A 69162-nucleotide genomic window follows, 5' to 3' on the forward strand; every position below is an offset into this window, starting at 1 on the left:
TTCAGTAAATATGTTACTGTCCTAGGAAACACAAGGGGTGACAACTTTACACCGTCACAACGACAGGTTAGGCTAATATGCCACTGTCCTAGGAAACACAAGGAGTGACAACTGTACACCGTCACAACGACAGGCTAGGTAAATATGTCTCCGTCCTAGGAAACACAAGGGGTGACAACTGTACACCGTCACAACGACAGACTATGTAAATATGTCACTGTTAGTAAACACAAGAAGGTGACAACTGTACACCGTCACAACGACAGACTATGTAAATATGTCACTGTCTTAGGAAACACAAGAAGGTGACAACTGTACACCGTTACAATGACAGACTATGTAAATATGTCACTGTCTTAGGAAACACAAGAAGGTGACAACTGTACACCGTTACAATGACAGACTATGTAAATATGTCACTGTTAGTAAACACAAGAAGGTGACAACTGTACACCGTCACAACGACAGACAATGTAAAACATGTCACTGTCTAAGTAAACAAAATGGGTGACAAGTGCACACCGTCACAACGATAGGTTAGGCTAATATGTCACTGTCCTAGGAAACACAAGGTGACAACTGTACACCGTCACAACGACAGATAAGGTAAATATGTCACTCTCCTATGACAAACAAGAAGTTCAGAACTATACACCGTCACAACGTCATGCTAGGTAAATATGTCAATGTCCTAGGAAACACAAGAAGGTGACAACTGTACACCGTTACAATGACAGACTAGGTAAATATGTCACTGTATTAGGAAACACAAGAAGGTGACAACTGTACACCGTTACAAAAACAGACAAGGTAAATATGTCACTGTTAGTAAACACAAGTGGTGACAAGTGTGCACCGTCACAACGACAGACTAGGTAAATATGTCACTGTCCTAGGAAATAAAGAAGGTGACAACTGTACACCGTCACAACGACAGATTAGGTAAATATGTCACTGTCTTATTGGAAACACAAGAAGGTGACAGCTGTACAAATCACAACGACAGATTAGGTGAATATGTCACTGTCCTAGGAAATACAAGAAGGTGACAACTGTACAACGTCACAACGACACACTAGGTAAATATGTCACTGTCTTATTGGAAACACAAGAAGGTGACAACTGTACACCGTCACAACGACTGACTAGGTAAATATCTCACTGTCCTAGTAAACACAAGGGGTGACAAATGTACACCGTCACAACGACAGACAATGTTAACATGTCACTACCTTTGTAAACACAGTGGGTGACATGTGTACACAGTCACAACGATAGGTTAGGCTAATATGTCACTGTCTTAATAAACACAAGGGGTGACATGTGTACAATGTCACAACGACAAACTAAGTAAATATGTCACTGTCTTAGGAAACACAAGGTGTGACCACTGTACACCGTCACAACGACAGGCTAGGTAAATATGTCACTGTCTTCTGGAAACACAAGAAGGTAACAACTGTACACGGTCACAACGACTGACGAGGTTAATATGTTACTGTCCTAGGCAACACAAGGGGTGACAAGTGTACACCGTCACAACGACAGACAATGTTAACATGTCACTGCCTTAGTAAACACAGTAGGTGATATGTGTACACAGTCACAACGATAGGTTAGGCTAATATGTCACTGTCTTAGTAAACACAAGGGGTGACACGTGTACAATGTCACAACGACAGACTAAGTAAATATGTCACTGTCAGTAAACACAAGAAGGTGACAACTGTACACCGTCACAATGACATATTAGGTAAATATGTCACTATTAGTAAACACAAGGTGTGACAACTATACACCGTCACAACGACAGACTAGGTACATATGTCACTGTCTTAGTAAACAGAAGGTGTGACAAGTGTACACCGTCACAACGCCAGATTAGGTTAGTATGTCACTCTCAGTAAACACTAGAAGGTGACAACTGTACACCATCACAACGACAGACTAGGTTAATATGTCACTGTCCTAGGAAAGAAGTGGTGACAACTGTACACCGTCACAACGACAGGCTAGGTTAATATGTCACTGTTTGTAAACACAAGGGGTGACAACTACACACCGTCACAACGACAAACTTGATAAATATGTCACTGTCCTAGGAAACACAAGAAGGTGACAACTGTACACCGTCACAACGACAGGCTAGGTAAATATGTCACTGTCTTCTGGAAACACAAGAAGGTGACAACTGTACACGGTCACAACGACTGACTAGGTTAATATATCACTGTCCTAGGAAACACAACGTATGGCAACTGTGCACCGTCACAACGACTGACTAGGTAAATATGTCACTATTAGTAAACACAATGGGTGACAAGTGTAAACCATCACAACGACAGACTAGGTAAATATGTCACTATTAGTAAACACAAGGGGTGACAACTGTACACCATCACAACGACAGACTAGGTTAATATGTCACTGTCCTAGGAAAGTAGTGGTGACAACTGAACACCGTCACAACGACAGGCTAGGTAAATATGCCACTGTTAGGAAACACAAGTGATGACAACTGTAAACCGTCACATCGACTGACTAGGTAAATATGTCACTATTAGTAAACACAAGGGGTGACAACTGTACACCGTCACAACGACATACTAGGTTAATATGTCACTGTCCTAGGAAAGTAGTGGTGACAACTGCACACCGTCACAACGACAGGCTAGGTAAATATGTCACTATTAGTAAACACAAGGGGTGACAACTGTACACCGTCACAACGACAGATTAGATAAATATGTCACTGTCCTAGGAAACACAAGAAGGTGACAACTGTTCACCGTCACAACGACACACTAGGTAAATATGTCACTGTCTTCTGGAAACACAAGAAGGTGACAACTGTACACGGTCACAACGACTGACGAGGTTAATATGACACTGTCATAGTAAACACAAGAGGTGACAGCTGTACACCGTCACAACGACAGATAAGGTAAATATATCACTGTACTATGAAACACAAGAAGGTGACAACTGTACACGGTCACAATAACAGATTATATAAATATGTCACTGTTAGTAAACACAAGGTGTGACAACTGTACACCGTCATAACGACAAACTTGATAAATATGTCACTGTTTATAAACACAAGAAGGTGACAACTGTACACCGTCACAACGACTGACTAGGTAAATATGTAACTGTTAGTAAACACAATGGGTGACAACTGTACACCGTCACAACGACAGGCTAGGTAAATATGTCACTGTCCTAGGAAACACAATGGGTGACAACTGCACACCGTCACAACGACAGGCTAGGTAAATATGTCACTGTCCTAGAAAACACAATGGGTGACAACTGTACACCGTCACAACGACAGGCTAGGTAAATATGTCACTGTCTTCTGGAAACACAAGAAGGTGACAACTGTACACGGTCACAACGACTGACGAGGTTAATATGACACTGTCATAGTAAACACAAGAGGTGACAACTGTACACCGTCACAACGACAGACTAGGTTAATATATCACTGTCCTAGGAAACACAACGTGTGACAACTGTACACCGTCACAACGACAGACTAGGTAAATATGTCACTATTAGTAAACACAATGGGTGACAAGTGTAAACCGTCACAACGACAGACTAGGTAAATATGTCACTATTAGTAAACACAAGGGGTGACAACTGTACACCATCACAACGACAGACTAGGTTAATATGTCACTGTCCTAGGAAAGTAGTGGTGACAACTGCACACCGTCGCAACGACAGGCTAGGTAAATATGTCACTATTAGTAAACACAAGGGGTGACAACTGTACACCATCACAACGACAGACAATGTTAACATGTCACTGTCTTAGTAAACACAATGGGTGACAAGTGTACACCGTCATAACGACAGACTAGATAAATATGCCATTGTCTTATGTAAACACAAGGGGTAACAACTGTACACCGTCACAACGACAGACTAGGTAAATATGTCACTATTAGTAAACACAAGGGGTGACAACTGTACACCATCACAACGACAGACTAGGTTAATATGTCACTGTCCTAGGAAAGTAGTGGTGACAACTGCACAAACACAGGCTAGGTAAATATGTCACTGTCCTAGTAAACACAAGGGGTGACAAGTGTACACCGTCACAACGACAGACTAGGTAAATATGTCACTGTCCTAGGAACACAAGTGGTGACAACTGTACACCGTCATAATGACAGACTAGGTAAATATGTCACTGTCTTCTGGTAACACAAGAAGGTGACAACTGTACACCGTCACAACGACAGACTAGGTAAATATGTCACTGTTTGTAAACACAAGGGGTGACAACTATACACCGTCACAACGACAGACTGGATAAATATGTCACTGTTTATAAACACAAGAAGGTGACAACTGTACACCGTCACAACGACAGATTAGGTAAATGTTTCACTGTTAGTAAACACAAGAAGGTGACATCTGTACAAGTCACAACGACAGATTAGGTAAATATGTCAATGTCTTATGGAAACACAAGGGGTGACAACTGTACACCGTCACAACGACAGACTATTTAAATATGTCACTGTCTTATTGGAAACACAAGAAGGTGACAGCTGTACAAGTGGTCACAATGACAGGCTAGGTTAATATGTCGCTGTCCTAGGAAACGCAAGAAGGTGACAACTGTTCACCGTCACAACGACACACTAGGTAAATATGTCACTGTTAGTAAACACAAGGGGTGACAACTGTACACCGTCACAACGACAGACTAGGTAAATATGTCACTGTCTTAGTAAACAGAAGAGGTGACAACTGTACACCGTCACAACACCATCACAAGGACAGACTAGGTAAATATGTCACTGTTCTGTAAACACAAGAAGGTGACAACTGTACACCGTCACAACGACAGACTAGGTAAATATGTAACTGTTAGTAAACACAATGGGTGACAACTGTACACCGTCACAACGACAGACTATGTAAATATGTCACTGTTAGTAAACACAAGAAGGTGACAATTGTACACTGTTACATCGACATACTAGGTTAGTATGTCACTGTCAGTAAACACAAGAAGTTGACAACTGTACACCGTCACAACGACAGACTAGGTTAATATGTCACTGTCTTAGGAAACACAAGGGGTGACAACTGTACACCGTCACAACGACAGACTAGGTAAATATGTCACTGTTAGTAAACACAAGGGGTGACAACTGTACACCGTCACAACGACAGACTAAGTAAATATGTCACTGTCCTAGGAAACACAAGAAGGTGACAACTGTTCACCGTCACAACGTGACTAGGTAAATATGTCACTAGGAAACACAAGGTGACAACTGTACACCGTCACAATGACAGATTATATAAATATGTCACTGTTAGTAAACACAAGGGGTGACAACTGTACACCATCACAACGACAGACTAGGTTAATATGTCACTGTTTATAAAACAAGAAGGTGACAACTGCACACCGTCACAACGACAGGCTAGGTAAATATGTCACTGTCCTAGTAAACACAAGGGGTGACAACTGTACACCGTCACAATGACAGAGGCTAGGTAAATATGTCACTGTCTTCTGGTAAACACAAGAAGGTGACAACTGTACACCGTCACAATGACAGGTAGGTAAATATGTCACTGTCTAGTAAACACAAGGGGTGACAACTTTACACCATTATAACACAAGTAGGTAAATATGTCACTGTCTTCTGGTAACACAAGAAGGTGACGTCACAACGACAGACTAGGTAAATATGTCACTGTTTGTAAACACAAGGGGTGACAACTATACACCGTCACAACGACAGACTGGATAAATATGTCACTGTTTATAAACACAAGAAGGTGACAACTATACACCGTCACAACGACAGACTAGGTTAATATGTCACTGTCCTAGGAAAGAAGTGGTGACAACTGTACACCGTCACAACGACAGGCTAGGTAAATATGTCACTGTCCTAGGAAAGAAGTGGTGACAACTGTACACCGTCACAACGACAGACTAGGTAAATATGTCACTGTCCTAGGAAAGAAGTGGTGACAACTGTACACCGTCACAACGACAGGCTAGGTAAATATGCCACTGTCCTAGGAAACACAACGAGTGACCACTGTACACCGTCACATCGACAGGCTAGGTAAATATGTCACTGTCTTCTGGAAACACAAGAAGGTGACAACTGTACACCGTCACAACGACAGGCTAGGTTGATATGTCACTGTCCTAGGAAAGAAGTGGTGACAACTGTACACCATCACAAGGACTTACTAGGTAAATATGTCATTGTCTTCTGGAAACACAAGAAGGTGACAACTGTACACCATCATAATGACAGATTAGGTAAATATATCACTGTTAATAAACACAAGGGGTGACAACTGTTCACCATCAGAACGACAGACAATGTTAACATGTCACTGTCTTAGTAAACACAATGGGTGACAAGTGTACACCGTCACAACGACAGAATAGATAAATATGCAATTGTCTTATGTAAACACAAGGGGTAACAACTGTACACCGTCACAATGACAGGCTAGGTTAATATGTCGCTGTCCTAGGAAACGCAAGAAGGTGACAACTGTACAAGTCACAAAGACAGATTAGGTAAATATGTCACTGTCCTAGGAAACACAAGAAGGTGACAATTGTTCACCGTCACAACGACACACTAGGTAAATATATCACTGTTCTATGAAACAGAAGAAGGTGACAACTGTACACCGTCACAATAACAGACTAGGTAAATATGTCACTGTTTGTAAACACAAGGGGTGACAACTACAATCCGTCATAACGACAAACTTGATAAATATGTCACTGTTTATAAACACAAGAAGGTGACAACTGTACACCGTCACAACGACTGACTAGGTAAATATGTCACTGTCTTCTGGAAACACAAGAAGGTGACAACTGTACACGGTCACAACGACTGACGAGGTTAATATGACACTGTCATAGTAAACACAAGAGGTGACAACTGTACACCGTCACAACGACAGATAAGGTAAATATATCACTGTACTATGAAACAGAAGAAGGTGACAACTGTACACCGTCACAACGACAGGCTAGGTAAATATGACACTGTCATAGTAAACACAAGAGGTGACAACTGTACACCGTCACAACGACAGACTAGGTTAATATATCACTGTCCTAGGAAACACAACGTGTAACAACTGTACACCGTCACAACGACAGACTAGGTAAATATATCAGTTAATAAACACAAGGGGTGACAACTGTACACCATCACAACGACAGACTAGATAAATATATCACTGTTAATAAACACAAGGGGTGACAACTGTACACCATCACAACGACAGACTAGGTAAATATATCACTGTTAATAAACACAAGGGGTGACAACTGTACACCATCACAACGACAGACAATGTTAACATGTCACTGTCTTAGTAAACACAATGGGTGACAAGTGTACACCGTCATAACGACAGACTAGATAAATATGCCATTGTCTTATGTAAACACAAGGGGTAACAACTGTACACCGTCATAACGACAGACTAGGTAAATATGTCACTGTCTTAGTTAACACAAGGGATGACAACTGTAAACCGTCACAACGACAGACTAGGTAAATATGTCGCTATTAGTAAACACAAGGGGTGACAACTGTACACCATCACAACGACAGACTAGGTTAATATGTCACTGTCCTAGGTAACACAACGAGTGACCACTGTACACCGTCACAACGACAGGCTAGGTAAATATGTCACTGTCTTCTGGAAACACAAGAAGGTGACAATTGTACACCGTCACAACGACAGATAAGGTAAATATATCACTGTACTATGAAACAGAAGAAGGTGACAACTGTACACCGTCACAACGACAGGCTAGGTTAGTATGTCACTGTCCTAGGAAAGAAGTGGTGACAACTGTACACGGTCACAACGACAGGCTAGGTAAATATGTCACTGTTAGGAAACACAAGTGGTGATAACTGTACACCATCACAAGGACTGACTATGTCATTGTCTTCTGGAAACACAAGAAGGTGACAACTGTACACCGTCACAACGACAGACTAAGTAAATATGTCACTGTCCTAGGAAACACAAGAAGGTGACAACTGTTCACCGTCACAACGACTGACGAGGTTAATATGACACTGTCATAGTAAACACAAGAGGTGACAACTGTACCCATCACAACGACAGATAAGGTAAATATATCACTGTACTATGAAACAGAAGAAGGTGACAACAGTACACCGTCACAATAACAGACTAGGTAAATATGTCACTGTTTGTAAACACAAGGGGTGACAACTACAATCCGTCATAACGACAAACTTGATAAATATGTCACTGTTTATAAACACAAGAAGGTGACAACTGTACACCGTCACAACGACTGACTAGGTAAATATGTAACTGTTAGTAAACACAATGGGTGACAACTGTACACCGTCACAACGACAGGCTAGGTAAATATGTCATTGTCTTCTGGAAACACAAGAAGGTGACAACTGTACACGGTCACAACGACTGATGAGGTTAATATGACACTGTCATAGTAAACACAAGAGGTGACAGCTGTACACCGTTACAACGACAGACTAGGTAAATATGTCACTATTAGTAAACACAATGGGTGACAAGTGTAAACCGTCACAACGACAGACTAGGTTAATATGTCACTGTCCTAGGAAAGTAGTGGTGACAACTGCACACCGTCGCAACGACAGACTAGGTAAATATGTCACTATTAGTAAACACAAGGGGTGACAACTGTACACCATCACAACGACAGACTAGGTTAATATGTCACTGTCCTAGGAAAGTAGTGGTGACAACTGCACACCGTCACAACGACAGGCTAGGTAAATATGTCACTGTCCTAGTAAACACAAGGGGTGACAACTTTACACCATTATAATGACAGAGTAGGTAAATATGTCACTGTCTTCTGGTAACACAAGAAGGTGACAACTGTACACCGTCACAATGACAGGCTAGGTAAATATGTCACTGTCCTAGTAAACACAAGGGGTGACAACTTTACACCATTATAATGACAGAGTAGGTAAATATGTCACTGTCTTCTGGTAACACAAGAAGGTGACAACTGTACACCGTCACAATGACAGACTAGGTAAATATGTCACTGTTTGTAAACACAAGGGGTGACAACTATACACCGTCACAACGACAGACTGGATAAATATGTCACTGTTTATAAACACAAGAAGGTGACAACTATACACCGTCACAACGACAGACTAGGTTAATATGTCACTGTCCTAGGAAAGAAGTGGTGACAACTGTACACCGTCACAACGACAGGCTAGGTAAATATGTCACTGTCCTAGGAAAGAAGTGGTGACAACTGTACACCGTCACAACGACAGACTAGGTAAATATGTCACTGTCCTAGGAAAGAAGTGGTGACAACTGTACACCGTCACAACGACAGGCTAGGTAAATATGCCACTGTCCTAGGAAACACAACGAGTGACCACTGTACACCGTCACATCGACAGGCTAGGTAAATATGTCACTGTCTTCTGGAAACACAAGAAGGTGACAACTGTACACCGTCACAACGACAGGCTAGGTTGATATGTCACTGTCCTAGGAAAGAAGTGGTGACAACTGTACACCATCACAAGGACTTACTAGGTAAATATGTCATTGTCTTCTGGAAACACAAGAAGGTGACAACTGTACACCATCATAATGACAGATTAGGTAAATATATCACTGTTAATAAACACAAGGGGTGACAACTGTTCACCATCAGAACGACAGACAATGTTAACATGTCACTGTCTTAGTAAACACAATGGGTGACAAGTGTACACCGTCACAACGACAGAATAGATAAATATGCAATTGTCTTATGTAAACACAAGGGGTAACAACTGTACACCGTCACAATGACAGGCTAGGTTAATATGTCGCTGTCCTAGGAAACGCAAGAAGGTGACAACTGTACAAGTCACAAAGACAGATTAGGTAAATATGTCACTGTCCTAGGAAACACAAGAGGGTGACAATTGTTCACCGTCACAACGACACACTAGGTAAATATATCACTGTTCTATGAAACAGAAGAAGGTGACAACTGTACACCGTCACAATAACAGACTAGGTAAATATGTCACTGTTTGTAAACACAAGGGGTGACAACTACAATCCGTCATAACGACAAACTTGATAAATATGTCACTGATAAACACAAGAAGGTGACAACTGTACACCGTCACAACGACTGACTAGGTAAATATGTCACTGTCTTCTGGAAACACAAGAAGGTGACAACTGTACACGGTCACAACGACTGACGAGGTTAATATGACACTGTCATAGTAAACACAAGAGGTGACAACTGTACACCGTCACAACGACAGATAAGGTAAATATATCACTGTACTATGAAACAGAAGAAGGTGACAACTGTACACCGTCACAACGACAGGCTAGGTAAATATGACACTGTCATAGTAAACACAAGAGGTGACAACTGTACACCGTCACAACGACAGACTAGGTTAATATATCACTGTCCTAGGAAACACAACGTGTAACAACTGTACACCGTCACAACGACAGACTAGGTAAATATATCACTGTTAATAAATACAAGGGGTGACAACTGTACACCATCACAACGACAGACTAGGTAAATATATCACTGTTAATAAACACAAGGGGTGACAACTGTACACCATCACAACGACAGACTAGGTAAATATATCACTGTTAATAAACACAAGGGGTGACAACTGTACACCATCACAACGACAGACAATGTTAACATGTCACTGTCTTATTAAACACAATGGGTGACAAGTGTACACCGTCATAACGACAGACTAGATAAATATGCCATTGTCTTATGTAAACACAAGGGGTAACAACTGTACACCGTCATAACGACAGACTAGGTAAATATGTCACTGTCTTAGTTAACACAAGGGATGACAACTGTAAACCGTCACAACGACAGACTAGGTAAATATGTCGCTATTAGTAAACACAAGGGGTGACAACTGTACACCATCACAACGACAGACTAGGTTAATATGTCACTGTCCTAGGAAAGTAGTGGTGACAACTGCACACCGTCACAACGACAGGCTAGGTAAATATGTCACTGTCCTAGTAAACACAAGGGGTGACAACTGCACACCGTCACAACGACAGGCTAGGTAAATATGTCACTGTCCTAGTAAACACAAGGGGTGACAACTACACACCGTCACAACGACAGGCTAGGTAAATATGTCACTGTCCTAGTAAACACAAGGGGTGACAAATGTACACCGTCACAACGACAGACTAGATAAATATGTCACTGTCCTAGGAAAGAGGTGGTGACAACTTTACACCATTATAATGACAGAGTAGGTAAATATGTCACTGTCTTCTGGAAACACAAGAAGGTGACAACTACACACCGTCACAACGACAGACTAGGTAAATATGTCACTGTTAATAAACACAAGGGGTGACAACTGTACACCATCACAACGACAGACTAGGTAAATATATCACTGTTAATAAACACAAGGGGTGACAACTGTACACCATCACAACGACAGACTAGGTAAATATATCACTGTTAATAAACACAAGGGGTGACAACTGTACACCATCACAACGACAGACAATGTTAACATGTCACTGTCTTATTAAACACAATGGGTGACAAGTGTACACCGTCATAACGACAGACTAGATAAATATGCCATTGTCTTATGTAAACACAAGGGGTAACAACTGTACACCGTCATAACGACAGACTAGGTAAATATGTCACTGTCTTAGTTAACACAAGGGATGACAACTGTAAACCGTCACAACGACAGACTAGGTAAATATGTCGCTATTAGTAAACACAAGGGGTGACAACTGTACACCATCACAACGACAGACTAGGTTAATATGTCACTGTCCTAGGAAAGTAGTGGTGACAACTGCACACCGTCACAACGACAGGCTAGGTAAATATGTCACTGTCCTAGTAAACACAAGGGGTGACAACTGCACACCGTCACAACGACAGGCTAGGTAAATATGTCACTGTCCTAGTAAACACAAGGGGTGACAACTGCACACCGTCACAACGACAGGCTAGGTAAATATGTCACTGTCCTAGTAAACACAAGGGGTGACAACTGTACACCGTCACAACGACAGACTAGATAAATATGTCACTGTCCTAGGAAAGAAGTGGTGACAACTTTACACCATTATAATGACAGAGTAGGTAAATATGTCACTGTCTTCTGGAAACACAAGAAGGTGACAACTGTACACCGTCACAACGACAGACTAGGTAAATATGTCATTGCCTAGGAAACGCAAGAAAGTGACAACTGTACACCGTCACAACGACAGACTAGGTAAATATGTCACTGTCTTAGTAAACAGAAGAGGTGACAACTGTACACCGTCACAACGACAGGTTAGGCTAATATATCAGTTAGTAAACACAAGATGTGACAACTGTACCCATCACAACGACAGATAAGGTAAATATATCATTGTACTATGAAACAGAAGAAGGTGACAACTGTACACCGTCACAACGACAGACTAGGTAAATATGTCACTGTTTGTAAACACAGTACTAGGAAACACAAGGGGTGACATCTGTACACCGTCACAACGACAGATTAGGTAAATATGTAACTGTTCTAAGAAACACAAGAAGTTGACAACTGTACACCGTTACAAAGAGAGACATTTCTAGTTTAAATTATAAAATCTCTGAAACATTTTTACTATGTGTCGCAGAAATTTATTCATTAAAATACACTGATTAAATTTGTTCATTAGAGAAAAAGGAAATGTTAATGATAATTCTGTTCAGTTGTGCGGGAGGGAGAGAATGAAAATACACCAGGAGATACTGAAGTAGGCTAGTCGAGAGGATCGGCCAGGCTGTATTAATAATAGCCGTGGCCCACTGCTCCAGATACCGAGGCCTCCCGAACAACAGAGTACACGTCCATAACTTCTGAAAGGCACGTGTAATTGCGCTGTTTGTGTAATGTTGATGTTCACATTGCTATTGGTCTGTTACACTTACTCGATTGTCAGACATTACACCGCCTGTGTTACTGCATAGGACTGGGGCATACCAACCATTGTACCTCACGTTATACAGCCCCTGTGCCTCTCGGAACATTACTGTTCGGGTCATCACGGAACATAAGTTATATTCCGGGACAAATATCCCTGGCACATCCGCGGTACGACACACATTACTGGTACATCGCAGTACACCAGGAGAGGATGCTCGGGTAGCGCACCCGGATTTTACCTTGGCGTCCGATATTCGAATCCTGTAACGGACGGGAAAATGTATGGGGTCACTTGCCCTACCATGTCGTGTTTCCCGGATACTCCAGTTTCCTCCCACAGTAAGACCCCCACCCCCACCCCCGCACTTCCATGCTGATACGAGTGATTGAAATTAAGCTTAAAACTTGTTTCGCAATTGTTGTGAAATAAAGAAAAAGTTATATATAAATGTGTATGTAGTTGTGTTTGCGATAATTTATATATATACATCACGAGACACACAACAACGGTTTATCACAGGCCACACACACCCAGCACAACGCGGAACACGCATCCGGGTACATTAAGGACATGCGTTCTCGGTATATCACGTGATACACATCTCTGGCATATTTCAGACACACGTCCCCGTCATATCACGCAAAACACACCCCTGTACATTTTGGAACACATATCCAAATTACTTCACGTGAAACATCAGTAACTGTCGGGACACACCTCCTCGGTTAATCATACCAGGATACACATTTCCAGCACAAAACTGGACATATATCCCTGGTGATCATTTGCAAGACGTAAAGTTCCTGCATTTATATCACTTACACAGTGTGTCATAAACATTGTGTCTCACGTGACTCACAGACACCGAAAGTAATGTTACATGCAGTCACTGTATCTCACGTGACTCACAGACAATGTAAATAATGTTATTTACAATCACCTCTACATGGTGACATAAATACCCTCTCGCTCTGGTATTACAGTGTGACACAGTACCTCTACATGGTGACATAAATACCCTCTCGCTCTGGTATTACAGTGTGACACAGTACCTCTACATGGTGACATAAATACCCTCTCGCTCTGGTATTACAGTGTGACACAGTACCTCTACATGGTGACATAAATACTCTCTCGCTCTGGTATTACAGTGTGACACAGTACCTCTACATGGTGACATAAATACTTTCTCGCTCTGGTATTACAGTGTGACACAGTACCTCTACATGGTGACATAAATACTCTCTCGCTCTGGTATTACAGTGTGAAACAGTACCTCTACATGGTGACATAAATACTCTCTCGCTCTGGTATTACAGTGTGACACAGTACCTCTACATGGTGACATAAATACTCTCTCGCTCTGGTATTACAGTGTGACACAGTACCTCTACATGGTGACATAAATACTCTCTCTCTCTGGTATTACAGTGTGACACAGTACCTCTACATGGTGACATAAATACTCTCTTTCTCTGGTATTACAGTGTGACACAGTACCTCTACATGGTGACATAAATACTCTCTCGCTCTGGTATTACAGTGTGACACAGTACCTCTACATGGTGACATAAATACTCTCTCGCTCTGGTATTACAGTGTGACACAGTACCTCTACATGGTGACATAAATACTCTCTCGCTCTGGTATTACAGTGTGACACAGTACCTCTACATGGTGACATAAATACTCTCTCTCTCTGGTATTACAGTGTGACACAGTACCTCTACATGGTGACATAAATACTCTCTTTCTCTGGTATTACAGTGTGACACAGTACCTCTACATGGTGACATAAATACTCTCTCGCTCTGGTATTACAGTGTGACACAGTACCTCTACATGGTGACATAAATACTCTCTCGCTCTGGTATTACAGTGTGACACAGTACCTCTACATGGTGACATAAATACTCTCTGTCTCTGGTATTACAGTGTGACACAGTACCTCTACATGGTGACATAAATACTCTCTGTCTCTGGTATTACAGTGTGACACAGTACCTCTACATGGTGACATAAATACTCTCTTTCTCTGGTATTACAGTGTGACACAGTACCTCTACATGGTGACATAAATACTCTCTGTCTCTGGTATTACAGTGTGACACAGTACCTCTACATGGTGACATAAATACTCTCTGTCTCTGGTATTACAGTGTGACACAGTACCTCTACATGGTGACATAAATACTCTCTTTCTCTGGTATTACAGTGTGACACAGTACCTCTACATGGTGACATAAATACTCTCTGTCTCTGGTATTACAGTGTGACACAGTACCTCTACATGGTGACATAAATACTCTCTTTCTCTGGTATTACAGTGTGACACAGTACCTCTACATGGTGACATAAATACTCTCTCTCTCTGGTATTACAGTGTGACACAGTACCTCTACATGGTGACATAAATACTCTCTTTCTCTGGTATTGCAGTGTGACACAGTACCTCTACATGGTGACATAAATACTCTCTCGCTCTGGTATTACAGTGTGACACAGTACCTCTACATGGTGACATAAATACTCTCTTTCTCTGGTATTACAGTGTGACACAGTACCTCTACATGGTGACATAAATAATCTCTCGCTCTGGTACCTCTGATTGGTGACAAAAAGACATTCTACTTCTGGTGACATACATACACTTGACTGACATTCCAACTCAAGAGACGAACATACACATTTCCTAATCTGACACACAACCTCCTCACTTCACATACATTTTATTTACCTCACGTGCCATACATACACTCCCTCCGTAACACACAGGTATGGTTCACGTGCCATATAGGTACTATTTCTCATTTTTACAACACCCATAGCTCACACGACCAGTCGCAATACTTGTACCTTGTTTGTACAGATATACCTCAAGGTGACCGCTCCAGGTAAAGTATCGTTAAAACGCGTTAGGAATTTCATCTATTTCTTGCCAGCTCTGGTGGGCGATGTAACGATATTAACTTGATGAGGTCAGGTTTGGCCTTTTTATATTGATCATTCAGATCAACTTTCCTGATCGTGAAAACGGTATTAAACAATATATATACACTGTAGAGCGTACTGAAGAGATATGTCGTATTCTGCGTCAGAAGTAACATTTTGTCGGCGAAACTGTCACTAGTAATAAACCATCAGAACACATTAAAGATTGTTTCAATGTGTCCGTGGCGATATAACCATTATTGTTGGCGGGACTTATTAAATGTCCTCCGTGGCGATGTAACCATTATTGTTGGCGGGACTTATTAAATGTGTAAGTACTGATTAAGAAAGCATTGAGTAGTCAGCAATAAATGATTGCAGTAGTGACGTCGTCATTCTTAGAATGATTGTTGCAGTGACGTTACTCTCCAATATATTGCTGTCGTGACGTCACTCTTGAGTGTAGAGTTGACTTCAGATCATTTTCTAAAATATTGTGTTGACGTCATTGTCAGAAGTATTGTTGTTGTGACATCATTATCAGAAATATTGTTGTAGTGACGTCATTGTCAGAAATATTGTTGTAGTGACGTCATTGTCAGAAATATTGTTGTGTTGACGTCATTGTCAGAAGTATTGTTGTAGTGACGTCATTGTCAGAAATATTGTTGTAGCGACGTCATTGTCCGAAGTATTGTTGTAGTGACATCATTGTCAGACGTATTGTTGTAGTGACGTCATTGTCAGAAGTATTGTTGTAGTGACGTCATTGTCAGAAATATTGTTGTGTTGACGTCATTGTCAGAAGTATTGTTGTTGTGACGTCATTGTCAGAAGTATTGTTGTAGTGACATCATTGTCAGAAGTATTGTTGTAGTGACGTCATTGTCAGAAATATTGTTGTAGTGACGTCATTGTCAGAAGTATTGTTGTTGTGACGTCATTGTCAGAAGTATTGTTGTAGTGACATCATTGTCAGAAGTATTGTTGTAGTGACGTCATTGTCAGAAGTATTGTTGTAGTGACGTCATTGTCAGAAAGATTGTTGTAGTGACGTTATTGTCAGAAGTATTGTTGTAGTGACGTCATTGTCAAAAGTATTGTTGTAATGACGTCATTGTCAGAAGTATTGTTGTAGTGACGTCATTGTCAGAAAGATTGTTGTAGTGACGTTATTGTCAGAAGTATTGTTGTAGTGACGTCATTGTCAGAAGTATTGTTGTAGCGACGTCATTGTCAGAAGTATTGAAGGAAGTGTGGTCGTTGTGATGTCTTTGTACAATTTGTAGGCACATCATTCATACATCTTCAGCATATCGTGCATTCATTGTATGCAAACCATTCACACACAATTTAGTATTAAGCACACAATCGTGCAATAGGATCGCATATTTTGTGCAGGTTGTTAAATGTGGTGAAAATCAAACAGAAAGCCGCTGCAGTTATCAAAGACAGATCAGAGGCATATTGGATGTTGACTGGTGATTGTAAAGGTCATTCTTAATTTGACATTTATTGAAATCCAACTGGACCTTGTGTTAATTAATCTCTCCAGTATACAGTTTCACACCTCAGAGAGTGCCTTGTGGTGCGTAATGGACAATAAAAATAACCTGCATACAGGTATATATGTAACAGATCTGTATTGGATAGGTCTCTCACGTAACAAACACTTCAATTTTATGTCTAGATATCTTTTTTCTTACAAAATGATAGAAACATTAGAGTAATACAGAAGTAATATGAATGAAATTTCCTTAATGATTTAATGGTATAAGACTTTTGATGATTCATTGCCTAGACAAAGTTAGAGACGTCCATTTAATGTGTACATGATATTCTGTATATATATGATGCGTGTCTGCACACTACGACAGGTCACGTGTGGCACATTCTAAACAAAACACTCTTAATTAGGAGTGTATATAATTATTTCCTCTGTACCTGATAGATCTACATGTGTCCAACCTATAGATTTATGGCTTAATTAGGAAATATACATAGCTGTGCTCTTACTTATTTATAAAATAAATAAATCTTATCCCATAATTATTCAGAAGTCATATCTAAATTTATATGAACCACAATAGAATCGAACACTTATGTGATAGAACCGCACATTGTGCCCAAATATGTGCAATAGCAAATTTCATTCTGTTATCCTTACATGCAGACATCGAATGCACATTGTGTTATGTTGTAGTGACATCACTGTAGGAAGTATTTCTGTAGTGAAGAAATCAAATTTTTTCCAGTTTGAAATCTGACTTCCAATGTTTTTTTTATTTTTAATCCTACTTTCGTTGTTCTCTGATCGTAAATGCTGACTACCAATCCCCCTTTCAGAGAATGTCTACTCATTTTACATGGCAACAAACAAATGCAACTCTTTCCACTTAACCATGTTTTAATATCATTAACAAATTAATAAACAGATCTAAATATCAGAATGATGATACCGTGGAATTAAAGGCACTTTGTCTCCATCAATGTTTTGTTAGAATTCTTTGGCCAGAGTCACAGGAATCTTACTCTCTCACTTCTGGAACAAAAAAGAATTAAAAAATTCTCATGAAATAAGTAAATCGCATATTGTTGATAATCTTATATAGTGTAACACAAAATGTGTAAAAGTCATCAATAAACCTCAACCAGAGTGGTTTGAGGACAACAAAGCCCACAAACATCATCCAGTGTGGTTTGAGGACAACAAAGCCCACAAACATCATCCAGTGTGGTTTGAGGACAACAAAGCCCACAAACATCATCCAGTGTGGTTTGAGGACAACAAAGCCCACAAACATCATCCAGTGTGGTTTGAGGACAACAAAGCCCACAAACATCATCCAGTGTGGTTTGAGGACAACAAAGCCCACAAACATCACCCAGTGTGGTTTGAGGACAACAAAGCCCACAAACCTCAACCAGAGTGGTTTGAGGACAACAAAGCCCACAAACATCATCCAGTGTGGTTTGAGGACAACAAAGCCCACAAACATCATCCAGTGTGGTTTGAGGACAACAAAGCCCACAAACATCATCCAGTGTGGTTTGAGGACAACAAAGCCCACAAACATCATCCAGTGTGGTTTGAGGACAACAAAGCCCACAAACATCACCCAGTGTGGTTTGAGGACAACAAAGCCCACAAACCTCAACCAGAGTGGTTTGAGGACAACAAAGCCCACAAACATCATCCAGTGTGGTTTGAGGACAACAAAGCCCACAAACATCATCCAGTGTGGTTTGAGGACAACAAAGCCCACAAACATCATCCAGTGTGGTTTGAGGACAACAAAGCCCACAAACATCACCCAGTGTGGTTTGAGGACAACAAAGCCCACAAACATCACCCAGTGTGGTTTGAGGACAACAAAGCCCACAAACCTCAACCAGAGTGGTTTGAGGACAACAAAGCCCACAAACATCATCCAGTGTGGTTTGAGGACAACAAAGCCCACAAACCTCAACCAGAGTGGTTTGAGGACAACAAAGCCCACAAACATCACCCAGTGTGGTTTGAGGACAACAAAGCCCACAAACATCACCCAGTGTGGTTTGAGGACAACAAAGCCCACAAACATCACCCAGTGTGGTTTGAGGACAACAATGTCAAGGAACATCACCCAGTGTGGTTTGAGGACAACAATGTCAAGGAACATCACCCAGTGTGGTTTGAGGACAACAAAGCCCACAAACCTCAACCAGAGTGGTTTGAGGACAACAATGTCAAGGAACATCACCCAGTGTGGTTTGAGGACAACAAAGCCCACAAACCTCAACCAGAGTGGTTTGAGGACAACAAAATCAACAAACATCACCCAGAGTGGTTTGAGGACAACCAAGCCCACAAACATCATCCAGTGTGGTTTGAGGACAACAAAGCCCACAAACATCACCCAGAGTGGTTTGAGGACAACAATGTCAAGGAACATCACCCAGTGTGGTTTGAGGACAACAAAGCCCACAAACCTCAACCAGAGTGGTTTGAGGACAACAATGTCAAGGAACATCACCCAGTGTGGTTTGAGGACAACAAAGCCCACAAACCTCAACCAGAGTGGTTTGAGGACAACAATGTCAAGGAACATCACCCAGAGTGGTTTGAAGACAACAAAGTCAACAAACCTCAACCAGAGTGGTTTGTGGACAACAAAATCAACAAACATCACCCAGAGTGGTTCGAGGACAACAATGTCAAGGAACATCACCCAGAGTGGTTTGAAGACAACAAAGTCAACAAACCTCAACCAGAGTGGTTTGTGGTTGGTGGAGTGGGAGAGTGGGGAGGGGGCAAAGGAGATGGGTAGAGAGAAGTGGAAGAGAAAGAGATAGAAAGAGAGAGAGTCGTGAAGTGATGAAGGATCATGGAAAAGCTGATTTGATGATATCTATTGGATTGGGAACTGTTCCCATAATGTGCCACTTTAGAAAAAGCATATGAGTAGTTGGCTGTAGATACCATGGCAACCTGAATCATTTTCACATTTATCAACTTGAGCATCTACTACCTGTTCTGTTCCTACACAACTTCTACAATATCAAGACTGAATGTTTATCATACAAATACACTAAACAGTGTTCTTATATCCACTATATACATGTACATAGAAAAAAAAGATAGCACAAAAACATGTTAAACAGTGATATTTTATACTCAGCACAAAAACATGTTAAACAGTGATATTTTATACTCAGCACAAAAACATGTTAAACAGTGATATTTTATACTCAGCACAAAAACATGTTAAACAGTGATATTTTATACTCAGCACAAAAACATGTTAAACAGTGATATTTTATATTCAGCACAAAAACATGTTAAACAGTGATATTTTATACTCAGCACAAAAACATGTTAAACAGTGATATTTTATACTCAGCACAAAAACATGTTAAACAGTGATATTTTATACTCAGCACAAAAACATGTTAAACAGTGATATTTTATACTCAGCACAAAAACATGTTAAACAGTGATATTTTATATTCAGCACAAAAACATGTTAAACAGTGATATTTTATACTCAGCACAAAAACATGTTAAACAGTGATATTTCATACTCAGCACAAAAACATGTTAAACAGTGATATTTTATACTCAGCACAAAAACATGTTAAACAGTCATATATTATACTAAGTTGTTTTACAAATCCACGTAAGCAACACACACACAAGTAAAATCTTACACGGTAAAAAAAACTGGAGTTGATTTGTGCACTACAAAACTTAAACATAAAATCATTCACATAGAAAATCTTCTTATAACTGTGAGAAATAGCAGGACAAGCAAGATAAACAGAGATGATATAATGAGGGTGACAGAGATGATATAATGAGGGTAACAGAGATGATATAATGACGGTGACAGAGATGATATAATGAGGGTGACAGAGATGATATAATGAGGGTGACAGAGATGATATAATGAGGGTGACAGGGATGATATAATGAGGGTGACAGAGATGATATAATGAGGGTGACAGAGATGATATAATGAGGGTAACAGAGATGATAGAATGATGGTGACAGAGATGATATAATGAGGGTGACAGAGATGATATAATGAGGGTGACAGGGATGATATAATGAGGGTGACAGAGATGATATAATGAGGGTGACAGAGATGATATAATGAGGGTGACAGAGATGATATAATGAGGGTGACAGAGATGATATAATGAGGGTGACAGAGATGATATAATGAGGGTGACAGAGATGATATAATGAGGGTGACAGGGATGATATAATGAGGGTGACAGAGATGATATAATGAGGGTGACAGAGATGATATAATGAGGGTGACTGGGATGATATAATGAGGGTAACAGAGATGATATAATGAGGGTGACAGAGATGATATAATGAGGGTGACAGAGATGATATAATGAGGGTAACAGAGATGATATAATGAGGGTGACAGAGATGATATAATGAGGGTGACAGAGATGATATAATGAGAGTGACAGAGATGATATAATGAGGGTGACAGAGATGATATAATGAGGGTGACAGAGATGATATAATGAGAGTGACAGAGATGATATAATGAGGGTGACAGGGATGATATAATGAGGGTGACAGAGATGATATAATGAGGGTGACAGAAATGATATAATGAGGGTGACAGAGATGATATAATGAGGGTGACAGAGATGATATAATGAGGGTGACAGAAATGATATAATGAGGGTGATAGAGATGATATAATGAGGGTGACAGAGATGATATAATGAGGGTGACAGAGATGATATAATGAGGGTAACAGGGATGATGTACTGAGGGTTACAGGGATGATGTACTGAGGGTGACAGGGATGATGTACTGAGGGTGACAGGGATGATGTACTGAGGGTTACAGGGATGATGTACTGAGGGTGACAGGGATGATGTACTGAGGGTGACAGGGATGATGTACTGAGGGAGACAGGGATGATGTACTGAGGGTGACAGGGATGATGTACTGAGGGAGACAGAGATGATGTACTGAGTGTGACAGGGATGATTAACTGAGGGTAACATGGATAATGAATTGAGGGTAACAAGATGATTTTGGGGTGATTGGGATTATCTACAGAGTGTGAAATCGTAATCTACTGTGGGTGACAGGGATGAAATATTGAGGGTGAGGGTGTTATGTAGATGATACAATGAAGGTGACAAGATGACACACTGTTGATGTAATTGTGACAGTGATGACACACAGAGAATGAGAGTGTGACTGAAATGATACACTAAGGGTGACAGGGATGACACACTGAGGATGAGAGTGTGACTGACACAATACACTAACGGTGACAGGGATGATACACTGAGGGTGAGAGTGTGACTGACACAATACACTAACGGTGACAGGGATGATACACTAAGGGTGACAAGGATGACACACTGTTGATGTAATTGTGACAGGAATGATGCCCCGACGATGAGAGAACAAGGATAATACCTAGGAGGTGACAGAACAGGGATGAAACGTGTTATGATTTCCATTGATACAAATTTCACATGAATTGCCATTTGAAGATTAAGTTCCTAAAATGGCAATATACTGATAACTAAGATATCAATCTGCCTCCATACTAGAACTTCTGTCATTAGTATAAAGGCCAACAATTCACATAATACATAATAACATGGAACATATGTTTATAACAATGTTTTTATAGAAACACAATAGGGCCAATTGTGTAACTGATCAACTATAATGGTGAGGTGCCCCTCCTATATTACCCAGTGACCCTTCAACACTGACATGCACTGTTACACAATCAAGCTGGTTACGTTTTATACTCCAACAATTAGAGGTGTTACACACAGTCCCAATGTCCAAAGTCTCAGCAGCTTCATCAATGTCTCAACAAACCTTTTAAATGTCTGAATATTGATTATTGTCTTCTGCTTCAGGTAAAATTTCTATTTCCCTTAAAATTAAATATTAGTTCTTACGTTTAACATTTTGGTTGATATATCTAACTGAAACTTAAAAAGAATTTATTGACAAGCTACACAAGTGTTATAGAACAGACTGATAGGAACTTGTCTGTATCAGGTACAGAGTAACAAGAATGTTAAAACACATGTTCATCATCAGCAATTGTTTTGATAGGAGTGATTTATCACGTAGATAGAGATGGGGTACAGATACTTATACGGGGATTCAGCCAGACATTCATTGGGGGATTTAGTCAAAAGGTCAAAAGGTCATAGGGGGATACAGACACAGCATTTGGGGAATACAGTCAGATGGTCATAGGAAGAAACAGCCAGACAGTCATAGGGGGATACAGCCAGACAGTCATAGGGGGATACAGCTAGGCAGTCATAGGGGGATACAGCTAGGCAGTCAAAGGGGGATACAGCCAGACAGTCATAGGGGGATACAGCCAGGCAGTCATAGGGGGATACAGCTAGGCAGTCATAGGGGGATACAGTCTGACAGTCATAGGGGGATACAGCTAGACAGTCATAAGGGGATACAGTCTGACAGTCATAGGGGGATACAACCAAAGACAGCTACAGGAGATACAGCCAGATGGTACAGACAGATGGTCAAAGAAGGATACAGCCAGAAAGTCAGAGAGGGGATACAGCAAGGCAGTCATTGGAGGAATACAGCCAGTCAACCAAAGGGGGGATACTGCCAACAGTTAGGATACAAAAATGACTGAGTGCAAATCTCGAGATATGTTTCTGTACCTGTCAGGGAGATACAAACATGTTTCAGCACCAGTCAGGGGGATACAGACATGTCTAAACACCAGTCAGGGAGATACAGACATGTCTCAGTTCCAGTCAGGAGGATACAGACATGTCTCAGTTCCAGTCAGGGGGATACAAACATGTCTCAGTTCCAGTCAGGGGGATACAGACATGACTCAATTCCAGTCAGGGGGATACAGACATGTCTCAGAACCAGTCAGGGGGATACAGACATGTCTCAGTTCCAGTCAGGAGAGTACAGACATGTCTCAGTTCCAGTCAGGGGGATACAAACATGTCTCAGTTCCAGTCAGGGGGATACAGACATGACTCAATTCCAGTCAGGGGGATACAGACATGTCTCAGAACCAGTCAGGGGGATACAGACATGTCTCAGCACCAGTCAAGGGGAGAGTCTAAACACCAGTCATGGGGATCAGACAGTTCCAGTCAGGGGGATACAGATATGTCTCAGTTCCAGTCAGGGGGATACAGACATGTCTCAGCATCAGTCAGGGAGATACAGACATGTCTCAGCACCAGTCAGGGGGATACAGACTTGTCTCAGCACCAGTCAGGGGGATACAGACATGTCTAAACACCAGTCATGGGGATACAGACATGTCTAAACACCAGTCAGGGGGATACAGACATGTCTCAGCACCAGTCAAGGGGATACAGACATGTCTAAACACCAGTCATGGGGATACAGACATGTCTAAACACCAGTCAGGGGGATACAGACATGTCTCAGCACCAGTCAGGGGGATACAGACTTGTCTCAGCACCAGTCAGGGGGATACAGACATGTCTAAACACCAGTCATGGGGATACAGACATGTCTAAACACCAGTCAGGGGGATACAGACATGTCTCAGCACCAGTCAAGGGGATACAGACATGTCTCAGCACCAGTCAGGGGGATACAGACTTGTTTCAGAACCAGTCAGGGAGGTTGCAGACTGAGCTCTAGTCAGAGTTTGACTAGAAGCCAACCAGACATTGGGCTGATAAAGGTGCAGACATTAGTTCACACCTCTGTTAATTTTACAAGGCTTGTGTTGATGTGTAAACATATATAGGTAGGGATCATGTCTAACCAAATGTCTACTACATGTTGTATATAACCAGTAACTTATAGTGCAGGTGAATCCATGAATTCTTCTAAATTTCCAACACCTGTCTAGAACTTTTAACATATAAAACAAAAAACAAATGCAAAAAACATTGAGGAAGATGATATCCCAATAGCAAGTTAGGGAAACACATATAGGGGAGACCATTACTGTGTATTGTCAGGTATATATCTGACTTATCACCTCACCTGTCACAGGTAAGTCAATTTCATTGCCTCAGGTAATCTAAAAGTAAGGAACAGGTGCGAGGAAGACGCATCAACAGTCTAAAGGCAAATTAAACAGTGGACAGAATTAGAAACAGTGGCGACAGGTATAGATCGCTATGGTCTTAAATAGCATATACACATCTAATACCGGACACTATCAATGAAACATTTCCATTTCATCAAACAAACTGCCAACCAACACTGCATGGATATGAATATGAAATGATAGAATAATGTCATTTCCTGGCAGGAGTTCAACACTTTCACTACTGACACACTTGTTAACAAACCCTGTAACCTTTTCTGCTTTAATTTCTTTGCTAAGAAGATCTATAATCATATTCCTAATAATACTTCTACTGACAAACCTTGTCACCCCACACCAATACTTCTACTGACAAACCTTGTCACCCCACACCAATACTTCTACTGACAAACCTTGCCACCCCACACCAATACTTCTACTGACAAACCTTGTCACCCCATACCAATACTTCTACTGACACAAACCCTGTCACCCCACACCAATACTTCTACTGACACAAACCTTGTCACCCCACACCAATACTTCTACTGACATAAACCTTGTCACCACATACCAATACTTCTACTGACACAAACCTTGTCACCCCACACCAATACTTCTACTGACAAACCTTGTCACCCCATACCAATACTTCTACTGACAAACCTTGTCACCCCATACCAATACTTCTACTGACACAAACCTTGTCACCCCATACCAATACTTCTACTGACAAACCTTGTCACCCCATACCAATACTTCTACTGACAAACCTTGTCACCCCATACCAATACTTCTACTGACAAACCTTGTCACCCCATACCAATACTTCTACTGACAAACCTTGTCACCCCATACCAATACTTCTACTGACACAAACCTTGTCACCCCATACCAATACTTCTACTGACAAACCTTGTCACCCCATACCAATACTTCTACTGACACAAACCTTGTCACCCCATACCAATACTTCTACTGACAAACCTTGTCACCCCATACCAATACTTCTAATGTACTTCTACTGACAAACCTTGTCACCCATACCAATACTTCTACTGACAAACCTTGTCACCCCACACCAATACTTCTACTGACAAACCTTGTCACCCCATACCAATACTTCTACTGACAAACCTTGTCACCCCATACCAATACTTCTACTGACACAAACCTTGTCACCCCATACCAATACTTCTACTGACAAACCTTGTCACCCCACACCAATACTTCTACTGACAAACCTTGTCACCCCACACCAATACTTCTACTGACAAACCTTGTCACCCCATACCAATACTTCTACTGACAAACCTTGTCACCCCATACCAATACTTCTACTGACACAAACCTTGTCACCCCATACCAATACTTCTACTGACAAACCTTGTCACCCCATACCAATACTTCTACTGACAAACCTTGTCACCCCATACCAATACTTCTACTGACAAACCTTGTCACCCCATACCAATACTTCTACTGACAAACCTTGTCACCCCATACCAATACTTCTACTGACAAACCTTGTCACCCCATACCAATACTTCTACTGACAAACCCTGTCACCCCATACCAGTACTTCTACTGACACAAACCTTGTCACCCCATACCAATACTTCTACTGACAAACCTTGTCACCCCATACCAATACTTCTACTGACAAACCTTGTCACCCCATACCAATACTTCTACTGACAAACAAACCTTGTCACCCCACACCCAAATACTTCTACTGACACAAACCTTGTCACCCCATACCAATACTTCTACTGACAAACCTTGTCACCCCATACCAATACTTCTACTGACAAACTTGTCACCCCATACCACACTTCTAACAAACTTGTCACCCCATACCAATACTACAATACTTCTACTGACAAACCTTGTCACCCATACCAATACTTCTACTGACAAACCTTGTCACCCCATACCAATACTTCTACTGACAAACCTTGTCACCCCATACCAGTACTTCTACTGACACAAACCTTGTCACCCCATACCAATACTTCTACTGACAAACCTTGTCACCCCATACCAGTACTTCTACTGACAAACCTTGTCACCCCATACCAATACTTCTACTGACAAACCTTGTCACCCCATACCAATACTTCTACTGACAAACCTTGTCACCCCATACCAATACTTCTACTGACAAACCCTGTCACCCCATACCAGTACTTCTACTGACACAAACCTTGTCACCCCATACCAATACTTCTACTGACAAACCTTGTCACCCCATACCAATACTTCTACTGACAAACCCTGTCACCCCATACCAATACTTCTACTGACACAAACCTTGTCACCCCATACCAATACTTCTACTGACACAAACCTTGTCACCCCATACCAATACTTCTACTGACAAACCTTGTCACCCCATACCAGTACTTCTACTGACAAACCTTGTCACCCCATACCAATACTTCTACTGACACAAACCTTGTCACCCCATACCAATACTTCTACTGACAAACCTTGTCACCCCATACCAATACTTCTACTGACAAACCCTGTCACCCCATACCAGTACTTCTACTGACAAACCTTGTCACCCCATACCAATACTTCTACTGACAAACCTTGTCACCCCACACCAATACTTCTACTGACACAAACCTTGTCACCCCATACCAATACTTCTACTGACACAAACCTTGTCACCCCATACCAATACTTCTACTGACAAACCTTGTCACCCCATACCAATACTTCTACTGACACAAACCTTGTCACCCCATACCAGTACTTCTACTGACACAAACCTTGTCACCACATACCAATACTTCGACTGACAAACCCTGTCACCCTATACCAGTACTTCTACTGACAAACCTTGTCACCCCATACCAATACTTCTACTGACAATCCCTGTCACCCCATACCAATACTTCTACTGTCACCCCATACCAATACTTCTACTGACAAACCTTGTCACCCCATACCAGTACTTCTACTGACAAACCTTGTCACCCCATACCAATACTTCTACTGACACAAACCTTGTCACCCCATACCAATACTTCTACTGACAAACCTTGTCACCCCATACCACTTCTACTGACAAACCTTGTCACCCCAGACCAAAACTACTACTGACACAAACCTTGTCACCCCATACCAATACTTCTACTGACAAACCCTGTCACCCCATACCAGTACTTCTACTGACAAACCTTGTCACCCCATACCAATACTTCTACTGACAAACCTTGTCACCCCACACCAATACTTCTACTGACAAACCTTGTCACCCCATACCATACCAATACTTCTACTGACACAAACCTTGTCACCCCATACCAATACTTCTACTGACAAATTTGTTTGGACTTCATACGTCTTCTACTACGCACACAAACCTTGTCACCCCATACCACTACTTCTAATGACAAACCTTGTCACCCCATACCAATACTTCTACTGACAAACCTTGTCACCCCATACCAATACTTCTACTGACACAAACCTTGTCACCCCATACCAATACTTCTACTGACACAAACCTTGTCACCCCATACCAATACTTCTACTGACACAAACCTTGTCACCCCACACCAATACTTCTACTGACACAAACCTTGTCACCCCACACCAATACTTCTACTGACACAAACCTTGTCACCCCACACCAATACTTCTACTGACACAAACCTTGTCACCCCATACCAATACTTCTACTGACACAAACCTTGTCACCCCATACCAATACTTCTACTGATTACCATGTTACAGTCAACACTTCATTCAACAAAATCAAATCAACATTCAAATTAACCAATATAACAATTAATTAAATGAAGACAAATCAACGCCCAATTTAACAAGTCTACACTTAATTCAACAAAAAAGTCACCACTTTATTCAACCATATCAATTTAACACTTAACTAAACCTTAACAAGTCGACAATTAATTGAATGAAAACAAGTTATTCTTAAAATGACCAAAACAGTCAATTACAATTGAGCTATGCCTGTGATCCTTAACTACTTCTTTGGTAAAATATATTGATAATGTCAAAATCTATTGTAATCATGGGACCTCCATATGTGTCCTGATGACAGCCTGCTTTAGGCTTAAACAATAGGATATACCCTTTGGAAACTAGACTTCAGGAGTTACTCCTCATCTCCTTCTTTATTTAATCAAAACAAGTCAACACTGAGTTTAACCTTGTCCAAAACCAACACTCATTCAAACTAGTGAGAATATTTTTTTAAACAAACACTTACAGTTAATTTGAGTCCTTATCCAAAAACACTTCCTTCCATTTGCTCCTATCCCAAACCTACATCCAATGACATCATCACAACAAATCCTACGACAGCTCCCCAGGTTGATAGACGGCCATTTCCACTGTAAAAATAGACAGAATTAATCAGTATAATAGTCATTTACAAAGTGTTATCAAATAAAATCCATGTTCAACACGAAACATAAACCTTGGATCTGTCACTGCTGACAGTTAAACAAAAGAAGGAATATTTTTGGATTGTAACTCAAACGCTGTGCTTCCAAATTAAACCTAAGCAAACTCTATAGTTCAATAGTTTCCCTGGTTAACGGAGATGAGACCCATCAAGTAACTACATACATGTACATGTATGTGTACACAAAGAACTAAAACTCAAATTCAGGGCCTAAAAACTCTAAACAAAGCCTTTAATTCACTGTTCTACCTGATTCAAACCACAGGAGTCGTCAAGACATGATTCTGCACATTGTAATGAAACAACATAAAGTGACACATGTCACTAACTCATGGTCCTGACAATGGACAGGAAGTGTTGTAGAGTGACGCATGTCCCTATCCCGCAGTCCTGACAATGGACAGGAAGTGTTGTAGAGTGACACATGTCACTAACTCGTAGTCCTGACAATGGAAAAGAAGTGTTGTAGAGTGACACATGTCCCTATCCCGGGGTCCTGACTATGGACAGGAAGTGATGTAGAGTGACACATGTCATCCCGAGGTCCTAACTATGCACAGGAAGTGTTGTAGAGTGACACATGTCCTTATCCCGGGGTCCTGACTAAGGACAGGAAGTGATGTAGAGCGACATATGTCCCTATCCCAGGGTCCTGACAATGGAAAGGATGTGTTGTAGAGTGACACATGTCCCTATCCTGGGGTCCTGACTATATACAGGAAGTGTTGTAGAATGACACATGTCCCTATCCCGTGGTCCTGACTATATACAGGAAGTGTTGTAGAGTGACACATGTCTCTATCCCGGGGTCGTGACTATGTACAGGAAGTGTTGTAGAATGACACATGTCCCTATCCCGTGGTCCTGACTATGTACAGGAAGTGTTGTAGAGTGACACATGTCCCTATCCTGGGGTCCTGACTAAGGACAGGAAGTGTTGTAGAATGACACATGTCCCTATCCCGTGGTCCTGACTATGTACAGGAAGTGTTGTAGAGTGACACATGTCCCTATCCCATGGTCCTGACTATGTACAGGAAGTGTTGTAGAGTGACACATGTCCCTATCCCATGGTCCTGACAAGGCACTAGAAGTGCTGTAGAGTGACACTTGCCCTACACATTGGTCTTAACCAAGGCAGGAAGTGTTGTAGAGTGATGCTTCTCCCCAAACTTTGGCCATGACTATGGACAGGAAGTGTTGTAAAGTGACACATGTCTCCACCTCCTGTTTCTAGTTAGGGGCAGGAAGTGTTGTAAGCTGTCAGCCACACACCAGAAGAATGCAGGGAATGTTCTCAGGGCTTACGCAACAACACTTACACAGGAAGCTTGGAAACACTGAATATCCTCTAACTACTTCCACGCATAATTATAATGAAGCAATTTTACTATCATTTCTGAAGTGAAATGGTTTTTTTTAAAGAAAAACAATATTTGTGTGATTTCAAAATTCCACATGTATTTGTGAGAATTCGATATCAACTACAGCTAGATGGTATTGCTTAAATTTAACAAGAGCATAATGTATTTAAACTCTCTACTATCAGAACAAAATTGCAAACATTTTCTGAAAGTTGCACATGATACCCACAGCACTCTATAATACATTCCAACAATGCAGGAATCATAAATCTTAAATTTTGACTTTTCTCTGTGGCTTCCTAGGTCCCTAAATTTACGGCCAAGGACAAAACAGCCATAACCATGCAGTTAAATTCGTTATTTGGCCCTGCTATATCTGGTGGACTTGTAACCTGCATGCCACATTTTCATTTATCCAAATGATGGCATGGTTCAGAATATATAGAGGTACTTCTTTTGAAATTATCAGAGAAAGGAAATTTACGAACTTCATTGAATTATTGGGCTAGTGCACTTCCCAATCAACTTTGTGCCATTTCTTTCAATCAATTTTTGCACTTTTAAGTCACCTCCTCGGATTCAAAATTAAGGCCCGTAGAATTAATTACTAGTCCAAGAAGGCAGTTTAATTCCTTACTTGGCTGACTGTTGTAAATAGTTCTTAAATCATTTTGAAACATTTTCTTTAGGTTGGTAATCTCAATAGAATAGAAGTTCTGTTGTCGAATACTTCATTTTATAGGACTCTGTTTACCACAAGTTTACAATATCTATGATGGCTGCTTGGAAAACTGACCTCAGAAGTTTAATACTTCCTTGTACAGGGCTCTGTATACCACAGGTTTACAATATCTATGATGGCTGCTTGGAAACCTGACCTCTGTGGTCAAATACTTCATTTTACTGGACTCTGTATACCACAGGTTTACAATATCTATGATGGCTGCTTGGAAACCTGACCTCTGTGGTCAAATACTTCATTTTACTGGACTCTGTATACCACAAGTTTACAATATCTATGATGGCTGCTTGGAAACCTGACCTCTGTGGTCAAATACTTCATTTTACTGGACTCTGTATACCACAAGTTTACAATATCTATGATGGCTGCTTGGAAACCTGACCTCTGTGGTCAAATACTTCATTTTACTGGACTCTGTATACCACAAGTTTACAATATCTACGATGGCTGCTTGGAAACCTGACCTCTGTGGTCAAATACTTCATTTTACTGGACTCTGTATACCACAAGTTTACAATATCTATGATGGCTGCTTGGAAACCTGACCTCTGTGGTAAAATACTTCATTTTACTGGACTCTGTATACCACAAGTTTACAATATCTATGATGGCTGCTTGGAAACCTGACCTCTGTGGTCAAATACTTCATTTTACTGGACTCTGTATACCACAAGTTGACAATATCTATGATGGCTGCTTGGAAAACTGACCTCAGAATCTTAATACTTCCTTGTACAGGGCTCTGTATACCACAGGTTTACAATATCTAGGATGGCTGCTTGCAAACCTGACCTCAGAAGTTTTATACTTCCTGGTACAGGGCTCTGTTTACCACCTAGCTTCCTTCTGGAGATATATTACAGGATGTTTGAAAGCTTATTAGACATCAGTTCTCTAATTATTTTCCTCTATTTCATCTGTTTTTGTTCATATCCACCCGATGGCAGTGGAATAGCCACTTTAGCAGGAATTATGCCATGCATTTTCATGTTTATCAGTTCTGTTAATGGACTTCAAATAATTCCAACAAGATTTTGTCTCCTGTTATTCATATCTGATGTCAGAAGAATGAACCAGAAGAGCTCATACAGTTAAAACAAATCTGATTTATATACATTGTAGCTGTACTTCAAAGATTTTGAGTTAATATTGAATTAAACTTATACCTTATTTCACCTTATGGTATCAGATAACTTTCATTGTCACAGACAATTTGTATTTGGTTTGAGTTGGTGAGATTTCAGTATAAGAATAATGTAATGAAAACGAGGAATATTTTTGTACAACTGAGAATACTTATATATATATACTGGTAAATATGTATATATGTATATATACATAATAACCATAGTTAAACATTTTCTGTCGAACAAGTTGATCAGTATTGGTTAGTATTAAAGCCTCCCCAACTAAACAACCTAGGTCATTAATTTGTAGTCTCCAAGAAGCATGGTAGGGGAGACAACTTCACTATTTTCAGCAGCGAAATATATGACCTTTTATTACGCTTTCAAAGTGAAATATGAAATCTCATGGTTCAAACATAAGTAATATTTTCACTCCAGTGAAAAATAAGTTTTGAGATATTCACTTGCTCTTCACCAATTAGATCACTGCATTTACATTGACAGGAGATCCCAGAGGGATCCTGGGGCTCGTCATTATTTCATTTTTATTTGTGCTTCTTTTCTCGACCTTCTTTTTTTTCTAATTATATGGAATTTGAAAAATCCTTTCAAAATAGAGATAATAACCTTTAACTACCAAATCCACAATGGTCATCTGCCAGTCATTTGGTTTTCCATATCAAGCCCAAAATCCAAAGGGCACAACTAGAGTCAAAGGGGCACCTACATGTGAAATTCGAGAAACATCCATCCTGTATTTCTCAAGAGACAGTTGAAAATTTCTCCTTGTTGATATCCAAGATGGTTAACTGGAAGCAATTTTGTTTTCTGGTAATCTCAAAATCAAAAAGGCATAAGTAAGGACTGATGGGAACCTAAAAAAGAAATTAAGTTAACACCACAGATCACTAACAGTCTGTAGCCAGTCAGTAGACATCAGAAATCACTAGTGTGTAGCCAGCTGGAAGACATCATGGATTACAATTTCTGTAGCCAGATAGGAGATATCAGAGGTCAACAGTCTATAGCCAGCTAGTAGACATCAGAGATCAACAGTGTGTAGCCAGCCAGTAGACATCAGAGATCAACAGTGTGTAGCCAGATAGTAGACATCAGAGATCAACAGTCTGTAGCCAGATAGTAGACATCAGAGATCAACAGTCTGTAGCCAGCTAATAGACATCAGAGATCAACAGTCTGTAGCCAGCTAGTAGACATCAGAGATCAACAGTCTATAGCCAGCTAGTAGACATCAGAGATCAACAGTGTGTAGCCAGCTAGTAGACATCAGAGATCAACAGTGTGTAGCCAGATAGTAGACATCAGAGATCAACAGTCTGTAGCCAGATAGTAGACATCAGAGATCAACAGTCTGTAGCCAGATAGTAGACATCAGAGATCAACAGTCTGTAGCCAGATAGTAGACATCAGAGATCAACAGTCTGTAGCCAGCTAATAGACATCAGAGATCAACAGTCTATAGCCAGCTAGTAGACATCAGAGATCAACAGTGTGTAGCCAGATAGTAGACATCAGAGATCAACAGTGTGTAGCCAGATAGTAGACATCAGAGATCAACAGTCTGTAGCCAGCTAATAGACATCAGAGATCAACAGTGTGTAGCCAGCTAGTAGACATCAGAGATAAACAGTATGTAGCCAGCTGGTAGACATCAGAGATCAACAGTCTGTAGCCAGCTAGTAGACATCAGAGATCAACAGTCTGTAGCCAGCTAATAGACTTCAAAGATCAACAGTCTGTAGCCAGCTAGTAGACATCAGAGATCAACAGTCTGTAGCCAGATAGGAGATATCAGAGATCACCAGTGTGTAGTCAGCTGGTAGACATCAGAGATCAACAGTCTGTAGCCAGATATTAGACATCAGAGATCAACAGTCTGTAGTCAGCTAGTAGACATCAGAGATCAACAGTCTGTAGCCAGCTAGTAGACATCAGAGATCAACAGTCTGTAGCTAGCTAGTAGACATCAGAGATCAACAGTCTGTAGCTAGCTAGTAGACATCAGAGATCAACAATCTGTAGCTAGCTAGTAGACATCAGAGATCAACAGTCTGTAGCTAGCTAGTAGACATCAGAGATCAACAGTCTGCAGCCAGCTAGTAGACATCAGAGATCAACAGTCTGTAGCTAGCTAGTAGACATCAGAGATCAACAGTCTGTAGCCAGCTAATAGACATCAGAGATCAACAGTGTGTAGCCAGCTGGTAGACATCAGAGATCAACAGTCTGTAGCCAGCTAGTAGACATCAGAGATCAACAGTCTGTAGCTAGCTAGTAGACATCAGAGATCAACAGTGTGTAGCCAGCTGGTAGACATCAGAGATCAACAGTCTGTAGCCAGCTAGTAGACATCAGAGATCAACAATCTGTAGCTAGCTAGTAGACATCAGAGATCAACAATCTGTAGCTAGCTAGTAGACATCAGAGATCAACAGTCTGTAGCCAGATAGTAGACATCAGAGATCAACAGTCTGTAGTCAGCTAGTAGACATCAGAGATCAACAGTCTGTAGCCAGCTAGTAGACATCAGAGATCAACAATCTGTAGCTAGCTAGTAGACATCAGAGATCAACAATCTGTAGCTAGCTAGTAGACATCAGAGATCAACAATCTGTAGCTAGCTAGTAGACATCAGAGATCAACAATCTGTAGCTAGCTAGTAGACATCAGAGATCAACAGTCTGTAGCCAGCTAGTAGACATCAGAGATCAACAGTGTGTAGCCAGCTGGTAGACATCAGAGATCAACAGTCTGTAGCCAGCTAGTAGACATCAGAGATCAACAGTCTGTAGCCAGCTAGTAGACATCAGAGATCAACAGTCTGTAGCCAGCTAGTAGACATCAGAGATCAACAGTCTGTAACCAGATAGTAGACATCAGAGATCAACAGTCTGCAGCCAGCTAGTAGACATCAGAGATCAACAGTCTGAAGTCACAGATCCCACGCTAGCAGGTTAAGTACCACAAACCAACACTCCAGATCTACTTACCAAGTTTGTGCCTCAGGTATGATATCATCAACAACAACATATATCATAGCTCCAGCAGCAAAGGCCAGAGAATAAGGTAGAATTGGCTCTGCTATGGATACAGCCACCACTCCAAACAGGCCTGCTATTGGTTCCACCATCCCACTAAGCTGTCCATACCTAAAGGTAAAAAACTGACATGATTACTTTACCCAAAGTGGACATTATATTTCCATCATATACATTTAACATGTAATTTGTCCATAAAGATCCAAGATAACACTCCAAGCCTCAGAGGTCAAAGTTTACATCCTTGTTTAACTCCAATATACTGTCCATACCTTGGTGGTTAAACTTCACCTCATTATTTGACCCCAGTATCCTGTCCATACTTTGGTGGTCAAACTTCACCTCATTATTTGACCCCAGTATCCTGTCCATACTTTGGTGGTCAAACTTCACCTCATTATTTGACCCCAGTATCCTGTCCATACTTTGGTGGTCAAACTTCACCTCATTATTTGACCCCAGTATCCTGTCCATACTTTGGTGGTCAAACTTCACCTCATTATTTGACCCCAGTATCCTGTCCATACTTTGGTGGTCAAACTTCACCTCATTATTTGACCCCAGTATCCTGTCCATACTTTGGTGGTCAAACTTCACCTCATTATTTGACCCCAGTATCCCGTCCATACTTTGGTGGTCAAACTTCACCTCATTATTTGACCCCAGTATCCCGTCCATACTTTGGTGGTCAAACTTCACCACATTATTTGACCCCAGTATCCTGTCCATACTTTGGTGGTCAAACTTCACCTCATTATTTGACCCCAGTATCCCGTCCATACTTTGGTGGTCAAACTTCACCTCATTATTTGACCCCAGTATCCCGTCCATACTTTGGTGGTCAAACTTCACCTCATTATTTGACCCCAGTATCCCGTCCATACTTTGGTGGTCAAACTTCACCTCATTATTTGACCCCAGTATCCTGTCCATACTTTGGTGGTCAAACTTCACCTCATTATTTGACCCCAGTATCCTGTCCATACTTTGGTGGTCAAACTTCACCTCATTATTTGACCCCAGTATCCTGTCCATACTTTGGTGGTCAAACTTCACCTCATTATTTGACCCCAGTATCCTGTCCATACTTTGGTGGTCAAACTTCACCCCATTATTTGACCCCAGTATCCTGTCCATACTTTGGTGGTCAAACTTCACCTCATTATTTGACCCCAGTATCCTGTCCATACTTTGGTGGTCAAACTTCACCCCATTATTTGACCCCAGTATCTTGTCCATACTTTGGTGGTCAAACTTCACCTCATTATTTGACCCCAGTATCCTGTCCATACTTTGGTGGTCAAACTTCACCCCATTATTTGACCCCAGTATCCTGTCCATACTTTGGTGGTCAAACTTCACCCCATTATTTGACCCCAGTATCTTGTCCATACTTTGGTGGTCAAACTTCACCCCATTATTTGACCCCAGTATCCTGTCCATACTTTGGTGGTCAAACTTCACCCCATTATTTGACCCCAGTATACTGTCCATACTTTGGTGGTCAAACTTCACCTCATTATTTGACCCCAGTATCCTGTCAAGCAGCCAAGAAAGAATTTGTGATTATTTTAGAACATTAGAGTCAAAATAATGATCTTATCAAAACACTTACATATCAAGTGATTTTTATTACTACCAACACTACAACTAGTACTGCTACTACTATGCCACCACTAGCACCACTGCTGCCACCACCACCTTCACCCCTACTGCCGCCCCCTCCACCACAATCACTTATTTCTACAAAAGGAGTATGCTCCTCTTAAAGGGAAGGAATTTAATTCAATATTCCTAACTATGGTACAGAAGGACTCTATTCACACCCAAGAAAAGTTTGCGGTGACGGAAAAAACTTACCAGAAACTTTTCCAAACTGACATGCCAGAACCACGTAATGGTAAGCTGACAGCTAGTCCCTCGGGGAAATTCTGTATACCTATTCCCACAGCTAAATTTCTGAAATAAAAAAATTGAAATCAAGTGTGATTATTTCATCTATTACTGTTATACAAAATGCTGATTCAAAAATACTTAGGAAAGTTTGGTCAGAATTGGTGCTCCAATGTCAAGGAAAGTGAAAGTGATAAAGAAAGTATAGAATGGTGTGTACCGAGTTGAATGTCAGTGGGTGAAATGTGAAGTGAGAGATCAGAGACAAGATACAAGAGATCAGAGACAGAATATGAGAGATCAGAAATGGGATATAAGTGATCAGCAACAGGATATAAGAGATCATGGAAGGACATAAACAGTCAAAGACCAGATATGAGAAATAAGAGATTGGATGCAAGTGAGCAGTGACATAACGAAAGAATTTAGATCAGAAACAGGGTACCAGAGATTAGAGATGGGATACAAAAGATCCGAGATGAGAAACAAGATATAAGAAATGGGATACGGAGATCAGAGACGGGATAGGAGAGACCAGAGACAGGATGTAAGAGATCCAACATGTAAAAAACATATAAGGGATGTGGAAGGAATTCTTGTTTGCATGAAAGATGTAGGATACCTTCCTAACTCTGGGACAGAAATGCTACTTGAATTAGGTAGGATATGTTACACCTCACCTGGCATTTTCAAATGTAGCAGATGGAGATTTTCCTATAGCACCAAATCCTACTCCAACAGCAAGACCTTCTGTAAAACAAACACAAAAGTAGTGGTCAAAGGGAAGCAACTCCTACAAATGATGGTCATGGTGTCCATGTGCAGTACACACGCTTCATGGAATATCAAATGTTAATATATTATTACAGGGAATGTTGTTATATTAGATATACTCATGAGATAACAGGGAATGTTGTAATATTTTATAAACTTACATATATACAGGAAATATTGTTATTTTTCATACAATTTCTTACACCATTACAGGGAATATTTTCATATTTTATACACTTACACAATTACAGGAAATAATGTAATACCTTGTACAATTACAGGGAATATTGTAATATTGTAAACACTCACACATTTATGTGTAGCATTACTTTCCTGTTTACTAGTCTGTCTATTATGTAAACAAATAGAAGGGTGACAACTCCTTGAAAATAACATGCAAGTTTACCATGGAGGCACATAATCCCAGAAAAAAAAACAAAATTTTATTTCGGCAGGGAAATTCAATGTTTTATTTCCTTAGGAAAATATAATGCTTTATCTTGCTTTTTTAACCAGTCAGTGACACTGTTAGAAAGATGAAGTATAATGTTGTTTATTGTTACAGAGAATATTGTGTACAGCTTACAGTTTAACACTTACCTGGAATGTTGTGTATAGTTATTGCTATAATAAGCAACAGTATGCGTTTCCACTGGATGCCCACAGAGGGTGCCCCTCCTAAAGTATGTTCCTCTATGTCTATATTATCCCGTTGTGACTCAGGACTAATGCCATGCTGTTTCCTCCGCTGAGCAGGATTGGCAGATAATGAAAATGGTTCTCCTGAAGCAATATCAAATACAGAGATGTACATTTGTAAATCAAGGTAACCAGGTAGTATATGTTGTCAGCAACACAGTCAGGGAGAAAGCACTAATGAATGGACAAGCTGACAGACAGATATAGACACACATGTTGAATACTCAATGTCTCCTGTATATCATGATAGATGGAAAATCTTTGATTGTTGACATAATGAAACTAATATCTGTAAATACAAGCAGGAGGGACCTGGCCCGATTTCAGATGACAGATGTCAAGGGGAGAAAATTTGTAAGAGCAGCCTGGAATGACTTCGTGAACATGAGATTAGGAAACAGCGATGACTGGGAAGGTTTAAAGTGATCTATCATGATCACTGCTTTCATACAACACCCAAACAGGGAAGAAAATTCTGATTCTCTAAAGGTTGTTCATTTCAATGTTTCCATCTTTTTCAGTTACACTAAAGTACCATGCAAAAGGGATATATTTTACAACGAAATTATGAAGTAGACATATGAAGTATATATATATTTCATCAGCTCCATACAAAAATACCTATGCTTCACAATCTACATACAAGTGTATTAGAGACGTGCACTGTTGATATGTATCATGAAACATGGGTCATTATACTATTCGTATTGCGATATATCAGAGAAATTATCTGACAACAAACATTTCATCACTAAAAAAGTGATTTCTGTAACTGGATGCCACCTTTTGATTTGAATATTATTTGTGAAATGAATATAAAATAATTATAACTGAATAAAACATTTGACACTGTTTATTCATTTCAGGTTGTTTTTTAAAAAAAGTCAGAGTGTCCACATGTTTAGATTTCAGTGTGCTCCTCCGAGTTGTAATGATGTCTCCCACACAGGAAAAAATATTCACTTGGAACAGATGTCCCCGAAACACAATGGTAGAATTTTGCTAACCTGGAGAGCAAAGGACGGACAATGCATCCATGCATCACCTCTTGACACGATGCACTGGTGAATCGTTACACCTCTAAAGTGTATAGTTCACCACCCAAATAAGAAGGAAGTGAATCTGTAATTACTGAAATATCACCAATTACGTACGAAGGAAGCGTATTTATACTTACTAGAATTGTAATTTGTTTGGTTAAAATCTATATGTACATTATCCTCCTTCTCTACTTTGGATGAAGCTGATTCAATTGTCACAATTAGGTTGGAGCTGTTGACTCCCTGAAACACACAAAAATGGCTATGCTTACTCAAAGTAGCATTGTATTCCCTGTAACAAACAAAAAGTCTTTACTGTCCCACAGTGACATTACATTCCCTGTAACACACAAAATGTCTATACTGTCCCACAGTGACATTACATTCCCTGTAACAACAAAATGTCTATACTGTCCTACAGTGACATTACATTCCCTGTAACAACAAAAAGTCTATACTGTCCCACAGTGACATTACATTCCCTGTAACACACAAAATGTCTATACTGTCCCAGAGTGACATTACATTCCCTGTAACACACAAAATGTCTATACTGTCCCACAGTGACATTACATTCCCTGTAACAACAAAAAGTCTATACTGTCCCACAGTGACATTACATTCCCTGTAACAACAAAAAGTCTATACTGTCCCACAGTGACATTACATTCCCTGTAACAACAAAAAGTCTATACTGTCCCACAGTGACATTACATTCCCTGTAACACACAAAATGTCTATACTGTCCTACAGTGACATTACATTCCCTGTAACACACAAAATGTCTATACTGTCCCACAGTGACATTACATTCCCTGTAACACACAAAATGTCTATACTGTCCCACAGTGACATTACATTCCCTGTAACAACAAAAAGTCTATACTGTCCCACAGTGACATTACATTCCCTGTAACACACAAAATGTCTATACTGTCCCACAGTGACATTACATTCCCTGTAACACACAAAATGTCTATACTGTCCCACAGTGACATTACATTCCCTGTAACACACAAAATGTCTATACTGTCCTACAGTGACATTACATTCCCTGTATCACACAAAATGTCTATACTGTCCCACAGTGACATTACATTCCCTGTAACACACAAAATGTCTATACTGTCCCACAGTGACATTACATTCCCTGTAACACACAAAAAGTCTATACTGTCCTACAGTGACATTACATTCCCTGTAACACACAAAATGTCTATACTGTCCCACAGTGACATTACATTCCCTGTAACACACAAAATGTCTATACTGTCCCACAGTGACATTACCTTCCCTGCAACACACAAAATGTCTATACTGTCCTACAGTGACATTACATTCCCTGTAACAACAAAAAGTCTATACTGTCCCACAGTGACATTACATTCCCTGTAACACACAAAATGTCTATACTGTCCCAGAGTGACATTACATTCCCTGTAACACACCAAATGTCTATACTGTCCCACAGTGACATTACATTCCCTGTAACACACAAAATGTCTATACTGTCCCACAGTGACATTACATTCTCTGTAACACACAAAAAGTCTATACTGTCCCACAGTGACATTACATTCCCTGTAACACACAAAATGTCTATACTGTCCCACAGTGACATTACATTCCCTGTAACACACAAAATGTCTATACTGTCCCACAGTGACATTACATTCCCTGTAACACACAAAATGTCTATACTGTCCCACAGTGACATTACATTCCCTGTAACACACAAAATGTCTATACTGTCCCACAGTGACATTACATTCCCTGTAACACACAAAATGTCTATACTGTCCTACAGTGACATTACATTCCCTGTATCACACAAAATGTCTATACTGTCCCACAGTGACATTACATTCCCTGTAACACACAAAATGTCTATACTGTCCCACAGTGACATTACATTCCCTGTAACACACAAAAAGTCTATACTGTCCTACAGTGACATTACATTCCCTGTAACACACAAAATGCCTATACTGTCCCACAGTGACATTACATTCCCTGTAACACACAAAATGTCTATACTGTCCCACAGTGACATTACATTCCCTGCAACACACAAAATGTCTATACTGTCCTACAGTGACATTACATTCCCTGTAACAACAAAAAGTCTATACTGTCCCACAGTGACATTACATTCCCTGTAACACACAAAATGTCTATACTGTCCCAGAGTGACATTACATTCCCTGTAACACACAAAATGTCTATACTGTCCCACAGTGACATTACATTCCCTGTAACACACAAAATGTCTATACTGTCCCACAGTGACATTACATTCCCTGTAACACACAAAAAGTCTATACTGTCCCACAGTGACATTACATTCCCTGTAACACACAAAATGTCTATACTGTCCTACAGTGACATTACATTCCCTGTAACACACAAAATGTCTATACTGTCCCACAGTGACATTACATTCCCTGTAACACACAAAATGTCTATACTGTCCCACAGTGACATTACATTCCCTGTAACACACAAAATGTCTATACTGTCCCACAGTGACATTACATTCCCTGTAACACACAAAAAGTCTATACTGTCCCACAGTGACATTACATTCCCTGTACACACAAAAAGTCTATACTGTCCTACAGTGACATTACATTCCCTGTAATAACAAAAAATAGTCTATACTGTCCCACAATAACATTACATTCCCTGAATCACACACAAATTAAGTACATTTGTATATATTCAACAACAGATATAACTAAAGATTTCCCCTAATTTACACAGAATTATAAGCATCCTTGAACAAAATTCTTTAGCAATATACCAGGACCATGAGACTAGAGGCAGTGTCAGTCAATTTTACAGAATATTACTTACTAAATATGGCATGAGGATGTCTGCACCATACACAAATAGGGCTCCCAGTATAAACCCTATACTAACAGGGAGAAAGGCCCACTGTCCATGTTCACCATAAAGACCAGAACGCTCAGCCATTTCTATGGCTGGGGCCAAAAGTGACCAGTAGGATGCTGCAGTCATTACCTGGAATGAAACAGAATAATTGCTGGTCACACTGGGGTCTTATCTAATGGTAAACATAATTACTGGTCACACTGGGGTCTTATCTAATGGTAAACATAATTACTTGTCACACTGGGGTCTTATCTAATGGTAAACATAATTACTGGTCACACTGGGGTCTTATCTAATGGTAAACATAATTACTTGTCACACTGGGGTCTTATCTAATGGTAAACATAATTACTGGTCACACTGGGGTCTTATCTAATGGTAAACACAATTACTGGTCACACTGGGGTCTTATCTAATGGTAAACATAATTACTGGTCACACTGGGGTCTTATCTAATGGTAAACATAATTACTGGTCACACTAGGGTCTTATCTAATGGTAAACATAATTCAGGTCACACTGGGGTCTTATCTAATGGTAAACATAATTACTTGTCACACTGGGGTATTATCTAATGGTAAACATAATTACTGGTCACACTGGGGTCTTATCTAATGGTAAACATAATTACTTGTCACACTGGGGTCTTATCTAATGGTAAACATAATTACTGGTCACACTGGGGTATTATCTAATGGTAAACATAATTACTTGTCACACTGGGGTCTTATCTAATGGTAAACATAATTACTGGTGACACTGGGGTCTTATCTAATGGTAAACACAATCACTGGTCACACTGGGGTCTTATCTAATGGTAAACATAATTACTGGTCACACTGGGGTCTTATCTAATGGTAAACATAATTACTGGTCACACTAGGGTCTTATCTAATGGTAATTATAATTCAGGTCACACTGGGGTCTTATCTAATGGTAAACATAATTACTTGTCACACTGGGGTATTATCTAATGGTAAACATAATTACTGGTCACACTGGGGTCTTATCTAATGGTAAACATAATTACTGGTCACACTGGGGTCTTATCTAATGGTAAACATAATTACTGGTCACACTGGGGTCTTATCTAATGGTAAACATAATTACTGGTCACACTGGGGTATTATCTAATGGTAAACATAATTACTTGTCACACTGGGGTCTTATCTAATGGTAAACATAATTATTGGTCACATTGGGGTCTTATCTAATGGTAAACACAATTACTTGTCACACTGGGGTCTTATCTAATGGTAAACATAATTACTGGTCAGACCGGGGTCTTATCTAATGGTAAACATAATTACTAGTCACACTGGGGTCTTATCTAATGGTAAACATAATTACTGGTCACACGGGTCTTATCTAATGGTAAACATAATTACTGGTCACACTGGGGTCTTATCTTTTTACGATACTATTGATTATAGAATTAGAACTCTGTATGTAATGATTTTTGATAATAATTGATTATGTCACAACATAAATACTTACCCCAGCAGCAAAACCAAGGCTGGCATCTAACACCTTCCTCTGTAACAAACAAAAACTTATAAGACTGACTAAGAGACAAAAAACAACTGAGTTGTAATTGTGCCCTGGTGACTTAATCTAAAAACATCAAAGCATGAAACACAATTACACATTGATCACACAAAAGAACCCATATACAGTTTATAAAAAGATATAAGAATGAAAAGAATGGCAACAATGTTTTAATTGGAAGAGGGGAAGTTTGTATCTCAATCTCTGGTGGCAGCACACAACATTCATTCTCGTTCTACAAACTTTTACATTTTATTAACTTTTATTTAGTAAAGACACTAATGTTGACACTTAAGTCGAGAGTAGAACCTAGAAAAGGAAAGTGAAAATAGAAGATACAATTATAATTTATTGTACATGTATCTAATCAGATGATAAAACATTTCACTTTTACTGGTCCTACTTCTGTAAAAACATATCAGCATATCTAGATCCCTGTGAATTTGTCATGTTAAGTATTTACATACATTGTATACAAGCACAATATGTATTTGTACTAAAATAATACAAAAGTAGGTCAAGGCTGTTTGCCTCACAGCCCTGTAATGATAAATAAGACATTTAGTTGACTACAGGGTAATGATAAATTATTCAGCTGATTATATGATAAATATTCGACAGATCTGCACAGCGTGGCATTCCATCAAAACCCCTTACAAGCAGTTGAGAGTTGATAGAATAAATAGATTTGTTTATCTTTTTACTATTTGTAAGTTACATCAGGTCCCTGGTTACATGTATGTGGCAGTTTCGTATGAGATAAAGAGTGAGTTTGAGTAATGTCCCTACTTGCATCACTTTACTAAATGCTCAGATTTCTCATAGAGCTGTCAAAGTTTCTGGGTTTTATGTACTGCTGCCAAGTAACAAGAAAATTATAAATACATATGCTGCTAATTAAGGGATTTGCTATGCGTAAAGGGCTGCATATATTTTTTGAGATATCTGCCATAATTTACTCCAGTTTTCACAACCTATTTAGATTAACCAAACTTACGTGTCAAACTCATAACAAAAGGGCAAATATTGATCGATTAGGTGTCCGTGGCATTATTCAATAGAACAGGATACGTAGTGTATTGTTAACACACCTGTACAGCATCCACACCTGTTACGATTTCAGACACAACGACATACCTGATTGCTCTGAAACACAAACACCAACCCTGCTCCGGCTGCTGTGAGTCCCCATGTTAACAAAGTTCCCAGAATTGTCTGGACTGTAGCGCTGTAGTCAGCTATCATCTTGCCAACTGTACATGTTGTGTAGGACCACTTCCGGCTACATTGCTCCCACGTGATTACGAAATGAAAGTAGACTGACATAATTTCGAAGCCTCACAAAATATGCGAAAGTCGACAAGGTTCACGGTTAATTACGAATGTTTAGAGAGAACATTAAGTGTATATATATATATATTTTTTTTTCTTTCTATTGCATCAGCACGTGATAAAAGATGAGTGTTTTTTTAGTAACTATGTTGTGCGCACGTAATAGAAACAATCACTAGCGTATTAACGCGGTTGGGTTTTTTTTCTACCGAAATGGATTTGAATTTACCGAAATGGAGGAAATTGAAACTTTTAACAATCATATTTTAAGAGAATGGCCTTAAAATTGTGTCCTTTGATGACGTGTTATTTTTATGTCATATAATACTGGGTTAATTCCTCTTAGAAAAGTTCTATTAGTTATTTTAAAAATTACCGAGTAGGTATGTATTGGTTGATGAGATAATGTTCATCGAGAAAACAGTTGAAATAAATAAAAAATCACTTTGGTAAAAGAAAATAAATTTTCAAACAAGTTTATACAGAGGTGGACACGAAGTTCAGACCACTTAGGCTCCAATCCGTTTCATTCACAGGGGGTTAACTCAGTGAAAATATCTATTGTTCAAATAATTTTGTTTTCAGAAATTGAACTGGTTACCATATAATCACACGCCACGAGATTTTTATCAGAAAAATATTCATTTGAAAAAGAAATAAAAAATTGTGGAATTGTTTTTATTAAAATCCTTGCTTTTAACAGGGATGTAAGATATCTACGTCCCTGCTTTTGAGTATGGTGACTGAAAGCTGATTTTCAAGGGCTACAATGAGGAACATAACTCTGTTAATGGTTATCAGAGTACACAACATATATGGAGAACAAATGTTTAAAGGGTTTTTATTATGAAGACATGTCCTCTCTGCAAGAAATTATAATCACATTTTCACCTGATAATATCTCTCCACAACAATTTTTATCTCCTTTTTGTCAGTGTTCATTGGACATGGATGTCCCACATTATGGAATATTTTTCAGGATTTAAGTTGATACCAAAAGAGTGTAGGGAAACACCACTGACAGCAGTAGAAGAAACCTAATACAGACTTTTAAAAACAAGGAGTTAAAGCAACATGAAAACACAAGTCCAGTGTATTATGGAAATTAAAAACTTATACTTGTTTTAAACTGTGCAGCAATTGTGACTGTTGGTATGCAAGATACACTGAGGTATGGTCTGTAAGGTATGAGGGGAAGACTTCATTTTCAGGTATCGGATAGTCTATTTTACAGTTACTTTGTCTAATGTTCATCCACTGATGTGATTTGGTGATTTTACTTGTGCATAGTCTGGTAAACTTTCTCTTAATATTTCACAGGCAGATGTATGAATATCTATGTTCATATCTCCATACACAATGTCTGGTCTGTAAGTAGATACAAATTTTGACGTGTCCTTTCAACATACAAACAAACTATTATTTAATTCTATTGCGGCATTCTATAATTATGGTGCGGTAACCAAATTTTACATGGTTTCTAAATCAAGAAAGGCCTATAACTGTGGTAGAAATTGCTGAAAATGGTTGAAAATCTAAAAACATAGAGTTTCAGAAAGCTTAAGTTCTAAAATTTCTTTACAATCCCACAAATGTCATATGTATATGTTAAATTGTTAAATATTGAATGAAATAATGTTTCAACTAAATGTGGCAAGGTCGATTTTAATATAATGTGAATTATATTGTCTCCGTAATTGTTAAATCTTGTTTATTAGCTTACATCTATACTGTATTGTGTTAATAAGTCATTTGTATACTTAAGTGGTTATTCTCATCATCACTTTTTTATAAAGTGTCGTGTGGTCATTGGTCAGTTAAATTTTGTCCTATGTCACAGTCTTATGCCTTATTTTATTGGTTCTTTTGATTTCATGCTGTTTTGTAAGTTCCGGCCATTGTTTGACTGACCGACCGATGGATCGGACGCTTTGGTAACAGTAATCGTGAAATACCTGCGAACCAGTGAAGTAATTTTATATTTGTTTTAATGCCTACCACACTCCCACCAATTGTTATACTTACCTGTATTTTCATATCTTAATGATGTTGCATGATTTCAAATTAATCTATCTGGATCTGCTTGAATGTCATTTATCTAAATATATATTCTGATATTTTCATCAGAATTACAGTCTATTCATTTGTATTCATAAGTTATATGTTTCATTTGTAATTTGCAGACTTTAACTAACCATCGTCAATATCAAAATGTAGACGAACTTTGTGCCACACACAGGTAATTTAGCCAGTTTATTTATACATAATGTATTTATTATAAATACACTGTTCATACCTGTATTGTATCTATTATTCATTCAATAAACTGTATGTCGGTACTTACCTGGACATAGTTCATAGTGATATAACTATATTGTATAGAGTTACTTGCTAGTAATCAATTATCTTATATTTTATTTAAATGATGATGATGTTCCATACTAATATGTTTTTAGTCATATTTGTCTGATGTTGATGTGGTGTGTAGTTGTGTTGTTTTATTTTTGTATATTCACAGAGTTCATACTCTTTCAGTTCGACAGTAAACTATGGTCAGAACTCTCTATAGGTTTTGTGTCTTTATTTGAACATGATATAGCCAACCTGTAACATATATATATGTATACATCCTACATATGAAGTTAAGAAATTCTCAATCAGACATCTACATGAAATTCGAACCTTGTTCAGCTAAATGTAATTGACCAGAACAATCAAGCTGGACTCCAAATGACCTCTGGTACATCCCAAGGATTTGTATTATGTTCTTTCTTTGCTGTATACAAAAATGATCTCAGGGCTACCTTCACAGTTGTGTATGTTGTCCAGAGGGGAGATATCAAGATAGCACCTGAATAAGACTGAACACCTATAATTTACTAGATTTCAATGCATTTACCTGATGTTTTTGAAATGATTTTTATCAAACAAAAAAATTGAACATTTTCAAAAAGATTAATGCTCTAAAATTAAACTGCAAATGTTGCTGTGGTGCTGCTGTGTCCCTGCATGTTATCTATGGTTTTGTTGTGGAGATCTGAACTGCTTCACAGATATAACCCAGAAACTTTGTCTCAAGGGGTGGAGCCAGACCCAAGAGCCAGTTCCTACTTCATGATTGTGTTTATCTCTTGATGCCCATCATGATATATGTTTTCAAAGACATAACCCAGAAATTAAGTACAGAGGGACGGAGTCACACTCAAAGGCCAGTTCTTACATCATGAATATGTTCAGCTCTTGATGCCTATCTTTGCTATATATGGTTATATGGAGATCTCAACTGTTTCAGAGATTAACACTTGTCCTGTATTGAGAACCTTCCCTCCTCCTTATTAAAACTAATCAGAACAAGAGTACCATAGGGCGGAACAATATACGCCCATCCAAAACTATTCAACAAAAACATGTACATGGGTTCAATGACATAAACGTAAACCAGAGAGCATGGACAAAGGAAGTCTACGAAAAATCAACTAAGGGGGAATAACTCGGAAACTATGCATGCGAGGTGGGCAATTTTTATACGCGACACTTTGTCACCTTGAGATATAAATGTGTATGAAGTATGGTGATAATAGACTGAACTCGCAAAGTTATGGCCCAGACAAGGAAACCTATGTCTATGTCTTTTGACGAGCGTATAAAAAGTACAACTCCATCAATCTTACTGTAATATCTTGTCCCTGAACAATTGAGTCAAATCTTTCATAAAAAATTACATTTATTTAGGGTAAAAGATGAGGAAATGTATTCTGGCAGGGCAAATGTCATTAGCTTTAGGACGAAACATGCAATGTAAATCCAGCTCAATTCGATACAGTGTCACTGCCTCAAGGAGAGACACATAATAGAGAAAATAAAACCATGAGACACATTCATGAATAGACAGATAAAACATTTTATTTGCAATAAAATATTCACAACCTACAACTATTTATCTGCAGATTTCCTTTTAACTCCAGGGATATCTGATTTTAATGAACAGAAATACCTCTCCATGATTATAACTCTATCTCGTTCATGATTATAATCCTATCCTGTCCATGATTATAACCCTATCCTGTCCATGATTATAACCCTATCCTGTCCATGATTATAATTCTATCCTGTCCATATTTTTTGATACTGGGAATGTTTGTTTCTGCTCTTGATAAAGTTATTTTGAGGATAATAGGTAAATACCAGACTGCATCGAAAAATGATTAAATCCTGATGTTAACAAAAAAAGATCAACAGCATTTCTAATAGAGAATAAATAAATAACGTCCTTTCACCTTACACAATCACACTTATCAAAGTTCATCTGTCACTGTAAGGATGTGCACCTATCCTCATTTTCTGAAGAATATCTTGGCTTGTAAACTAATTTCTGTCCATCATTACAAAATTTTGACCCAAGACTGAAACAGTACCAGACATTTTCCTCAAAGAAAACATTCAAGTTTGTGTCAACTCAAGTGTTCCATTCAGCATTGCAGACTGTGTAACAACCAAGATATCCAATAAGGTTTCGTGACAAAAACATCCATCATTTTCCACCAAGTTCCCTCTAAATCTCATTTCTTCAGCCCTGTGATAATCTTATCCAAACATGGAATTATGCAGCTCTTCCATTTCATATTCTCGTTGTTTTGCTCTGGCCTGAAAAATATCAGAAAACAAATTTTGGGATTTTCTCAAAATATCCGAAACATCATACTTACCATTAACAGAAATACATACTGGACAATTAAAGTTGATGCTGACAGAATACATCTTCCTATCTGGTTAGTATATGTAGACATTTTAATTACTTTCATGATTTCTTAAAACAAAAAACAAATCACTTGATAATATTGGTTTAAATGCATTTTACACAATGGACCTATCGGACTTTTCTAATGAATATTACCATATCCTATATAAGTCAAAGAAAAACCTTGAAGGACTCCCCTTTTCTTTATAGGACCATCCTCATAATGTAATGATGCTTCTCATGTATTTAGTCAAATTGCTGGTTATAAATCATCTTCTAAAATTAAGAAATTTTGAGAAAAAATGTATTTTCAGAATAAAAAACTTTTTCTTAATAAGACCATGAAATTAATTTTCAGTTCTGATAAAATGTCTTGAAATATGTTCTTCAAAATAATTGGCTGCTATTCAAAGAGATTTAGATTTTTATAAACTTGAACGAAAATCTTTTGAAAAAGATTACAGGAAGATAGCCTTTAAATTTTTGAAAAGAAAAAGATGTAGATGTGGAAGGAATAGGGTTGCCTATCAAATGTTTACCTATCAGAGTCCTATCCTTCTATAACTCTCAAATTATTGACACTGTTGATCTTTTACCAAAAAATTATCTTGAGGCATAACATGAAGAATTATTGCCATCAAAAATCTTGTCTGTGTTCTGGTATTTGTGGATTAATGTTGTCAAGATCTTTAAAGCAACTGTAAAAAAATCTACATGGCTCAGATCACTGCATGTTGAGGCAGTTGTCTTCTTGTAGTAGCTGGTGGCTACCTCACTAAACAACATAGGAGAGGCTCATCACATGTCATCCAGTGGATATTAGGGTAAAGTGTCTTGCCCAAGGACATAAACATGAATGCATAGACAAGCCCATTTTTCAGCCACCTGTGAAGCACAAGCCGCTATCAGTATTGAGTGTCAAATCACACACCTCAGTTCTTTATCCGAGACTACAGAAGTCAATGCTCTAACTCATTGAGCTATTGCAGCCCCTTGCATTTGGATCTCAAGCAGTGTTTAAATTGTTATTTATATATCATTGTTTGGAATCCTAACTTATTTTGAGCAAGATAAAGAAACCAGGTAGATTGTGAGAAGCAGAAGATGGGAAGGGACGTTAGAAGTCTAGATAAGTAAACTTACCTTGTGTTTTTTGTATGCTTCATAATCAGGATCATCTGTAGGCAATTCATGACGACACATAGGACAACTGTTTACCTGTAATTATATATTTACTGATATCATCCAGTTATTGTACCATAACTCACCTATCTGAAAGTATTATCAGTGTATCTCATCGAACTTTATGTCTTAAAAGTTTTGGTTGATTGAAAACTGATAATGATTATGTTATTTGCAATCAGAAACAATAAGTTGATTAGTTGATCTATCACAGGTACAGAAATGTTGGGCTGTATAAAAATGTCACCTTATCTAGCCAGGGCAGTATACACTTGGAGTGGAACTTGTGACTGCATGGTATTTCTTTAACTTCGTCTTCCTCATCAAACAGACCCAAGCACACAGGACATTTCCGTTCAAGGGCTAAAACACAACAATAAAAATACACATAATGGGTTTATGGGATTTTCCTAATGGATACTAACTTATCCTCTATATGTCAAAGGTAACTCTCAGGACTCCATGTTCTCAATTCGGCCACCATTATTATACAATGGTGCTTGTATTTAATTTAGACAATCAGCTGGGTATGACTTTTTGGTAGATCTCAGGTCTCAAATTTAACTTTTTTTGTCACTTGCTGAAAACAGCAAGTGCCTTAAATTTGTACTTGTTAAAATGACTTTTCACTTGCTATTATCGTAAATCTCCATGTTCAAATAATGTGTTTTGTTTTGTGATTTATAACGTATTACCTTGCTTCATCCAATATATATCAACATTATAGAAGAACTGCTTTGTCCAAATATTTACACTTTGAAAATCAAAACTCAAAACAATTTAATTCTGTGAAATGTTAGGAATAGACAGGCACTCACAGTTTGCATCTGATGAATCCACTTGCTGAAAAATGCAAGTCATTATTTTTTCTACTTGCAGTTCTTGGATTTCTACTTGCAAATAGCTAGTTAAAAGCCTTAAATTTGAGGCCTGGATCTGACCTATGCTACCCAAAATGTATCTGCCACAAGTGAGGAACTCAGAAATTTGATTACCTTGCCTCAATCTTGCTTCTGATTATACTACATTCTTGCCAGAAATATTGATGTTTATACCAAGCAAATTACTTTCCTGGGTTTTTTTAACAGGCGTGACTGCAGTATGTGAACTATTAGAGGTTTGTCACCTTGGCTTACCTGCCTCTGTAGGTGTCACTATATGCGTAGGCAGTGATTCCACAATTTTCTTTGATGCAGGTGGAGTTTTGCCATCTCCTCCAAAAATTCTGTGTCAATATAAATGTACATTTGCATAACATAGAACCAGCTCTCCTTTGTAATTCATACTGATCATTGCATTGGATGCCTCAACTCTCCCAACTCTCTTCTTTAAATTCAACTATTTAAAAATCCTTTCTAATATAAGTACATTTTGAAAATTAAATGAACTTAAAAAGAAATCTGGAGCTTCTTGAAAAAATAAAACTTCATGACAATGAAATAAACTTTAAGAGGTTTTGGTCTGTCAATGTCCAAGCATACTTAAAGTTTTGATATCTGTTGATGTTATATCATTCTCCCTTTTAAGTTACCTGCCATATTCTAGATCCCATTCAGCTGCTAGTCCACTGTCCAGCAGTAATCTGAAACACAATAAGTAAACTTACTTAAATTGTAATAAAAACTAAAAAGTAGGGATCATATATACATATAGACAGATATTGTAAAACAAATATCTTAGAGTGGCTTGTAATGTACATAGTGTTAAATACAATCTGTTACTCAGGTAATCATTATCATTCTCCTTAAGTAGTTAGGGAAGGTGTCACCGTGTGGATATTCAGGGTGGAGACCTGGTCCAATTCCTGTTGTTTATTAAGAATGGGAAAAATACATTCCCGTCCAGAATTGAACCCAGGTCTCTAGCATGACAATCAACAGCCATACCAACTGGGCCAAAGAAGCATGCTACCTCAGTTGAGTATCAGCTCTTTGCCATCCGATCATTTTCACCTGTTAGTTACAGGTATCTATTTGTTCTAGTCATATTGTGTTACCCCCAGTCACAGGTCTCATCAGCTGACTTTATGTTCTTGTCACATTGAGTTATCCCCCCCTCACAGGTATCATCAGCTGATTTTATGTTCAGGTCACATTGTGTTAATCCAGTCACAGGTATCATCAGCTGACTTACTGTTCTGGTCACATTGTGTTACCCACAGTCACACGTATCATTAGCTGACTTTATGTTCTAGTCACATTGCGTTACCCACAGTCACAGGTACATTTGTATCATCAGCTGACTTATTGTTCTTGTCACATTGTGTTAATCCCAGTCACCGATATCATCAGCTGATTTTATGTTCAGGTCACATTGTGCTAACCCAGTCACAGGTATCTTCAGCTGACTTACTGTTGTGGTCACATTGTGTTACCCACAGTCACAGGTATCATCAGCTGACTTACTGTTCTGGTCACATTGTGTAACCCCGTCACAGGTCTCATCAGCTGATCAGTGATCATTAGGCCTACCTCGCCATGTGTAACATGTGATTTGGTTGTTCTCCGTCTTTTAACGGCTCACAATCATGCTCATCAAAGTAAGATGCCATTACAATTGTGTGATTTCTGTAAAACTTGGAACGAAACCCTCGCCACTGTTTCCGTCAGCTTGTCCCACGTAACTGAAGATTTTTCTAGAGATTTGTTTTGACAGTCACTATTATCCGGAAGTGTGAATACGGAGGGCGCATTCGCATGGACTTTCTTTCGCAAGTTCATTTTAAACTACTAGTTACCTCCCTTCACATTGTATATGATAATTGCAAGGGACAACGTTCTTACTTTGGCAAAATCTTGGCATCAAAATGTTAAGATGGCTTGTCATATACAACAAAAAACAACCTGTCTTCAGTATCATAATCCCAACTCGACAAATTCAATAAAACTAGGGGAATTATCACTAAAAGAAAGATTTATATGGAGACTTCTGAAAAAGGACAACGGGAATACGACCATGTGCTTTGGAAGCTTACGCGCCTTCTGCTTCATTGACGATACCCGTCGTGTAGATCATGGTCAATCCCAGTAAGTTACATGTAACGTTAGCCCTATGTCACGTTCCCTAATGGGTACACGGTAAACAACGATGGAATCAAGAGGTAGGCCTAAACTAACGAGCATCAGTAGCGTCCAATTACATATCACATAAGGAATTAAAATACATCACATGGATCAGATATCTTATGTGCTATAAATATACTATGTATCATTCAAAATATCATATAAGATTTATCTATTAATTTTCTATAGAGAATATTTTTATGAAAGATACTATGAGATATCTCATATAATGTTGAATCTAATCTTATCAGTGACGTATAATACAGATCTGTATTATACGTCCCTGGTCTTATATAAAATACGAAATTGTGTCAAACTATAAAACTTCTCGAGCACTGTCACAAGGTAGTTGAAAGTATGATGGTAGTGTACCAACACTTTGAAAGAGGGCTTCGTTTATGGTTCTATATGACCAATAATACGTTCTGACGAACCAGTATATTTTTTCTCGAAATTGAGCGGATATTCCTAATCGCTTCAAATGTTTCTTGGCTTCAGTTTTCCTTTCTAGTGCCTCGAGATATCATTCCACGTAATATATGTCATACAGAAACGAGATTTCAGTTATACAACATATTTCATATACGATATACAAAATGTAAGACATCTCTATTCTATAAAACATCTTAAACAGATATTCAACAAAATACCTTTAATATACATTAGTTAACTTCCGTATAATATATCTCATATAGCATGTATAATACAAGATATAATATATTATTTGGCGATATAAGGTATTTTACTTTTAAAACATATAAGATAATATATAATATTACTTAGATAGGTGACACACAAGACATCGCAGTTGGAAGAAATGTTAAGATGGCTTGATTGGCATCATGTAATACGATAACTTGTAATGTACAGATATACTATATTACAGTGCATTATACAATTTACTTCAATTAATTAACGAAAGGACGCACTCTCGCCGAACATACCTTATTATATAAATATAAGTATTTTTGGCCCAAAAAGAAAATTGGATAAAGTTACACTATGAATTTTAAAATATTGTCCAATAAACATGGCATTGAAGTTATGAAGTGTATAAAATATCTTGGTATAGACGTTATCGATTTGCTATCAGGTGAAGAAATAGTAGATTCAATTGATAAAAAAGTAGATCAGCGACTAAAATTTCTCTACAAAAATGAGCAATGTCTATCGTATAGATCGAGAAAAACTCTTTGGTCGGCATTGATTCTTTGTCATTTCGACTATGCGTGTGCTGGTTGGTATGAAGAGTTGTCAAAAAACTAAGATATAAATTACAGGTAGCACAAAACAAAGTAAAAAGGTTTATTTTGAATGTTCAAAATAGGCACAGGTAAAGAATCTACAACATTCTACTTTACAGGCACAAAAGAATGGAATTCAAAATCTTCCATATAGATTATATTAAAAGTTTATCAAAAAAGCTTAAAAGTTCAAAAGTTCAAAACCCAAGTGAAACGTCACTTTCAAAACAAAATGCAAGAGAATCATGATAGTTATTATGTATATTATTGAGGGAAATACATTTGTAAATCCATTTTAAGGACCCCAATGAAAATAAGCGTTTTACCGCTTTTTTTTTGGAAATCCTAGGATATATGTACTTTTGTCTTTATTAATAATGATAACTAGCTGATACGTTAAAGATATATACAAATCTGTACATATTTGTCCTGAATAAATTTAGTATTATTATTATCAAACCGAGTAAATTGTCACTGATAATGTTAACTGGATCTAGGAAACTGATTTGTGGGGAAAGATCATGACATGTCAAGTGGGATTCAAATAAATAAATAGAAACTTTGGCTCTGTTTGGGGAGAATCTCTGACTTTACAATTGTTTCCCACACAGCACTAAAATACACAGTAAGACCACCGTAGACGGTAAAACATTTCCCTTCAATGCTGGCAAATTGGAGATGTTTGTCATTTCCTGCATTTGTTAAGTCACGTTCAGCCGTATTGGGTACAAAGGAGTATGAATATTTTCTATATATTTTGTTAACATATAAATACATGATGGCATCGGAAAATGTCCCACATATCTCCAAATACATGTTCTTTTTCTCTCAAATCTGATTTTCACAAGATTTACAGAATGTGCTCTCTTTCCGACCTGTCGAAAGGCCACCACATGGCCGATGACGTCACTTTCTTTGATTACACGAACACGAATTTGCTATGTAATACACATGTACAGAAAACAAGTGTTTTATTTTGAATATGATCTAATGTCCAATATTACATAATTATTTGCAGAAATGACAGAACTTTTGCTATTGCATTGCCTTGCAAAACACTTGTTGTCAGTCCATTTAAAGAACCCGGACACACTTTTCGCTTTCATTACTAACTTGACCAAAATAATCCTAAATTGTCTTAAAAATCGATATACAGGTATAGGTTTTCGAATAAGAACAGTCCCTTCTGTAAAAGAATCAAAGACTTCTAAAAAAAATTCTGAATTGTTACCTCGCGACATCAAAATATCCACGAAAAACGGTTTGTGGATTCGATGTAGCACTGCTGACGCTACCATTCTTTCTTTAATTTATCTGTTTTCTTGAAAACGAACAGAATCCTGGAAACATGTAGTCACTGTATGCATTGCCTTTGATTTGTCGTGAGGCCATTTCTATTCTGGAACCAATATCTATAGATACATTGGATTTCTTTAAAATTAAATGGAACAGCGAAAACCGTCATTTAACTGTGGAAGAGGCCCTCTGGTTATCGATCGACGTGGAGCAGCCACATCTGGGCGGTTCAATATTGGTACATGCTTTTGTTCGCATTTCTACGTTCGATCGATTGCCGGTCGTGTTGGGAAGCTTGTTAGCGCGAAGGCTGCTGGAATGTCACTACCACCAAGTCTCCTTGAAGGGATCCACACCGCCAATGTTATCCTAGGAGGACCAGCCCAGTCTTGACCTGCTTATCCAGACAAAACACCACCAATAACGAAGTCAAATGCTTTGTAAATCTAAGTCCCAGTGATTACAGTCAGCTACCTAGGAAGTGAAGCCACACATGGTTGTGTGGACCACCAGACACTACATATGATAACTGTTGCTGAGCTTGACTAGTGGAACTGTAGTGACCGTTGTTGAATAGACCAAGGATAAAGCCGAGTCCGGTATAGTTTGTTTCATGTGACTACAACATTTGGAGGAAGTGGATTGTATGAAGTCATGGACAGAACAACTATCAGGTAGGTCTAACCTTTCATTATACTGCCTTGTCGGAGCTTGTATTCGATAAATGGTCTTGTTTTAACCCGTATAGGAATAGTGTGGGAATATCTTCGATAACCAAACAGTACTTACATTAAAATCCAATGGAGATCACCTGTACTCTAGGTATTTAATAGGGATATCTCTAATACCCCGTACCGTACTGTGTATAAAGAGGGGATATCTCTATTACCCCGTACCGTACTGTGTATGTAGTGGGGATATCTCTAATACCCCGTACCGTACTGTGTAAGTTGCCGGGATATCTCTATTACCCCGTACCGTACTGTGTATGTAGTGGGGATATCTCTATTACCCCGTACCGTACTGTGTATGTAGTGGGGATATCTCTATTACCCCGTACCGTACTGTGTAGTAGTGGGGATATCTCTATTACCCCGTACCGTACTGTGTATGTAGTGGGGATATCTCTATTACCCCGTACCGTACTGTGTATGTAGTGGGGATATCTCTAATACCCCGTACCGTACTGTGTAAGTTGCCGGGATATCTCTATTGCCCCGTACCGTACTGTGTATGTAGTGGGGATATCTCTATTACCCCGTACCGTACTGTGTAAGTTGCCGGGATATCTCTATTACCCCGTACCGTACTGTGTATGTAGTGGGGATAATTCTATTACCCCGTACCGTACTGTGTATGTAGTGGGGATCTCTCTATTATCTCGTACCGTACTGTGTCAGTAGAGGGGATATCTCTATTACCCCGTACCGTACTGTGTATGTAGTGGGGATATCTCTATTACCCCGTGCCGTACTTTGTATATAGTGGGGATATCTCTATTACCCTGTACCGTACTGTGTATAAAGAGGGGATATCTCTATTACCCCGTACTGTGTATGTAGTTGGGATATCTCTATAACCCCATACCGTACTGTGTATGTAGTGGGGATATCTCTATTACCCCGTACCGTACTGTGTATGTAGTGGGGATATCTCTGCCGTACTGTGTATATAGTGGGGGATACACACACCTATAACCCCGTAACCGTACTTTGTATATAGTGGGGTACCCCGTAACCGTACTTTGTATATAGTGGGGATATCTCCCCGTACCCCGTAGTGGGGATACACACGTATAATACTAACACGGCGGTATATAGTGGGGATATATAGTGGGGATATCTCTATACACACCTAACACGGCGTGTATATAGTGGGGGATACACACACTATAATATCTAACACCTATTATCTAACCGTACTGTGTATGTAGTGGGGATATCTCTATGATATCTAACACCCCATCTAACACGTACTGTGTATATAGTGGGGATATACACACACCTAACACGGCGGTATATAGTGGGGGATACACACACATAACACGGCGGTATATAGTGGGGGATACACACACCTATAATACACGTACGGTATATGTATAACACGGCGGTAGTGGGGATACACACACATATCTAACACGGCGGTATATAGTGGGGATACACACACCTATGTATCTAACACGGCGGTGGGGGATACACACACCTATAATATCTAACACGGTGTATATAGAGGGGATACACACACCACACGGTATATATATCTCTATACACACACCTAACACGGCGGTATATAGTGGGGGATACACACACCTAACACGGCGGTATATAGTGGGGGATACACACACCTATAATATCTAACACGGCGGTATATAGTGGGGGATACACACACCTATAATATCTAACACGGCGGTATATAGTGGGGGATACACACACCTATAATATCTAACACGGCGGTATATAGTGGGGGATACACACACCTATAATATCTAACACGGCGGTATATAGTGGGGGATACACACACCTATAATATCTAACACGGCGGTATATAGTGGGGGATACACACACCTAACACGGCGGTATATAGTGGGGGGATACACACACCTAACACGGCGGTATATAGTGGGGGATACACACACCTATAATATCTAACACGGCGGTATATAGTGGGGGATACACACACCTAACACGGCGGTATATAGTGGGGGATACACACACCTATGATATCTAACACGGCGGTATATAGTGGGGGATACACACACCTAACACGGCGGTATATAGTGGGGGATACACACACTACACCGTACTGTGTATATAGTGGGGGATACACTCTATATACCCCATACCGTACACGGTGTATATAGTGGGGGATACACACATATATATGGGGGATACACACACCGGTATATAGTGGGGATGTCTAACACGGCGGTATATAGTGGGGGATACCTACACCTATAATATCTAACACGGCGGTATATAGTGGGGGATACACACACCTAACACGGCGGTATATAGTGGGGGGATACACACACCTAACACGGCGGTAGATTGTCGGGTATTAACTGAGCTAACAAGGCGATACACACACCTATAATATCTAACACGGCGGTATATAGTGGGGGATACCTACACCTATAATATCTAACACGGCGGTATATAGTGGGGGATACACAAACCTAACACGGCGGTATATAGTGGGGGATACCTACACCTATAATATCTAACACGGCGGTATATAGTGGGGGATACACACACCTATAATATCTAACACGGCGGTATATAGTGGGGGATACCTACACCTATAATATCTAACACGGCGGTATATAGTGGGGGATACACACACCTATAATATCTAACACGGCGGTATATAGTGGGGGGTACACACGCCTAACACGGCGGTATATAGTGGGGGGATACACACACCTATAATATCTAACACGGCGGTATATAGTGGGGGATACACACACCTAACACGGCGGTTTTTATTGGGGGATACACACACCTAACACGGCGGTATATAGTGGGGGATAAACACCCTAACACTGTGTATGTAGTGGGGGATACACACACCTATAATCTCTACCACCGCGGTCTATAGTGGTGGATTCACCCACCTATGATATCTTACCCGGCGGTATATAGTGGGGGATACACACACCTATGCCCCGTACTGTGTATGTAGTGGGTTTATATCTATTACCAAGTACCGGACTGTGTAAGTAGTAGGGGATATCTCTATTACCCCGTACCGTACTGTGTAAGTAGTGGGTTTATCTCTATTATCCCGTACTTTGTATGTAGTGGGGATCTCTCTATTACCTTGTGCCGTACCGTGTATGTAGTGGGGATATCTCTATTACCCAGTACTGTGTAAGTCGTGGGATTATATCTATTACCCCGTACCGTACTGTGTATGTAGTGGGGATCTCTCTATCACATTGTACCGTACTGTGTATGTAGGAGGGGGTATCTCTATTACCCCGTACTGTGTATGTTGTGGGGACATCTCTATTACCCCGTACCGTACTGTGTATGTAGTAGGGGATATCTCTATTACCCCGTACCGTACTGTGTAAGTAGTGGGATTATATCTATTACCCCGTACCATAATGTGTAAGTAGTAGGGATATCTCTATTACCCAGTACTGTGTAAGTAGTGGGATTATATCTATTACCCCGTACCATAATGTGTAAGTAGTAGGGATATCTCTATTACCCAGTACTGTGTAAGTAGTGGGATTATATCTATTACCCCGTACCGTACTGTGTATGTAGTGGGGATCTCTCTATCACCTTGTACCGTACTGTGTATGTAGTAGGGGATATCTCTATTACCCCGTACTGTGTATGTTGTGGGGACATCTCTATTACCCCGTACCGTACTGTGTATGTAGTAGGGGATATCTCTATTACCCCGTACCGTACTGTGTAAGTAGTGGGATTATATCTATTACCCCGTACCATAATGTGTAAGTAGTAGGGATATCTCTATTACCCAGTACTGTGTAAGTAGTAGGGGATATCTCTATTACCCTGTACTGTGTATGTATTGGGGATATCTCTATTACCCCGTACTGTGTATGTAGTGGGGGTATCTCTTTTACCCCGTACCGTACTGTGTATGTAGTATGGGATATCTCTATTGCTCCGTACCGTACTGTGTATGTAGTGGGATTATATCTATTACCCCGTACCGTACTGTGTATGTAGCAGGGGATATTTCTATTACCCAGTACTGTGTAAGTAGTAGGGGATATCTCTATTACCCTGTACTGTGTATGTATTGGGGATATCTCTATTACCCCGCACAGTGTATGTAGTGGGGGTATCTCTTTTACCCTGTACTGTGTATGTAGTGGGGATATCTCTTTTACCCCGTACCATAATGTGTAAGTAGTAGGGAATATCTCTTTTACACCGTAGCGTACTGTGTAAGTAGTGGGATTATATCTATTACCCCGTACCATAACGTGTAAGTAGTAGGGGATATCTCTATTACCCAGTACTGTGCAAGTAGTGGGGATATCTCTATTACCCCGTACTGTGTATGTAGTGGGGATATCTCTATAACCTTGTACCGTACTGTGTATGTAGTAGGGGATATCTCTATTACCCAATACCGTACTGTGTATATAGTGGGGATATCTATATTACCCCGTACCGTACTCTGTCTATTAGTTTATACCTCTTTGTGTCTGAAATGTTGATAGTGAAGATCGCGTATTTAAAGGGTGTCGTACTTCAGATATTGCGGATATCCAGCTATCACCTCGTGCCGTCCTGTAAATGTCGCGTGGATCCCCGTTACACCATTTACCGTATTGCAGTGTTTGCAGTCACCCCTTTCCTACCCGTACCGTACACTGTATGTAATGCAGATCCCTCTATTACCTCTACCGAAGTCTGCATGTAGCAGGGATCACTCTCTGCGTACCCTATATTAAGTATGTAGTGTGGATACTGTAAATGTAGTAGATATCTCTCTATCATCCTGTGCAGTAGTGCGGATATTGCGGTATCCCATTTTACCCGGTACCGCACTGTGAACAGTGGGCATCACCATTCTCACCGTTCCCTATTGTGTATGTAGCGGAGATTTCTCTTTCACCTCGTACCGTACTGTAAATGCGCTGCTGTTGTAACTTAGAAAGAATAAAGAAAAAAAAAACTAGGCTATGTCATCAACACCCTACATTGTTTTCCAAACAGATAAACCCTGCGGTGTACATGTAAGTTGAAACTGATCATTATCAAGTTCCATGAGGCCAATCAAATTGAATTTATCAGGCTATATTGCCTGAAAAAAAAATGTTCAGATCCACCACAACACGGAATTTGATGTCAGCTTTCATAGATACTCGAAACTGCATCGTGTTTTACTGGCAGAAAAAAAACAATGTATCTACGTAAATTTATAAACGTAATCGTGCATCATTACAGTACATGTAATCAGGGTCTTTGTAACATGTAGACCTGTCCGGTGTCACATGTAATTAGGGTACCTGTAACATGTAGACCTGTCCGGTGTCATATGTAATAAGGGCACCTGTAACATGTAGACCTGCCCGGTGTCATATGTAATAAGGGCACCTGTAACATGTAGACCTGTCCGGTGTCATATGTAATAAGGGCACCTGTAACATGTAGAAATGTCTGGTGTCACATGTAATCAGGGTACCTGTAACATGTAGACCTGACCGCTGTCACATGTAATCAGGGTACCTGTAACAGGTAGACCTGCCCGCTGTCACATGTAATTAGGGTACCTCTAACAGGTAGACCTGTCCAGTGTCACATGTAATCAGGGTATCTGTAACATGTAGACCTGTCCGGTGTCACATGTAATCAGGGTACCTGTAACAGGTAGACCTGCCCGCTGTCACATGTAATTAGGGTACCTGTAACATGTAGACCTGTCCGGTGTCACATGTAATCAGGGTACCTGTAACAGGTAGGCCTGCCCGCTGTCACATGTAATCAGGGTACCTGTAACATGTAGACCTGTCCGGTGTCAGATGTAATCAGGGTACCTGTAACAGGTAGACCTGTCCGGTGTCAGATGTAATCAGGGTACCTGTAACAGGTAGACCTGCCCGCTGTCACATGTAATCAGGGTACCTGTAACAGGTAGACCTGCCCGCTGTCAGATGTAATCAGGGTACCTGTAACAGGTAGACCTGTCCGGTGTCAGATGTAATCAGGGTATCTGTAACAGGTAGACCTGTCCGGTGTCAGATGTAATCAGGGTACCTGTACCATGTAGACCTGCACGGTGTCACGTGTAATCAGGGTACCTGTAACAGGTAGACCTGTCCGGTGTCACATGTAATCAGGGTACCTGTAACAGGTAGAACTGTCCGGAGTCAGATGTAATCAGGGTACCTGTAACAGGTAGACCTGTCCGCTGTCAGATGTAATCAGGGTATCTGTAACAGGTAGACCTGTCCGGTGTCAGATGTAATCAGGGTACCTGTAACAGGTAGACCTGCCCGCTGTCACATGTAATCAGGGTACCTGTAACATGTAGACCTGCCCGCTGTCACATGTAATCAGGGTACCTGTAACATGTAGACCTGTCCACTGTCACATGTAATCAGGGTACCTGTACCATGTAGACCTGCACGGTGTCACGTGTAATCAGTGTACTTGTACTTTTTTGAACTGTCCAGCATTCTACTTAATCAGTGTATCTGTAAGACTGTCCGACGTTCTTTGAAATCAGTGCACCTGTATTACTGTCCGGTGTCATATATAATCATTGTGCCTGTAGATGTTTCATTATTAAGTGATGTTGATCGCAGTCAGATTTCAAGTGGATTGATCCAATTTTTAGAATAAAATGATCATGGAAATTATAACTGGAAGTCGAACCTGTCAGTAAGTGACGACGTTTTGTGTAAAACGGACTCTGAATTAAAAGTTTGGACTTTCAGATCGACGTCTACTGTGGCAGATGAAATTTAAAAACTTGGTAATCCAGTCTGTTATTGTGATAATAATGATTCTATGGCAAAATTACATGTTTAATAATAAATCGTTTCTGTTATAACTTGATAGCCTGATTTCTATGATCCCCGAAGGGAGAGCATATAGTCGCCGCTTTGTCCGTCCGTCCGTCATAATTTTGTCCTGACCATAACACAAACACTATAAGAGGTATAACGACGAAACATCATAGGTAGACAGATCTCAACGAGAAGGAGGGCAGTGCACAAGAATCATAACCCTGTTATTGCCCTTTGTTATTTTTCATACTTAAATTTTGTCCCATTCGTGGAGCATAACCCGTCTCTTACGGCCCTTGTTTGTGAAGGTCTTACTTATGTACAACATGTCAGTGCACTGTATATTGATACCGAAGTGAAAATGACCGGCGGCCAGTTTTGTTTAACTAGGAGACATTTAGATTTATTAATTCTAACACCGACCGAATCACTGTCAATTATAGTATACAGTCTCATGTACTATAGTTTGGTGTGGTGATGAAATATAGACGAATGCAACACAAAATGTAAATATTACATTTATATGTACCAGGATTACTTTTTGCTGGGCGTCTCACCTTTGCCACCGAATGTGTATTCATACACTTGACCAGGCGATGTGCTCCCAACTGGCTTATATAGGACTAAACGGGAAACTGGTGATACAATGTAAATATATCATTGTAGCGAACAATCATACTCATATTTAAATCTGTACCAACCAATCATACACGTGTTTACATCATTGTACCCAACAATCATACACGTGTTTAAACATTGTACCGACCAATCATACACGTGTTTACATTATAGTACCGAACACTCATACACGTGTTTTCATCATTGTACCGACCAATCATACACGTGTTTACATCATTGTACCTAACAATCATACTCGTGTTTACATCATTGTACATAACAATCATACTCGTGTTTACATCATTGTAGCGACCAATCATACACGTGTTTACATCATTGTACCTAACAATCATACACGTGTTTACATCAGTGTACCGACCAATCATACATGTGTTTACATTATAGTACATGACAGTCATACATATGTTGACATCATGGTACCTAACAATCATACGCGTGTTTAAATTATAGTACATGACAATCATACACGTGTTGACATCATGGTACCTGACAATCATACACGTGTTTACATTATAGTACATGACAATCATACATATGTTGACATCATGGTACCTAACAATCATACACGTGTTGACATCATTGTACATGACAATCTACTTGGCATTTACATCTAACGATTGTTGTATCTGATGTAGTCTATACTATTTACATGTAGTCTAAGGTATTTACATGTAGTCTATACTATTTACATGTAGTCTAAGGTATTTACATGTAGTCTATACTATTTACATGTAATCTAAGGAATTTACATGTAGTCTATACTATTTACATGTAATCTAAGGAATTTACATGTAGTCTATACTATTTACATGTAGTCTTTACTATTTACATGTAGTCTTTACTATTTACACGTAGTCTATACTATTTACATGTAGTCTTTACTATTTACATGTAGTCTATACTATTTACATGCAATCTATACTATTTACATGTAGTCTATACTATTTACATGTAGTCTAAGGTATTTACATGTAGTCTATACTATTTACATGTAGTCTATACTATTTACATGTAGTCTCTACTATTTACACGTAGTCTATACTATTTACATGTAATCTATACTATTTACATGTAGTCTAAGGTATTTACATGTAGTCTATACTATTTACATGTAGTCTATACTATTTACATGTAGTCTATACTATTTACATGTAGTCTAAGGTATTTACATGTTGTCTATACTATTTACATGTAGTCTATACTATTTACATGTAATCTAAGGTATTTACATGTAATCTATACTATTTACATGTAGTCTATACTATTTACATGTAGTCTATACTATTTACATGTAGTCTAAGGTATTTACATGTAGTCTATACTATTTACATGTAGTCTATACTATTTACATGTAGTCTATACTATTTACATGTAGTCTAAGGTATTTACATGTAGTCTATACTATTTACATGTAGTCTATACTATTTACATGTAGTCTAAGGTATTTACATGTAATCTATACTATTTACATGTAGTCTATACTATTTACATGTAGTTGCATCTAGTGCATCATGTGATCTTTACATTTAATGTAGTTCATGACATTTGCATCAGGTGGTGAAAATAATATGTACATTTAATATTACATGTATTCTGTAAATTTCCATCTAATGTTATTTACGGTTTAGTATGTCTGTGATAGTAACATTTAACGACATTTAACCTAATGATATTTGTATCTGATGTAGTCTACTTGACATTTACATCTAATGATATTTGTATCTGATGTAGTCTACTTGGCATTTACATCTAACGATTCTTGTATCTGATGTAGTCTGTACTTTTTACATGTAGTCTAAGGTATTTACATGTAGTCTATACTATTTACATGTAGTCTAAGGTATTTACATGTAGTCTATACTATTTACATGTAATCTAAGGAATTTACATGTAGTCTATACTATTTACATGTAGTCTTTACTATTTACATGTAGTCTTTACTATTTACATGTAGTCTATACTATTTACATGTAATCTAAGGTATTTACATGTAGTCTATACTATTTACATGTAGTCTATACTATTTACATGTAGTCTAAGGTATTTACATGTAGTCTATACTATTTACACGTAGTCTATACTATTTACATGTAGTCTATACTATTTACATGTAGTTGCATCTAGTGCAGTCTGTGATCTTTACATTTACATGTAGTTCATGACATTTACATCTTAGGTGGTGAAAATAATATGTACATTTAATATCTAATGTATTCTGTAAATTTACATGTTATTTACGGTTTAGTATGTCTGTATTTACATGTAACGACATTTAACCTAATGATATTTGTACATGTAGTCTACTTGACATTTACATCTAATGATATTTGTATCTGATGTAGTCTACTTGGCATTTACATCTAACGATATTTACATGTAGTCTATACTATTTACATGTAGTCTAAGGTATTTACATGTAGTCTATACTATTTACATGGAGTCTAAGGTATTTACATTTAGACTATACTATTTACATGTAATCTAAGGAATTTACATGTAGTCTATACTATTTACATGTAATCTAAGGAATTTACATGTAGTCTATACTATTTACATGTAGTCTCTTCTATTTACATGTATTCTTTTCTATTTACATGTAGTCTATACTATTTACATGTAATCTAAGGTATTTACATGTAGTCTATACTATTTACATGTAGTCTATACTATTTACATGTAATCTAAGGAATTTACATGTAGTCTATACTATTTACATGTAGTCTATACTATTTACATGTAGTCTATACTATTTACATGTTGTCTATACTATTTACATGTAGTCTAAGGTATTTACATGTAGTCTATACTATTTACATGTAGTCTATACTATTTACATGTAGTCTAAGGTATTTACATGTAATCTATACTATTTACATGTAGTCTATACTATTTACATGTAATCTATACTATTTACATGTAGTCTATACTATTTACATGTAGTCTATACTATTTACATGTAGTCTATACTATTTACATGTAGTCTAAGGTATTTACATGTAGTCTATACTATTTACATGTAGTCTA

The 69162-nt window shown here is 39.0% G+C and overlaps 2 protein-coding genes across 2 annotated transcripts; both read right to left on the reverse strand.

Annotated features, from left to right (window-relative positions):
- Positions 1 to 18384: 18384 nt before the first annotated feature.
- On the reverse strand, positions 18385 to 46404 carry LOC132545687 (zinc transporter ZIP11-like). The gene is made up of 10 exons (XM_060209376.1): positions 46279 to 46404; positions 45091 to 45129; positions 43555 to 43722; positions 40836 to 40941; positions 39560 to 39742; positions 38866 to 38935; positions 38153 to 38251; positions 36245 to 36403; positions 29803 to 29926; positions 18385 to 18526 (listed from the first exon to the last, which is right to left on the reverse strand). Exons 1-9 carry the CDS (start codon positions 46384 to 46386, stop codon positions 29848 to 29850), a joined length of 1011 nt encoding a protein of 336 aa, XP_060065359.1. The 5' UTR covers positions 46387 to 46404; the 3' UTR covers positions 18385 to 18526; positions 29803 to 29847.
- Positions 46405 to 50354: 3950 nt separating this feature from the next.
- Positions 50355 to 55045, reverse strand: LOC132545684 (E3 ubiquitin-protein ligase RNF181-like). The gene is made up of 6 exons (XM_060209374.1): positions 54865 to 55045; positions 53925 to 53975; positions 53530 to 53618; positions 52641 to 52756; positions 52355 to 52429; positions 50355 to 51117 (listed from the first exon to the last, which is right to left on the reverse strand). Exons 1-6 carry the CDS (start codon positions 54942 to 54944, stop codon positions 51058 to 51060), a joined length of 471 nt encoding a protein of 156 aa, XP_060065357.1. The 5' UTR covers positions 54945 to 55045; the 3' UTR covers positions 50355 to 51057.
- Positions 55046 to 69162: the final 14117 nt, after the last annotated feature.

The sequence above is a fragment of the Ylistrum balloti genome, unplaced genomic scaffold, assembly GCF_031769215.1.
Source record: "Ylistrum balloti isolate Yb309-2 unplaced genomic scaffold, AGI_CSIRO_Ybal_v1 Utg369852, whole genome shotgun sequence".
NCBI lineage: Eukaryota > Metazoa > Mollusca > Bivalvia > Pectinida > Pectinidae > Ylistrum > Ylistrum balloti.

What these genes read in the sequence shown, in the direction of transcription:
- LOC132545684 (XM_060209374.1), bottom strand. Translation starts at nt 54,944, where the DNA reads ATGGCATCTTACTTTGATGAGCATGATTGTGAGCCGTTAAAAGACGGA. An exon ending in CACATGTTACACATGGCGAG is followed by an intron (nt 53,976 to 54,864) that starts GTAGGCCTAATG and finishes ATTGTGTTTCAG; the next exon opens with ATTACTGCTGGACAGTGGAC. An exon ending in TACTGCCCTGGCTAGATAAG is followed by an intron (nt 52,430 to 52,640) that starts GTGACATTTTTA and finishes ATATAATTACAG; the next exon opens with GTAAACAGTTGTCCTATGTG.
- LOC132545687 (XM_060209376.1), bottom strand. Translation starts at nt 46,386, where the DNA reads ATGATAGCTGACTACAGCGCTACAGTCCAGACAATTCTGGGAACTTTG. An exon ending in TTGTGTTTCAGAGCAATCAG is followed by an intron (nt 45,130 to 46,278) that starts GTATGTCGTTGT and finishes TGTTTGTTACAG; the next exon opens with AGGAAGGTGTTAGATGCCAG. An exon ending in GCCTTGGTTTTGCTGCTGGG is followed by an intron (nt 43,723 to 45,090) that starts GTAAGTATTTAT and finishes GTTTCATTCCAG; the next exon opens with GTAATGACTGCAGCATCCTA.